The sequence below is a fragment of the Lissotriton helveticus genome, chromosome 5_1 (genome assembly GCF_964261635.1).
Source record: "Lissotriton helveticus chromosome 5_1, aLisHel1.1, whole genome shotgun sequence".
NCBI lineage: Eukaryota > Metazoa > Chordata > Amphibia > Caudata > Salamandridae > Lissotriton > Lissotriton helveticus.
Genome location: NC_136065.1, coordinates 314,710,326 through 314,782,414, shown reverse-complemented (window position 1 = coordinate 314,782,414; position 72,089 = coordinate 314,710,326).

Sequence of the window (72,089 nt, the reverse complement as noted above, 5' to 3'; positions counted from 1 at the left end):
AGAGTAGATAACAGAGAGAGGGGTCCTAAGTGCTACCGTTGTGGCAGTAATAACCACTTTGCCACTTTCTTCCAATGCCCTGCCAAGTATGTCACTTGCAAAAAATGCAATAGAAGAGGGCATTTTGCGAGGGTGTGTCGTGATGGGGAACTACACATAAGAGAACAGGAAAGGAACACAGAGAAGGTCGCAAGTAAGGAAATGAAATGTATAGAGCAAAAAATGGAAAAATTTATTTTGCAAGTAAAAGATGTCAGTGACACGGTAAATTCCATTTATCCTAAATGTGAAGTATTCATTGATGACGAATGTGTAGAAATGTATGCAGTTTCTTGTTCACCGTTCACACTGTTAAACGAGGATTATTATGTTTCCATGGGTAACAATAAGATTAGTGAGTTAAAAACACCAGATATTTCTCCTACAGGGTACAACAAGGGAACCATCCCTCTTTTGGGTATGAAAAATGTGCTGCTGCAGTTCAAGGACAGGAAAACGTATGGAACGGTATATGTAGTAAAATCAGGGTCAAATCTTTTAGGGTGGGTACACCAGAAAGAGCTGGGATCATCTTAGACCCCAATAGTACTGAACAAGTCTTGCTCACAGAAAAGTTCCATAAGGGGGATAAAATTTGTGAAGAGTTCAAGCAACTATTCAAGGAGGAACTAGGATGCTTGCACAAATTTCAACACAAGATCAAGCTAAAATACAAGGCGAAACCTGTGGTGCACAGTCTGCGTCCAGTGCCTCTCAAATTAAAAGATTCCCTAGAAAATGAGCTGCGCAAGCATTGTGACTTGGACATAATCCAACCTATAGACTGTTCAGAGTGGTTGGCTCCGATAGTTACCGCGGACAAGTCCAATGGAGAAGGAATTCGTCTCTGTGTAGACTTGCGCAGTTTGAATGACTGTATTTGGGTAGAAAGATACACTTTGCCCATAATCAATGAAATGCTGAGCACAATGGGCCCAGCAAAATATTTTAGTGTGATAGACCTATCTATGGCGTACCACCAGATTGAGCTTCATCCGGATTCAAGACCACTCACGGCGTTCATTACACCTTTCGGGGCATTTATGTTTAAAAGGATGCCTTTTGGCCTTGAATCAGCTGCGGCTATTTTTCAAAAAGCTATGCAGAAGATTTTGGAAGGTGTAGAACAGACCATGTGTTTCCAAGACAATATTTTGGTCTATGGCCACAATTCAGAAGAACACTATGGTGTGTTAAGACAGGTGTTTAGGAGACTCATGGATGCTGGCCTAACAGTAAAAAAAGAAAAGTGCAAGATAAGAGTACAACAGTTTGAGTACCTGGGACATTCTATCTCAGAAGATGGATTCAGACCTAAGAGCAGCTTGATACGAGCAGTAAAAGAAGCTCCTCATCCGAGGAACAAAGAGGAACTTAAGTCCTTCCTGGGGCTCATGGAATATATGTCCAAGTATGTCGACAACTTTGCTGCCAAATGCGAACCTATGAGAGAACTCTTGAAGAAAAATAAAGAGTTTGTGTGGAATGAAGAGCAAGAAGGAGTGGCGAATGCCTAAAAGGAGGATCTAATCAACTCTCCGGCCTTAGGAACTTTTGATCCGTCCAAGAAAACCATACTTGCAACTGACGCCTCAAACAGTGGTTTGGGTGCCACCCTCTTCCAAAAAGATGGAGGTGATGAGAAGATCATTGCTTTTGCGTCCAGGAGTCTTTCTAAACCAGAGAAGAATTACTCCATAATCGAACGGGAAGCTTTGGCCTGCTTTTGAGCTGTAAGACAATTCAAGTTTTTTTCTATGGGGGTTGAGGTTCACGATTCGGACTGATCACAAGCCCCTCACATTTATATTTTCAGTGAAAGGTCTTGAAAATTGCACCCTGCGCATCAGCAGATGGATCCTAGGACTTGAACATTACAATTTCAAGATAGAGCATGTGCCGGGCAAGGAAAATAGAATTGCAGACTTCTTATCGAGATCACCCTTATCTGAAGCAGGAGACACTGAAGAAGCTCTAGACAGTCCTATATTAATGATGGACTTTCCCGCCATCCCGGAAAAAGAATGGGAAGACGGTACGAAGGCGGATAAGGAACTGTGCACCCTAAAAGAGTACATGAGACAAGGATGGCCAAATAGGAAGAACGAAGTTGAAGCAGGGATTGAAGAGTATTGGGAAATCAGGAATGAACTGAGTGTCATTGGAGAAAAGGTATACCGCAATAACAGGGTAATACCCCCTAGAGAACTCAGAAAGAGAGTTATTGACTTGGCACACGAAGGCCACCCTGGGCGAAGTGCTACCAAGGCCAGAGTAAGAACAAATTTCTGGTTCCCAAAAATGGATGCCATGGCTGAACAAAGTGTAAAGGAGTGTGGCGCATGTGCCAGAAGCGACAAGTCTAAGGTGGTACACAAAGCTCCGCTGTCTCCAGTCAGTGTTCCGACCAATATGAATGCAGCGATGAGGGATTTTTTTCGAAAAACTCAGTTAAAGTGAGGCGCTCTGCCTGGTGTATACGTCGGGTATCTAAATGCTAAGTAGTAGTATGGTGCGTTCAGAGCGAGCGGAAAAGCCCTTAACCGCTCAAAATGAAAATCAAAGACTTTCACAGAAACTGAAAAACAGCGATGCTCTCGCACACAATAACACAGGGTTTACAACTGGTAGGCAAATAATTGTCAACACAGAATATATATAGCACAAAAAGGACAGATGCAGATTCTTGGTTGTGTGTCTCAAGGTAGGATGTTTAATAGGTCCACAAACTGCCTTATTGATCCACAACCAGCCGACACGTGTTTCGTCCTGTGGACATTGTTCACAACGACTCTTCAGGGCTTGTGGCAAGCCTGTATGTAAGCAGGTCTTGAAGAATAAATAATCAATGTAGACGTAAATCAGTATTTGTAGGAAGGTAATTAATAACGCGGAAGGTAAACCAAAATTCAGGGAATCAGAGAACAAGTGTGTATGCCTCTGTCCAACGTGAGCATGCCGAGTTGCCGGTTATAATATAGTACGCTTAATACGTGTAGGTATTAGGCAGTTACCGGGAGGGGATCCACTTAATATTCGTTTAGTCAACAGGAAATTCACTCGTAGTCTTGGCGTTTCGTTCAGATACACGGTATCCCTCCTCCGAAGTTTCCCGGTCGCCGTTTACCGAAGAACGGACCTTCCTACAAATACTGATTATTTATAAAAATGTAAATATTTGTTTGTTCAAAATCGCAAATCTCTGAAAGTTCTTCAGCGATTGCTTTGAAATTTTCACACAATGTTGGATTCGAATATGCGAGTGTTTTTATATACACAACGTTTGATTCGAATACGCGCGTGTCGAATATGTGCGTGTTTTTAATCGAAAGCAAGAACAGACAAAAACAAAAATTAAAATGTTTGTTGGTTCAAAAACTTAAATCTCCGAAAGTTACATAGAATTCGAATACGTGCGTGTTTTTAAATACACAAAGCTGGATTCGAAATGCCTCACAGTAGATCAAACTTAGGTCGTCGAACTCGCGGAGCGGAAGCAGTGCGACGACTAATTGCAAATCAAACTCAGGAAGAATGGGCATCAACTAACGAGCGACAAAGAATGGTTAAAATACGTGCAGAGGAAGCAGCAGAGCGACGTGCAGCCAGACTTGAGGATGCACGGCTGCGAGCACGGCGATTTCTTTCATTTCCATTTAACTAGACTGAGCCACAGCAACGCGTGGCCGGGTACAGCTATCAGGATGGCAGATCGGGAAGTGGGTGGAGGGAGGGGGAGGAGTTGGTTCACTTTGCCACATTAAGAAAGGACGCATAGAGATGCTGCGCAACAACTACAAGGGATGTATAGAGACAATCTATATCTATATAAATAAAAATGTAAATGTTTGTTTGTTCAAAATCGCGAATCCCCGAAAGTTCTTCACCAATTGCTTTGAAATTTCACACAATGTTGGATTCGAATACGCGTGTGTTTTTATATACATAACGTTCAATTCGAATACGCGTGTGTAGAATACGCACGTGTTTTTAATCGAAAGCAAGAACAGACAAATAAAAATGTAAATGTTCGTTGGTTCGAAATCTTAAATCTCCGAGAGTTACGTAGAATTCAAATACGTGCGTGTTTTTAAATACACAACGTTGGATTCGAAATGCCTCGCAGAAGATCAAACTTAGGTGATCGAACTCGCGGAGCGGAAGCAGTGCAATGCGACGACTAATTGCAAATGAAAATAAGGAAGAACGGGCATCAACTAACGAGTGAAACAGACAAAGAATGGCTAAAATAAGTGCAGAGGAAGCAGCAGAGCGACGTGTAGCCAGACTTGAGGATGCACGGCTTCGAGCACGGCGATTTCTTTCATTTCCATTTAACCAGACTGAGCCACAGCAACGCGTGGCCTGGTACAGCTATCTGGATGGCAGACCGGGAAGTGGGTGGGAAGAGGGAGGGGGGAGGAGTTGTTTCACTTTGCAACATTAAGAAAGGACGCATAGAGAAGCTGCGCAACAACTACAAGGGACGCATAGAGACAATAGTCTACATAAATTAGGATGGACAGTTGGTGTCAGGATGGCAGACCGGGAAGTGGACGCATAGAGATAATAGTCCACATATATTAGGATGGACAGTTGGTGTCAGGATGGCAGACCGGGAAGTGGGGGGAGGGAGAGGGAGGAGTTGGTTCACTTTGCAACATTAAGAAAGGACGCATAGAGATGCTGCGCATGGAGGGAGGGGGGAGGAGTTAGCTCACTTTGCAACATTAAGAAAGGACGCATAGAGATGCTGCGCAACAACTACAAGGGACGCATAGAGACAATAGTCTACATATATTAGGATGGACAGTTGGTGTCAGGATGGCAGACCTGGAAGTGGACGCATAGAGACAATAGTCCACATATATTATGATGGACAGTTGGTGTCAGGATGGCAGACTGGGAAGTGGGTGGAGGGAGGGGGGAGGAGTTGGTTCACCTGGCAAAATTAAGAAAGGACGCATAGAGATGCTGCGCCACAACTACAAAGGATGAATAGAGACAATAGTCACAAAAACATATTGTATACCCACAAGCATTGACAAATTAAACATATTAGAAACGTGCGCTTACTCTTTTCTTTCTCTTCCATTTAACCAGACTGAGCCACAGCAACGCGTGGCCGGGTACAGCTAGTATACAATAACAATGACTATTCCCTGCTGCCCAAGATATTATTATTTATTTTGAGGAAATATGTATGGGGTTATTAGTATTGCGATAAATAGTGGCGCCTCCAAAATTGACATGTTTTTCAGTCGAACAACTCAATCATCAACGGTGCTACAGAAAAGAGGAAAACCCTAAACATCTCAATAGACCGTAGTCCACAGCAATATGTACATAGGATCTGTGCACACGTTCATTCGGTTAACAGTGTAAATACTGTACGTAATTTGCAAAATGACACAATAACAGGTGTTGATAGGTGAATTTCTCTGGTTAGATTTATTTCAGATGTCCAGCCAATGGGACGGGAAAGGGAGGGGAAAGGGTGAAAAGAGAGAGGATCCGTGTTGGGGGGGGGTCATATAATCAGTACACTACCCTGTGCTCAACTTTACTCTGGTACCAGGACAGAAGTTACAGACGTCCCACACCAAAAAAAGGGGGCGGGGGGCAGAGAATGGGGCCCCCAGCATTCCATCAGTCGTCGGGATCTGTTGCGGTATGTCCTTTGAAAATACTCTAACAGATGGGTCCATTCCATTGAAATCGACTTTTTCCTCAGTCCCCTATACTCTTCGCGCTGCAGCACCTCTCTCTCAGCAGTAGTCTATTTAATAACTTCTTCCCGCCACTTCCCCTCACCTGGTGCTGCTTGTGACTCCCAGCACTGCGTGATTAGTCTCTTGGCCAACATCAAGGTAAGCCCCGTAAAGCGGCGCAGTACAACCACCATTTTGAGGACGGGGGGAAGACCCAAAAGATAGGCCTCAATAGTAGCCCAAGTGGAGCGTTCAGTAACTTGTGTGAGGCCCTGCGTGGCTTCCATCCAAAAACCATTTAGGGAGGGACAAGCCCACAACATGTGTATAAAATCAGAATTCTAGTGGTAACAATTAGGACAATCCGAAGAGGCAGTTGGTTGCATGTCTCATATCGCCTGGGTTGTGAGATAAGCCCTGTGTAATATTAGCAATTGTATAGCCTTAAGATGTGCATTGCCAGAGATGTGTATGAGATGTTCAAGGATCTGTGCCCATTCACTGTCAGTGAGTTCCCTGGCTATCTCAGTTTCCCATTTCTGGCCAAGGAACAACAAAGACACGCCCAGATGAAAACGTACTCCACGGTATAACCATCTAACCAGAAGGTTTCCATGGCCCATTATGTGTAGGGTTTGCAGGAGTCGGAAGGTAGGAGGCTCCCTCTGATCCACCAACCAGTGCCTGCATATGTAATGTGTGATTGCAGCATGAGTTAAGAACAGTGCGCTAGGGCCAGCATTATTTTGTGTAAATTCACCATGAGCGACTATATTCCCGTCTAGGAATAAATCACCCACTGTTTCAACTCTGGCCTCCACCCAACTCTGTAACCTAGCAGTGGATAGTACTCCCCTTAATGTAGGTAGGCCACACAGCGGAACATTTGGGGCATATGGTGTGGGTGTTTTGCCAGTTTCCAGTAATGGAGTGCTGTATGTAGTAGGAAGGGGGGGGGTCTTTTACCCGTCCTGCACTAGGACATAGTAGTATATGTAATAACCCAAGTTTTAACCGTTATGGGGAGTAACCTATTTCAAATAGGTTATAGCCGGCCAGCCAATATGCCAACCATTGCAATTGCCCAGCTATGCAATAGGCCTTAAAATCTGGTGTTCCCATGCCCTCTTCGAAGTTGGCAATTGCATTTTGGCGAGGGCCAGTCTATGTCGGCCCTGTCCCCAGAGCAATGAAGTTAATAATGTATCGAGTGTTTTGTAGAGCCATGCTGGAAGGGCCACAGGGAGGTTCACAAATTGGTATAAAAGTCTGGGACGCATGACCATTTAAGATACAGCCATTCGACCAGCCATCCTTGGGGCAAGGTGTTCCAGAATGCTGATGAAGCAAGATTTCGCACATTACGCGACTTGCTGAAATCAAGAACCTCGATTCATGTATAACTCTGTAATCCAATTCGTACGTCTTACTAATTTCCCTTATTTTTACTATATACATGTATCCTAGGGATGCTTGCCTATGTGTTTTACTAATACGATTAATTTGTGTCTTTAACATGGCCGCCGTTTAGAATATTGCTTCTGCGCATGCGTTAGTCACACTCACGTGACGTGACGTAGTTGTGATTTTGGAGGGAAAGGGTGCGCATGCGTAATAGCCACAAGATGGCTGCTTGTGTAATAATATGATGAAGCTTGTGCAGATGCTCTCGTGTTATTGTGTATTGCACTAAAACATAACTGCATAGTATATTTTATAGTGATAAATCATAAGTACACAATCATGTTATGTAGTTTATTCATTTATTTCTATGTTTTAATTTGTTTCCGCTTACTTTTCATGTACCGTGATAACTGGGGGGTCTGAGTGAGCCGAGAGCCATTTGGAAGGTCCTTCTGCGCATGTCGCGCAGCCAGAAAAAATGTCCTTGAACAGTGGAACTCAGCCAGCTGGCAGAGACGGTCAAGATGCTCCTGAGAAACTGACCTGCGACCCAGCAGGATGGAGTTGTCTGTGCCCGAATTGAAACATTTGTTAATAATCCATTGTATTCCACTGACTTGTCTCATGAGAACCCCAAATTCACTAGGCGGATCCTTAGAATGCAAATATGAGCTTGAAGTAGTCTGTTCTGATTGGTGTGTTAACCTAGCCTACTTTGGGACCAATCGAAATTGGGAATTCTGACACTTTGCAACATTGGGGGGTGGTACACTGACCCGAAAACAGTATATCTAGCCTAGGTTTAGCTATAGAATTTGTCCGACTTGTCTGAATAGCTGACCTGTCACTGACCCAACGCACTCAATAGGTGACTGAATTTACAGAGCGCTGCGGAGCACTCTGTCCGAAATTGACCATAGACTTTAAAGGTTTTACTAAACCTTAAGTGCTGGCGGAGCACTTTGCTGAGGAGTTCGCTAACCCAATCGGGGTTCTGACTGATAGCTGCAGAGAGGGTGGAGCGCAGGCGTTGCTTCCGAACTGCGGGTGCTGGTCGGGCCTTGGTGGTCCTGTCCTGATCCTAATATGGGTTTCCTGTCCTGTCCTGGGGTGTCCATTCTGCACCTGCTGTCCCATTGATGACTGCTATTCCTTGGGGTATTTCCTGTCCTTGACTGATCCGTGGCCAGGGTTGGTTTTCACACCATTCTAGGTAAATATATAGATAGGGCTGAGAACTCTATACTGCACCTTTCTATTTTCTGTCTTTGCTTCAATAAAGACATACCTTTGCACATGTTATATTTTCCATGCTTTCCGCAGTCTCCCATATGAAAACCTATTGCATTTTTATTCTCATAGTATGTTTCTATGTTACCTTACCTTTTAGAGCACAATTCTTCCCTATGCTGTTTATGAATTTAGATGTGGTTTATATTTTCTCCTGAATTCTATTCTTGAAATAATCATATTAGAATATTAGCGTGTTTCACTTTTACCCCTTTTTGATAGATGTATAGGATTCCTAAATTTCCACTCATTGTTCATGAAGTACGTCCCATAGTATAATTCTAGTACATACAATAAGCTTTGCTCACTTATAGATGTCCATTCTTAAGTTTCAGTTTAAGTCTACTTAGCGTGTTCCCTGTCACTCTATTTACAAACTTAAATGATTGCCCTTACACTTTTCTTGTATGGTTACGTGCTTTTTGTTATCTTGATTATTGATTGCCTTTTAACTGTAAGCCTAATACTCGCAGATACTGATTTCTAGATAAAACCTTTAAAACTTCTCAGTTGTCCGTGGTCATTTTATGAAAATCAAAGTTTATGAAGTTGGGTTTTGTATTTTGCCTGCCTTTCTTCACAGCTAGCTCCCTGATCCATTGTGATCCATTGTGGTCATAGGTACCCGTAACGGTGGATGGTAAGTCAGGTACACTAGAATACAACAGGAAGGAATCAGGGTGCTGATGGTAGATTGTGAGGTCGCCTGATTAATGTATATGGTGAATTGAAATTTATGGGCCCGAAAACTAAATGGTGAAATTATTGGTCAGGTGACCCCGATCTCCTCAATGCCACCTGAGATTTGAGGGAGTTAAGTGTTCGGACTACATTTCCATCTATGGTATCCGAAGTGGTCCTGTAAATATGGATGCCCAGATATTTAAAAGTAATTAGTTCTACCCTAAACTGCAACGGACCAAACTGGAGAGTAAATATAGTGTACGTGTCATAAAACGAGTATGCTACAGATTTTGAGTCGGTGAGATGTAGGCCAGATATTACTCAAAATTGCATAAACAACGAGGCCATAGGTGTCATGTCCACATGCATGTCTTTAAAGTACAATAACATATCGTCGGCATAGAGCGACACAGAGTGGTTTACCGAGTCAACTGGGATGCCATATGCTGTCATAGCGCAGCAAAACTGTTGAGCCACGGGTTCTAAGGCCAGCACGAACAGTAAGGACAAAAGGGGGCACCCGTGACACGTGCCACAAAAAATATTATATTCTGGGGAAATGTTGGTTCCAGTCTTTGCCTATGCCATAGGTCTAGAATAAAGTAACTCCACCCATTTGCAAAATTCTGGAGGGATCCCAAATTTGGCTAAAGCAGCCAGCATGTATGGCCAACTCAAAGAGTCAAATGCTTGACGAATATCCAATTTAAGGTAGCCCGCTCGGGGAGAATGGACTTGAGCTGTGGGTAATAGGGCATACAAACTGCTGATGTTTGAGGAGGTGCTAAGCTTTGTTATGAAACCACATTGTTCTGTGTGGATCAATTTAGGGAGTAGGGGAAGTAGCCTCGATGCCAGGACTTTAGTAAGAATTTATATTCTGTATTAAGAATTGAGACGGGCCTGTAGGATGTAAGGTCTGTTGGGAGCTTATTGGGTTACAATAAGGAAGTCACTATCACTTCCCTGGTCATGGGGGTAGGGCTCTATCTGTTAGGGCAGTAGTGTACAGCTGTAATAGTTTGGGGACAAAGGGTGTCGCAAAGGTGGAATAAAACTGACTAGGGAGCCCATCCGAGCCCGGAGTTTTATTACGAGCGAGTCCCTTTATTGTGCTGTAGATCCCAACGGCAGTCAGTGGAGCTGCCAAAGCTTTGATATTTGTGTCTGTGATAGTGGGGAGCTTTATGGACCCCAAGCATACTGAGGTAGCTTCTGATATGTAGTGGGAGGGAGCTGCATAGCAATTTGCGCAATAATCGTGAAATGTTCTACTAATTTCCACCTGGGTGGTGACCAGTGCACAGTGACTGTCACAGACAGCCAGAACAGGTGTAGGGGAGGGTTGTGGCCTAATCAGTCGTGATAGCAATGTGCTGGACCTGTCTGCTTTCGCGTGTGTGGGCAGTGTATATGCATTCAAATCAATCACTCTAGTCGTTCTAATATCTCTGCATATTTTATCCTAGCTTCTTGAAGTTCTGCCATTCTTTCCGCATCTGTCTGGGCTGCCACCTCCAGCGTTTGTAGTGCCTCCTCAAGCTCTGTGATGTCACCGGCTGCCTCCCGCCTGGCCCCCACTAGTGTCCCCATAGAGACCCCCAAGGATGGTCACTTTGAATGCCTCCCACTCAACAGATCTCTTTGTGCCCGTGCCCTCATTTTCCGCAAAGTATGTAGTGATGGTGTCTGCTAATGCGTTCCAAAACACTGGGTCCTCTAGCTGTAAGGGTCGGAGGCGCCATGTTTTAATTGGTGTGGGGGTCTGGCCCCAATTAAGCAACAGCTCCAATGGATAGGTGCTTTGTGTAACAAATAGGAACAGCTCTGGTGTGCAAAGGAAATGGTCAAGGTAGGTATGTAGGGGGTATAGGTGGGAATAAAAGGAGTATTCACGCATACCGTCATGCTGCAATCTCATATATCAAGCAGCCCCTAACCTTCAGCCCATCTAGCCAAGTTAGTAGCCTGCACTATAGCGGCTACGTTCAATAAGGGAGGGTGCAATCGGTCCAAGTACATTTCAAGTACCACATTAAAGTCTCCCCCTAACACCCACGGATAATGCGTCCAGTCTGAAAGGGGTCAGGAGAAGTAGGAGAGAAAGACATCTTAGTCAGTATTAGACGCATACACTGACTCCAACACTCCCTGCGCGCCATCTAGCTTCCCTTGCAACAGTACATACCTACCCTGTTCGTCTATCCTACTTTCATTTAGGGAAAAAGGAACCTCCAGCCCATAGCCAGATCGCTGCACCACTCGAGAAGGCGGAGTTTCAGTACCATATAGCTGACCCATCCATCTCCTCTGTACCTTACTAATTTCGAAGGCAACCAAGTGTGTCTCTTGTAAGTATACTATTTGGGCCCAGCGGCCATGTAATTGAGCCCCAATTCTATGTCTCTTGTGGATCTAACCCATCCCCGTATATTCCAGGAGATGGTAGTGTATAAGTTAGCTACTGACATGGCACAAAGGATACAGGAGTAACCCCATCCAAGTGGGTCTTTACTGAGCTGCGTAGACACTGAAGGAAACAAAGCTATGCTACCCCCCGAGTCCGAGGGCACCTCCACTAAGGGACTGCAAACTGATAGGTGGGTGGGGGGTCCGCAGTGCCGGCGCTGAATGGAGGGCCCACGTCTGCCCTCCAACACTATCTGAGAAGAAGGGGGACTAGTCACTGTGCTCTGCGTCATAAGTCCTTTCCTCCGTCTTCGTGGAGGACGCTGCAATTTCGGCTGCGATGCTTCAGGTCGCACAGTGCTCATGGTGTCAGGGAAATTCCTGTCCAGCCATTCCCACACACTTTTCGGCGTGTCAAAAAAGAAGGAGCGTTGGTTGTGGATAATCTTCAGTTTAGCCGGGAATAAAAGAGCAAAGGTGAGGCCTGCGGCACAAACCCGGGCCTTGACCTCCATAAACGAGAAACGCTTGCGTTGGACTGCTAAAGTGTAATCCGGGAAAGTGGAAATTTTTGCATTGTCAAATTGTATTGGGCCATTGTCTCGGGCAGCTTGCAACACATGATCTTGGTCCCTATGGTTTAATATCCTGGTCAGTATCGGTCGTGGGTTAGCGCCAGGTATGGGTTTTCGCGTGCGGACCCAATGGGCCTGCTCCACCGTAAAGACCGTAAACCTGTAGGGGCGACACTGGTTTTCGAGCCATTCCTCGATAAATGTTGTGGGGTGTGGACCTTCTAATCCTTCAGAGATCCCAACTATTCTAAGGTTGTTGCATTGGGCCCCTCCCTCCGCATCATCAGCACGAGCCTGTAAGGATTCAATTTGCTGGTGCATAATATGCTGTATTTGCACATCATTTTCTTTCACCGGCGGTACCGTAGTTGTCAGTGACTGCTCAGATATTTTAACTTTTTCCGCAAGTTTTCTGTGATCGTCTTTGAGCAGGTTGAGCTCTACTGAAATTGTGCCAAACTGTTGCGCAATTGCAGATCTAGAGTCCCGGATTTCCTGCAATATCATGTCCAGTATATCAGCGTGAGGGGATTTGTGGCCCCATCCTCCACCAGCCGAGAGCACACCGACAAGGTTTCCCAGGGCAATGAGCGAGATCCAGCCCTGCTGGTCCCTGCCACTGTCTTAGTCTTGCTTCTGCCCATTGTCGTTGGCACTGCTGGAGTTTCATTAGTTTCGTAGCTATGGCCTCCGCTAGGGTCAGTATGTCCAGGAGAATGGCACCAGCCCGGTGATGGGCCCCAGGGGAGGTCGCTGTTTGGCGGTGTAGCACTGTACAGAATCCTTAATTTGCAATTATGCGCTTTTTTGCCTGTGGGCTAGTTCAAGGCAACTGGAGAGTTGTGGAACACACATTTGCAGCCAGGTGGGGGGGGAGGATGTCTTCAATATTCCTTGGGGATACCCCGCTCCTACCACGGTCAAGCCACGAAGATCAACCCCAGGCGGTAAGTTGCAGAGGGGGAGGGGTCCACCCACAATCACGAGCCCCCACTCCCAGCACGGTCCAACCACAACAAATTGCAAGGGAATTTGAATAACACCTCCATGCATCACGGGACCCCCAGTGTGCAGCATGGGCCAACCGCCCACAACCAGTCCAGGTAGGCCGCCATCCGGGGCCTCGCATGCTCAGAAATGCCGCATCCAGTTCCCCCTCCCGGCGAGATGTCTCAGGCGAGCCCACTGCTTTGGGGCCACTCTCCGGTGCAGGGCAATTCAGGGTCCTGTGTCTTTAACAGCACAGAGGGGGGGAGCCATAAGCCTCATCAGCACTCCACCCCTGAATCGGACAGAGGCCCACACGGCCCGGGGTCAAAATCCACAGCCACAGCCAGAGAATGGGTTGATCTAATCGACACCCCCTGACCGCCCGGAGCCTTAAATAGTGTTCTCGGGGCAATGTCCGTACCTGTTTATTCAGGCCCTTATTGGTGTCTTGCCTCCAGACTGGACCGAGGCCCTCATTTACTCTTGGGGCCAGGATCAACAGCCGGGGGGGAGGGGGAGTCTGAGATAGTCTTCGGGGGCCACTGCCCCAGTTGTAATTTGCTGCGGCGATCCCCCAGTAGTCAGGAATGAGAGGAGGAGGGGTCCGGACACCACCCACAGGCAGTTCGCAGTCACCAGCAGTCTTTACGGGGCAATTGTCCCCACTTGTCTGGGTAGGCCCGCAACCAGGGCCTCGCATGCATAAGCATGCCACTCAGGACGATAGGCATCCAGCTATGAGTGCTAGGCAATGCCACCGTATTCAAGGCCCACCTCAATCACCTCAGGCCCGCCCCTGCCAGGGATGGCTCCGGATCGTAGGGTGCCTCTCAGCAGTGCTCAGCTCCACAGCTTTCAGTCACACTTCACATGCCTCTGGGTACGCTATCATTCAGTATCCCCGCTGGGTGTCGAGGCAACTGGAATCAGAGGTAATTTTTCAGATTAGGTTTCCCGGGCCCGGAGCACGTTGCTTATGGGACCACCATCTTGGGCTGCTAGCCACGCCCCCCCATGTTGCTGTACTGTAAGCTAATTTATTTGTGCATTTTTTATAATTTGCTGTTTTATTTTATATTTTCCTCAATATTACAATTATACATCATTATTTATAAATTTATATATGCTTATATACATAGGGATATGCTGTACATTAGTGTATGGCGGTTATGTAGGAAAGAGCCAACTCTTGAGTAGTCTTCTGAAGATAAGATAGTTATGCGTGGATCTTCTGTTGTGGGGTAATGAATTCCCTACCTTGGCTGCTTGAACAGAGAAAGATGTACCACCTAGGTTGTTTTCTTGTACAGTGGGATTTTGAGGCGAGGTCCCAATCTGGAGACGAGGTTCATTTGATGAAAGTATTTGACGATTTTATTCCTGATGAAAAGCGGTCCTGTTCCATATATTGGTTGGTGGGTGATAGTAGTGATGGTGATGGTAGTGAGAGGATGACAGAGTGTGAGAGACTGAAGAGGCAAATAAAGTGAGAGGAGAATGACAGCATGAGAGACTGACAGATTGAGATTGAATAAAATAGACTGAGAGAGTAAAACAGTGACAAAAGGAACAGAGACATGCAAAGTTGGAGGGAGAGTGACTGAAGAAAAGAAGAAGTGAGGAAGTGACAGATAGGGATTGAGAGACTTAAAGGGTGAAAGACTGAGACTGAGAGGGAAACTATGGAGCCCATTACATGTGGGACAGAATATGGCCCAGAATCCCCCCTTCCATGCTCTGGTGGACTACCAATAATGTGAGCATCTAAAATAAGTTAATAATTGGTGTGTCCACTCCAATTCCACTCCTATTCACAAATTCACCATTTCACCGAGACATTTCCGGGAAGCTTGTAGCACAGCATGAAGACATTGACTTCCACCTGGGTGAGAAATGTAGGCAGCACCCGTGAGATGCTGGTAAACCCAGAGATGCCTTTGCTTTGAAATGCTCTTGGACCCTGTGTTGATATGGACCCCATGTATAAAAACCACTATTCAATTCAATTTGACTTTATTCGGTTAAAAGAATGATAACCATAAAAGTACATTTAAAAACAATTCATAATAATACATTTGTCAAGGTTAGTACATAATAAATTTCTACTAAGACAAGAATTAAACTTAAGTGCAAATTGATTTACGTACTCTAAAAGCGTTACTAAAAAATTCCGAGATGCAGGCAACATTAAAAATAACATCTAGTTTCTGAAGTTCAAAAAAGGCAACCCTACAACGTCTCACCCCCATTTCCCTTAAAATTGGAATAATCAATCTTTTCCTGGATAAAGTATAATATTTACAGAAAAAAAAGGATATGGATATCAGACTGTTCCGATTGATCATCACATGGACATTTAATGAGATTACGGGACCAACAGTTCATGTCAGGGAGGCTAAGGGCCCTAAAGAGAATGCCTAGCCTAAATCGGGTCAAAATGAACCGCGAAAATTCTGTCATAGGAAGGGTTAAGTATGGTTGGATTTTTCCTTGGATTGATACAGGTAGATGGGCTAAGACAGTTTTCTTCCCATACTCCACTGTAATTCTACATTCCTCCAGATAATTCATGCATTTAATTTTTAATGCTTTTCTCGCGATCTTACACATGGACATGGGATTGTCGTAATAGCCCATACAGCCAACATCTCCAAGGAATTCCCTAATGTATTTCAGCCACCTTATCCTCCCAACATAGTCCAGGCTTAGTACATCAGTTAGGACAGCACGGTTCAGTACACATCCATCACTAGTCCAGGCCCTATGCCACAACAATATTGGTTGAATTTTAACCAAATCTTCAATATAACATTGGCCCAATTCCGTATGACAAATGTAACTAGAGACACTCTCAGGTAGAGCCAAGATGTGTCTCAGGAATTTATTTTCGGCCACTTGTATAGATTTAACATTTTCATACCCCCACAGACCCGCACCGTAGATCGCAATAGAAACACAGGTGGCATTGTAAATTTTCAAGAGCTCTACAGTGGGTTTTTTCCCCATCTTTTTAGCGAAGTTTTTGAGGGCAGTAATAGATTTGCAGAACAGGGATTTCCTTACTTTTATCGCCTCTATCCAGTTCCCAGCTTCATGAAATAGTATACCAAGGTAGGACAAGGTGGCGGTATGCTCAATAGAACTAGCATTGATGAACATCCGCCTCGTTCTTTTGCTCGCGCCAGGGCCACAATTCATGGAGAATGTCTTGGAGCAGTTAATATTTAGATCAAAATTAGCCATAAAATTATTAAAGGATGTTACAAGGCATTGCAGAGCCACCGGGGTGCGAGCCATTAGGACCGCATCATCTGCGTAAAGTAACGCAGGAATTGATCTTTTGCCTACCCTAGGCATGTCACAAGTTGTTTCCACTAGGGCATTCTCTATTCCATTAATATATACCAGGAATAGGAAAGGTGCTAAAACGCAGCCCTGGCGTACCCCACGCCCAATATCAAAAGAACTAGTACATTCCCCTTTTTTGCCATAACGCACTGTTGCGATGGCACCTGAGTACAAGTCCTTTAGAAAGGCTATTATGTTGCCTTCTACACCAAGAGATTCCATAATATCCCATAGTTTGCTGTGAGAAACACAGTCAAACGCTGACGTCAAGTCAACAAAAGTGAAATAGATGGGTTCACATCGTGCCTTGGTATATTTCTGCTGTAACATAAACAAGTTTAAGCCCTGATCTACAGTCCCCAGCCCCTTTTGGAACCCGTATTGAAGGTCGCTAATTATAGAGTTGTCATCCGACCATTCTTGTAGCCTACCTAATATTACTCTGCCTAATATTTTTACCGAACTGTCCAATAGGGAAATAGGTCGATAGCAGGTAGGGTTTTGTCTGTCCCCTTTTTTAAAAATTGGCACAATAACAGACATAAACCACGATGGGAGTAAGGTCGTCTTTAGGGATGCATTAAATAGTTGTACTAATAGTGGGGCCCATAAATCAACATTATTTTTAAACAGGTCGGGAGGTATGCCATCTGGACCTGGGGCTTTACCGCCCCGTGTTGCTTTGAGGCTCTCAGTTATTTCTTCTAGAGTAAGTTTTAGATCCAAACCATTCACTTTCATTTCCCCCTGATTGGGTATTGCGGGAATCGGCTCATCAGTTGAGGTGCTATATAGGCTAGAATAATGTCCCACCCAAGAGTCCTCAGTGATGGCAATTTCAATACGTGCTTTTCTTGAGTCAAGAAAGGGAGCATTAACTGCTTTCCAAAAAGCACAAGCATCCTTACTCAGTGAGGCCTCACAGAGCTTTTCCCAGGCTTCAGTTTTGATTGCCAGTTTCCTTTTCTTCAGTGCATATTGGTAGGATTTCCTCGCCTCCCTAACCCTTAAGGGATTTCGGGGGACAGCATGTAAAGCTCCCTTAAGCTCAGAAAGGGCCTTTGTACACGTGAGATCAAACCATTTTCCCGTCTTTTCCTTATTTGATTTAGAGGCAAACCACTATATATCAGCTAACCTGTCATGGGTGCCTTCCAGATGGGCGCTGTGATCCCGGCTCTGGGCTGAGGCATATCCGCTTAGCATAACGCGTCTGAGTAAAAAATACCAGACAAATGTGTTTCCCCAGGTCTTATAATGCCGGGGAGGGGCAGTTACCAGCCCCTTCAGGAGTAAACTGAGCGCTAAAGGGAAGTCTTTAGAGGAATAGAATGAGAGAATACCTGGAGACAGCTTGACCACCAATAGGGGGTAGCTGGAGGAGAAGCTGTTTTCTCTAGTGTACCCTTTTGCATCCCTAATACTATCCCTTGCTGCCACTGGTCTCGGAGGCCATGAAAGCAGTGCCAAGAACCCAAGGATATTTGGGCTTATGGACCGGGACACTTTCCATAGTTTAATTCCTGAACATCCTTATTTGCTGCAAACAGGAGGCTGTTGGATGGCGGAACACAAGTCAAGCATGTGACTTCCGGTTTTCGCTGTGGGTCGTCAGACTGAGCAGCATACTCGCCTGCCCTTTACAGATCTCCAGGAGGAGTACTCACTCTGGACAGAGCCTAACTCGGCTCTCATACTTTTGTGAGCTGCAATTCCTTGGCTTATTGTTCTGAGTGACACTGCACCGTTCACTTACGAGTCCCTTTATCGTTTTTGACCACACCTTGGGAATTTACACGTTCCTGCATCAGCCGGGACGGAAGTACAACTGGCAGAGTGATCAGTCCACTCTCAGTTATTTCACCATATAGCCCTGAAGAAGTCGTGGGTTTGTACCCTGACGAAACACATGTTGGCTGGGCAATCGATCTCCAATAAATAAAGAGGAAACAAGATACTTGGAGTGTTCTGTCTATGTATTACTTGTTTGTTTGTTTACAGTGGTGACTTGCTCTGCATTTCACAACAACGTGTGCACAGGCATTTGGTATAGAAATTTGTGGACCTTGTGTCTGTTGAGGGGTACAGGGTTATCCCCTCGCCTGTAGCACTGTACCTTATTAAGAACATTCTCATACAGATGTACATATGAACAGGCGCCATTGCATGCCGCATGAATCCAAACCCTTCTTTTGCATCTACAAGTCAGGCATATGATGGCACAGTCAAAATGGTTTGATGTCACTTCTGCTAACCCAGTTTTTCATTGACTTAAAGGCCATGGCAGAAGCGAGAAAAACAGAGGCACAGAAAGCACATGAGAGAGAGACTGATTGCGACAGTGTTGGAGAAAATGGAAACTTAGAGGACATACAGATAGATTCATCAACACACATTGCGATCGCAATAGCTGCAAAATAGCTATTGCGATCGCAATTCCATGAATCGCAATTCATGAAATAAAACCTGACCAAATTGCGAATTCACAAAACATATTTTGCGACTACGCAAAGAAAATCGCAGAATCAAGGTGGAACCCCCTTTGTGATTCTGAAATTGCGAGTTCCCAATAATTCTGCGATTTTCTTTGCGAATTCGCAAAATAATCGCAAACCCAATGCATGAAATATCGCAAATAGCGAAAAACATAAAATTCGCAATTTGCGAGGCGCAAATTAAGGAGAACCCAAACCAGGTGGTAACCATGAAGTTAAAAAAAAAATCCCCCAACAAATTCCTAAGTAGCCACAGGTGCGGGGCTGATCAAACACACCTAAGGAGACACAGTAGGAGCATGAGGACATTCACAATGCCAGGACTCTACATGGTGGTTAGGCAGCGAAGGTTCCAGGCTGCAGCACGGAACAGACGCAGGATCCAAGAGCGAATTTTCCACCACGGATCACACTACTGGGCCAAACTGAGGAGGAAATCTACTCAAAGTACCCGCTGAATGGGGCAATGATTACAAAGCTCATCCGGGACCTTGACCCCCTGATGCAGCACCCAACGAGGAGGACCAATGCCGTGCCCACCCATGTCCAGGTCTTGTGCAGCCTGCACCTCCTGGCCTCCGGAAGCTTCCAGGGGATAGTTGCCGTTGCAGGGGGGATCTCCCAGAGCACCATGTCCCGCTGCCTAAGAAGTTTCCTGGAGGCCATGCTGACCCTGCTACACCATTACATCAAATTTCCAACCACCCAACAGGACTTGAATCAAACCAAGCTACAATTTTACAACATAGCACAATTCCCCCATGTAATTGGATGCATTGACTGTACCCACAACCACATCTGCCCACCCGCAGAGACTAAATATATGTACCGTAACCGCAAGTCCTACCACTCACTGAACATCCAGATGGTGTGCGACGCTAAGACAATCATCACCGACATAGTGGCACAATACCCAGGGAGCACGCATGACTCCTTCATATTCCATGTCAACAAATAATAGGGCGACCCAATATTCCCAAGGAACTGGGTATGATCAATAACAACAAAACAATGTTCCTTAGGCAAATTATTTCACCTTAACTTCACAGTTATAAAATTGTCACTGCAGTGAACATAAATTTAGTTTAGACGCAACGGCACTTCTTTGTAAATAGCATCAACATTGAGTGATTTATAATTTTGTATATAACTTTTGCAAAATATATGTATATATGGAAGATACGCCAATACTGTCCATATTCTTTACAAAAGTGTCTTTTGGTACTGTATATATTTTTCTACAAACTGAAAAAACAGTATACCTTTTTGTGTTGCCGAAAGTGGATTGAGATATAATGTGTTCATATATTCTTCAGATTAAATAAATGCAAATGATTTAAGATTTGTACCTTCTCTTGAAAAACTAAATTTATGTTCACTGCAGTGACAATTTTATAACTGTGAAGTTAAGGTGAAATAATTTGCCTAAGGAACATTGTTTTGTTGTTATCCTTCATATTCCGGCACAGCGGCATGCACACACGACTGGCCAGGGGAGACTATGGCAAAGGACACCTTCTAGGTAAGTACACATGCCAACAAACAGTACATCGAGACCATGTAGCTGCTCATGACAGGCACTCACCCTCTGCTCCTTTCATCCAGGTGATAGCGCATGCGGCCTCCGTGAGTACCTCCTCACCCCATACCTCAACCCTGCCACACCACAGCAACGGCGTTACAATGCTGCACACATTCGCACTAGAAATTGCATTGAGCGGACATTTGGGCTTTTAAAGAGCCGTTTCCGCATTTTACACAAGACTGGTGGGGCCATCAAATACCAGCCTGAGGTCTGCTGCCGCATCGTGGCCGTGTGTGCAATACTCCACAACATTGCTACCAAGCGGAGGATACCTGTGGATATCTCTGGTAGTGAGTCGGAAGAGGACAACCGCCCACCTGCAAATGTGCATCATGCACGCGGGGAGAATCCTGCTGAAGGACACAGACGCCGCAACCAAATCACAATTAACTGTTTCTAGTGCACACATTCCCCTCACACAACACTGCACTCATGCATGACAAATGTAATAATGACATGAGTCGGATTAACTTGTGACCATAAATTGTTATTGTTTTTTCACAATAATGGGTACTACAATTATTTTAAATCTTACATGCAAACTGTATTCCCTCATACAGCTCCATGATGGGTTAGAGGGCGTGCTTGTGTAATCAGCATGGCCCTGCTGGTAGAGGACAAAGTGTCACTGGCGCCTCCGGCCGGACCCACCCAGTCGCCTCTCCACGTCCTCCACGACACTATTGGCCCGTGATGCAGCAGTGGGCCTGGTGCTGTGGCGGCGTTCCGTTACCAGCGGCAAGGACAGGCTGCTGTGACTGGAAGTGCCCTCGCTGGCATCATCCCCCCCACCTGCTTGGCCATGGCCAGGCGCCTGCAGACTCTGCACAGCTGTTGTCACCTGTTCAAGGGCCCTGGTGACGTCCTGGCAGCATTGGACCATGTGCACCTGCATCGCTAGGGAGCGGCGCGAAAGTTGGGAGGTGACATTTCCTACTATGTGGTTGGATCTGGTGTAGGCTGACAGGCGGGTCAGCAGCTGGCGGTGGCGGCGGCGGGTGATATCCTGCTGGGACACCAGGAACTGGCTGTTCCCACAGACAGCTGCGGTCATGTCCTGCATGCTTTCTGTGAGCTGGCCCACATTTCTCGCAGTCTTATTCAGCTGCAGGTGGATGGCTGCCAAGTGCCGTGCCTGCTTCTGGTGTACTGCAAGCATCCGGCGTTCGATGGCCAGCCCAGGATCCCGGACAGGTACCCCCCTGCCAGCGTGTGTTGAGACGTTGCGCTGCTGCCTCAGTCCGCTGAACTGGGATCGCACATTGGCTGTGCGCCGTGTCTGCCTCCTGGGTGCTGGTGGTGTGGCCTGTACCACTGCCATGGGTGTCACTTGAGGTGGTTGCTGGGCACCTGTGGCTGCAGGGGTGGCCCTGTCCACATGGGGAGGTGGTGGTACTGCTGCTGCTGGCTGAGATGGTCCGGGTCGTGGGGCAGGATGGCCCTCACCCTCGGTGTCCTCAGGGTTCTCCTCTATGTGTAGGGCCTCACTGTCGGTGCTGGGTTGTTCAGACGCACCTGTGATGTAAATGGGTGCATGATTAATGATATGTATCTTGCACATGGGATGTTGCTACATGCATGCCGCCGGGACGCCCCGTTGCTGGGGCAGCTGTCGCGCTCAACAAACCCATAACATAACATAACATAACATAACATGCAGGCTTGCATTCCCTGACTGGCTTTAAAAATAACTTTCACTTGACAGGTCTGGCTGTGTGGGGGTATCCGGGAATTGTGGTCACACTACCAGTACCACAATGCAAAAGGGCATTTCAGGTGTGCATGGCCTGCATTACTGAGGTTATCAAATAGCTAGCTCTGGAGTCATGGGCATTGTTAGGGGACGGGGTCGCAGTCGCATGGCACTTACCTTGGGATTGTTGGGTGAGTCGGGAGGAGTCCAGCCGGGTGACCCCCACGCAGGCTGCAGGATTTAGGGTGTCCTCCACAAGGTCTTCCAGTGGAGTGTTGGGTGCAACAGTGGGGTCTCCTCCTCCGGTGGAAAGTCACTCCCCTAGCCTCTCAGAGATGCGTTCTTTGGCATGCCCTCTGAGGTCGTACCACCTCTTTTTTTAGTTCATCGATGGAGCGCTGGGTCACCCCGACTAAGTTAACCATTGCGCGGATGCGCAGCCAAATGCGCCTCTTGTCCGCCTCAGGCACCCTCCGGCACTCCTTTCCAAAAAGGCGATCATGGTCCTTAGTGACTCCCTCAATGAGGTACTCCAGTTCCTGCTCTGAAAATTAAATTTTCCTTTTCCTTCCTGGTGCACTGCTCCCTGCTGCTTCCTGGGACATTTTAAGTAGGCCTTTGTGTCCTGGTGTGGTGCTGCAGGTGGTCTGTTGTGGAGCTCTGGCCAGTGCTGCTTCCACTTTTAGGCTCAGTGATCTGAATGAGGGAGGGAACTGCCTACTTCCGGGTTGTGATGTCATCAATGTGCTCAAAATGGGACTTGCCGTTATTGCGATCTCGCAATTAGCGAGATCGCAATTTGCGATTTCGGTAATTGCGAGTTCGCAATTTATACATGGGAAACGGCCGATTCTGCGATTTAAATTTGATTTTGCGGAAATCGCAATCGGCAGTTGCGGCCAATTGGGATTCGCTTTTTTTCATCGCTTTTCATGATGCATACCATTCTGCGAATTCTAAATTGCGATTCAGTATTTTTCGGAATTTAGAATTCCCAAAATGTATGCTTGATGCATCTGGGGGATAGAGATTTAGAGAGAGTTACAAGTAAGAGGATGCACATGTGACAGAGTAATTGAATAAAATTATGGAAGAGCCAGAAAGAAAGAGAAAGAAAAAGACTGACAGACAGAGAGCCAGATAGAGGGAGATACATGGGTAGATAGAGTAAGATAGTCGGTAATAGTTAGATAGGGTCAACAAAGACACAGCTGGAGAGAGAAAGGGAATTACTGAGAGAGAGGGGCTGGAGGAACTAAATACTTGTTCTAGGAACTAACCACAGTTGTTGCTGAGTATGCTAAAGTGATTACTGCAGAGTATGTAAGGGCACAGAGGGTATGTACTGCAAGTGCATTTGGTATTTTGGCACCGCTGTCCATTCCCCATTGGCCCCCTTTCATACACTTCAGTAATCAGTACAGGGTATGTAAGGGTGCTGAAAGATATGCACTGCTGTGCATACCGCTTGGTGCACTTATATACTTAGGTTCTCATATACAAGTACCTGACGCATCGGCATCGATGCAACATTTTCCTTCCACTGCAGATTCAAGTTTAATCTGCAGTGTTTTTTTAACATAAAGGGACTGCTCCCGCGTCCAGACCAGTTTAAAAACAAAACAGTGCTTATTTTACATTTTGTGAATTTATTCATTACACTGTGCATGTTGTAACATTGGCAAGTATATATCCTGGCCTTGGCCATGTTGCTGTGTTAAGTATGCACATCTTATGATGTCAATAAAAATATTTAAAACATGAAATACACATTTTGGCATTATTTTACCAAAACATTCCTTGAGTAAAAGGCTTTCTTAAAGTGGCCTTTAAATGCTTTTTTACCAAATGTATTTTCTCCATGAGCATTAAATGTGCCATTAGGTAATGTCTTTCCATATTACTCCCTGACAGAGACCCCCACGCCCTTCTATAAGGTGGGATTTACAGTATATTGTTCTTTTTCTGGTGTTATAAGGCCAATATGGTGCAAATGGCACCATATGCACCATTAGCCCAAACATTCTTCAGGGCAAATCTATTCTACCCAAACTGAATGAAGCAGCATTTCTGCCTTTCATAGTTTTTCAATTTGACTCCCTCAGCATGCTCTAAAATACATTATAAAAGCCGCTAAGGAAGCAGTACATCAGAAGCGAAAGAAGAGAGTGAAGGGACAAAATGATAGTGAGGCTAGAAAAGCCTACCTGCTGAAAGAAGAATTCTCACAGCTTACTAGTATCAAACAGGCCAGTCGGGATATTCTCATAAAGACAGATATTTTCAAACCAATTTGGGATCTAAAGCTCACTAAAGCCCCATTCCAAGATGGCTTCAGTACTGAGATTTATAAGCTGATTGGTCCACACCTTCTCCCCATCTGCTTCATTGAGATGCAGCACTCCCAAACAGTTACCCATATCATGAGGATGGCCAGTATGTCTTTAATCCTGAAAAAATACAAAGGACTGTGGAGCACATGCATCAATGTAGGCTTTTGCGATTCCTTAATTGCGATTATTGAGGAATCGCAATTAAGGAATCGCAAAAACCTATGCATGTAGGAATCGCTATAAAATTAGCGATTCCCAAACATTCCTTAATTGCGACTTGCAAATTGCGAGTCGCAATTAAGGAATGCCTTCCCATTCATTCCTATGGGCCTACAGGCCCATAGGAATGAATGGGAAATTGCAAGCGCAATTTGTGAGTACCTAATAGGTACTTGCAAATTGCGCATGCAGTTTCAAGGGTCCAAGGGTGTCAAAAGGACACCATGTTGCACCCCTGAAATTGATCTGTGCACACATGTTGCGCACACACATGCCCCAAGGGCATGTGTGTGTGTAACCTACAACTTTGAAAAATGCACTTTAGTGCATTTTTCAATGTTTTTGCAAATTACCATCAAGTTCAAAATGATGGTAATTTGTGACCCGTATTAGCGAAATCGCTATTGCATTAAAGGAATCGCAATTTGCGATTCCTTAAATGCAATTGCAATTTAAGAAATCACAATAAATTGCAATTTCTTAAATTGCAAGAGCCTTACAGTTTGATGCATCGAGGCTTTTTGCGGTCGCAAATGGCCGATTTTTGTGAATCGCACCGTTTGCACTTGCAAAAAAGGTTGATTCATGTGCCTGTGTTCTTCGTACAGGCTGATATCCCTTCTGAGTGGGAATGCCAAGATTACTTACCTCAATCTTGGCAGCCGGACTGCCGCGGGAGGTGCATTCCCTTGCCCTGTCATGTTTTATAATTGATAGACATACTGGGGATAATACTTAGGAGGCCCTACACTTTCTAGATTAAGGCTGTACAGGGGGACAAGGATGACATTTCTGTCATTGGACACCTAAAAGACCTTTAACATGATGAACTGGGTTTTTTGCAGGACACCCTCTCTGAAATGAGGATTGGTGTAAGCTTCCTTAACCGGGCAATGGTACGATACCTGAGACCCAAACCCTGCACCACTTCAACAACTGCTTCTCTGATTGGTTTGATATTGGCAGAGGCACTAGGCAGGATGCCTCCTGTTGCCCATCCTGTTTGCCATCGCTCTACAACCATCGCTGATTCACATCTTTGTAAATAGTGAGACCAAAGGGATTAAACTGGGGGAGATACCTTCAAGTTGATCATGTTCGCTGATGACATCCTACTTATCACATATCCTAAATCATTACTTCTTGTGAGACCAGAGGGCAGACCACACACCCTGTACAAGATTTACAAAATACTCATATTTATGAGAGCCTGGCATCATGTTTGCACCACACAAAGTGGTTTATGCCTGACACAAAGCTCTGATTCAGGTGTGTGAAGCCACACAGAGCCACCTAGCGTAGCTTTGAGTGGCCTCATAAATCTTGAGTAAGGGAGGCGTTCCATGGGCACTGCAGTGGGTGTTTCCACACAACTCCTATGGTTTTGAACACATTCCTAGATTTACAGGGACATGTAAACCCAGGATGGTGTCAAAATCTTACGCATAATGAGGAGAAATTTCTCTATTTCTCCTAATTTTTTCCTCTTTCTATGTGTGCTGCATTTTGCAGTGGAAAGGACAGGAGTTAACCATATTATACTAAATACTGTGCATTCCTGCCCTTTCACTTTGGCATAAGGCAGCACAGCAAGGTGACTTGCTGCACAGCCCTGTGCCAAATCCCCATGAATGAGGGTCCAATGCAAGTATGGGTGAGGGGAACCGCTTATTTCTGAAAGCCTGGTAGAAGGAATTAAACATACATCTAAAGCAAGACACGTGGCAGGCATGCGCCTAGTTCAATGCCTTCATCAGGCAGGTGTCAGAGGGAAAGCCCTCAATCTCTGTCATTCCTTTCTCACCAACAGGGTGCAGGTTTTCGGTTGTGGGGGCTTAAAGCTAAGGCCTTTAAACTTCCCTGCTCGGTCCCTCAGGGGTCTTCATTGAGTCCCACTCTTTTTATTCTGTACGTCGCTCCTCTCACTGAAATAATACTTTAATTTGATTTTCAAGCACTCTCATTTGCCAACAACACACAGATTATTGTATCCATCTCTGACAACTTGCAATCAGTAGCTAACAAGTTTAATCTCTGAATGACCAATATTAACATATGGATCAAAGAAACTTTTCTTAAACTGAACACGGAGAAAACTGAGATGCTGGTGTTTGGTGTACAAGCATCCATCTGGTCCTGCTGTTGATGGCCTTTTACCTAGGCCTGTTAAGGTGGCCACAAATCTTGAAGTAATCGTTAACTCTTCCCTGAACTTAAACTCAGGGGTCGATCTTATCACATGTACCTGCTTTCACGCAATCATAACTCTTAGGAAAGTCTTTCCTTTTATTCCAGTTGAATTGCGTCACTCAGTGGCCTTTGCTTTAGTCTACTGCATACTCGATTACTGCAATGCGCTCTATCTGAATAGTAATGCCTCCTTACTTAACAAGCTACCGGTGGTGCAAAATGCAACTGTGTGCTTTATTCTTAACACTCTCAAATGAGTGTCTGTCAAGGTGGCATTAGAGCGCTGCATTGGCTTCCTGTGAGGAAGTGCATTGTTTTTAAGGCTGTTTGCCCAGATTTCCTTGTTCTCCATCATGAAACAACTCTCCTCCCTCTTCAGCTGGTACACTCCAGGCAGGCCACTCAGATCCTCTTCAGCTAGGAAAGTCTCCATGCCCAGGTTCTCGAAAGTCAGATGGGGCAGTGGGCAATCTCCGGGGCCGCTGCCAAGTTATGGAATTCACGTCCTGCCCACATTGCTAGACTTGACTCCTTTGCAAAAAAACATTGGCTTTTCTCATCATAGGATCTCTGGATTTTCTGTGCTTAAGAGCTCGATTTTTTGGGCATTGCGCATAGATACCCTCGAGTTTAATGCGCTTTATAAATTCATTTATCATTTTATTTCAAAGAACTAGCAAATGCACTTCTGACACAGGAGGAAATGAAACGCCATAAAAGCTCATTTACAAGTGGTACTACACCTCCAGCCATCTGCAAACCATGGATGGGACTAGGAGTCGGTTGTGCTGGAGAATATGCTGGGGGAGCCACCACTTTCCAACATCTAGTGGTCACACACATGAAAAACGTTTCTGGTATGGAGAGTTGTGAGTAATAAAGGATACCAAGGGCTCAGAGTTAGAAGCCAGCTCCTAGGACATCCTCTTGGGCTGCCTATCGGAAACAGAGAACCCATTAAGTGGCCTGAAATAGAAATCCCCTGCCCAATGCTTTTGGAGGCAAAGCAGGAAACCGCCCTCAATGTAGAATAGCGGCCCTTCGGTCAGCGGTCGGGTGGTGGCAAAGAATGTGGTTGATTCTGGGTAAGGCAAATCTTGGAAAATCAGCTCATGGAAAGGAAAACATGTTTGAGAGAAGGACACATCCTGCTCACACATCTGTCTTAGGCATTCAGAGAGCTGATATGCCTAATAAGGTTATGCATGCTTAACATTTTGAAAGACTCTGAACTAGTGGTCAGCCATCCTGTGGGAGACGATAAGACAATTTAATGACTCATCCATCATAGAGAGCAACAATTGATGGCGAAACATGCACATGACTTTGTATGCTGCGCAACGACCTGTCCAGGGATATCGGACTTTGAATTTGTATTTGTTGCATGCCCACCTAGATGGTAATAGCCATCCCGATTCTGTCAAATGAATAAAAACCTGGTGAAAGTAAAATACATAGGGGCAGATCTAAAGAAAGTGCTGCAGCGTGGCACCTCAAGACCTTTGGCTGTACCACGTTGTGGAACTTTCAGAGCACAGAAATGCAACATATCTACAATGATATGTCGCATTCCTGTGCTCTCCCATGTGCTGGCACACAAACTGCTGCCGGCGCAGGCATCCATGCACCAAGGTGCCACGATGCCTGCGTCATGGGGAGATTGTTTTTGTGCAGAAAGGGGCACCTTCCTGCATGAAATCAATCACTACAGGCATTTTCCTCTTTCAATGCCAGCTGTAGAATGCAGCACCCATTGAAAGAGGAAAGAACAAGGAAGAATGAAAACATTTCTCCTCGTTGCACCTCGCATTTGCCGCATACTGATGCATTCCCAGGTTTACGATTCATCGTAAATCTGGAAATGTGTCTGGTTCCATGGGTGTTGCATGGGAACACCCACAGCAACACCCATGGAATCCCCATTTCACGCAAAGTGCTGCGTGTAAAGGGGCCAGATTTTTAAGGACAGGAAAAGCCACGCAGGGTAGCATTTGCTGTCCTTGTAAATATGGGTCAGAGAAATGCGTTGCCAAGTGCGTCACATAAAAGTGACGTACTGGCAGCGCAAGGGGCTTGTAAATCTGCCCCAAAATAAGTGCAGCTAGACATCTCAGATTAGTCAGGAAAGTCCCAGTTTCCACCATCTGTTCTCGCAAATATCATAATATTTTGCAGATGTCCCGATTTTCATATAGGGTTGAATGAATATAGAGAGAGGAAATATTTCATATAGTCCAGTGCGCAATTGGTTAGCAGTCATTACTATAAAGCAATTTAAATAATTCAATGATATAAAAATTGCATTTTCAATGTTCGCTTAGTACCTCATTGTTATGTGTTTTCTATGTTGGAAAGCACTGTCAATTATGCCATTCTGTGCCCCTCGTTCGATGCAACAATTTCCGGTATCAATGCTTGTTGAATATCCCGGTTTTAACTTTACAAAATCTGATCTAATATTATTTATTTCAAAACTTAGTTAAGGAGAATTATCAAACACTTTCATCGAGTACTTAACAAATCCTCATCTTTTACCAGTGGCAATGTCACAATGTGATTTTAAAATACAGCAAAATTCCCCTGCTGGAAAATTACTAAACTACTCTAGTAAGCAATGACCACGTTTAAAGCAATCCACGTTTTCGCCAATATTTATTGGATTGCGCTTAAATTTTACTTGAACATCCACCGCAACAACCAAGAACAGTTAATATCATTCGTACGTCAGTTTTTGTTTTTTTTTGTTTTTTTTATGATTGGTAGCACACCAAACTAATGTTTTTGGCTACCCAGAAGCAGTATGGATGTCTCCTTTGCTGGACTAAATCTTCAGCTCAGTGCAATTTATATTTTTACCACCAGGTGGCACACGTTACCACATCTTTACATTTTTTGACTGTTTAACTTAATGATAATGTTTAAATGCTGTTGCAGAAATCTTATGAGCAAGAAAACGTATTTTAGATTATTGTCATTAAAATGTGTGAATTATCCTGAGACATTTGAATTGGGAGACCATTTTCGAGAGAGTACCTTATTCTCTCATATTTCTTGATTTTCCTACTTCAGTCTCTCGCATCATTGCACCTGCTCCCTAGCAGGGCGGAGACATACTCTGCTGAAGCACTCATCCTGCCATTAACCCCCTTTCATTCGGTCTCACCTACTACACAGCGAATGTGCTGTCTTTTGCAACACATTTTGTTAACTGACAGTTAGTTTAGAACCCGCCCATCGCTAACCATTGATTGGCCTCATTGTCACTCATAATTGCTTGCTTTTTATTTGTTAGCATGTGTAGGCTTTCATGGAAGGGAAGTCTTTTTATTCCACCCAGAATGTCCCCAGTTCCAGGAGCCCCTGAGGCAGGGTTTAGGGCAGGTCGCGGCTTCCGGATCCTCTGTCTCTTTCCCAAGCTCCTAGGCTATATGACAAAAAATGCACAGCTCTTTCCAAGGGTGCATAAACTTTGAGCAGACATCCTGCCAACTTCACTTACACAAGAGCTGCAAAATGCTGCAAGATTCAAGCCCCTCTTTCTGGAGGTTACCAATAGCACCAACCAAGAAGTAAAAGTAGGTCTCTTCACACGGAAACCCATAATGCTGGCACCCACGTTCTTTTGGCTTTGATGATGTATGCTAAGAGATCATTAAGAAGTGGTTCTTTAACTTTCAGACACTGAGATGGTGAGAGACAATGATTCATGTGTGCCAATGGTAACAGGCATGGTGCACAGGCCCTTATTTTTGAGGATCAAGACATATTTTTCCTCATCAGAATTTGACCCAGAGCAACAGAGAGAAAGGCATAAAATGGAAAATAGAAGAAGGAAGAAAGAAACATAGGAAACCAAAGGAAAATATTCAATAAAATAGGAATAAGCTAGCATTGGCATGGCAAATACGTCTGGTTGTATGTCAATACAACGCGGTTGTTACACCGCACTACCATTACAACGCGGGCTTTACAACGCAAGTCGTTACCACGACTTGCGCTGTAGGGTGCTGGACTTAGGAATAGTAAAATTTACTATTCCAACACCAGCCTACGTACAGTAGGGAAGGTGTTGGAATAGTAAATCTAATATTCCTTAGCCTAGAGCGCCCTCCAGCGCAAGTTGTGGTAACGACTTGTGTTGTATTGCCCGCGTTGTAATGGTAGCGCGGTGTAACGACCGCATCGTAATGGATGTTCCCCATACGTCTCATCTTCATAATGCAAGTTCAGAGCTCTTTACCTTGCCAGTGTTCGTCTGTAAAGTATTATTTTAAAAAAGTAAAATAAACAAAACATTTCAAAATACTTGGGGAAAAGCAAACACATATCTGATTATATCTCAGAACTGTATGTTGAATTCGATGATTTCAATCTTTGTTAGTGGCATGGTTTTTTTCAAATACTTTTCATTCAGTAAACTCTCTGAACAGACTTTGAAAAAAACAAGGAGTTGTCAGAATGTAAAGGCTAACACTGTCGAGGGCCAATGAACTTTCCAAGGGATTCAGCCATTTGGTCCTCTGTAGTAGACCTGAGAGCAGATTATTAGGCTTCCAATAAAGTGTCATGCTAAGTGCACCTTCTGCCTCAGATGCCAGCTGATGGAGAAGGTGGATGGCCCATCCTCCTAGTTTGAACTATAAAAGCCTTTGAGAGCCAGAGCTTTCATACAATATGTGGAATGTAGAAGATGCAATACGTGGAATGTAGAAGATAAAACAAAAACAATCATTAATGTCTGCTCTTCAGTCATACCTCAACACCAGGGGCGGCTCTTCCATTAAGGCAAGGAGCTCCACCCCACTGCTTTCTCGCAGGGCGAGAAGCATAAAATAAAATGGTATTTTAAATACCATTTTATTTTCTGCTTCTCGCCCTGTGAGAAAGCAAAAGGCAGGGGTATGCCTGGTTGAGGACAGGCAGGAGGATATGCCTGGACCTGGTTGTGGTCGGGCAGTTGGGCGGGTCGGAGAGGAGTGGCTTGCACCACTCAGCCCTCTGGGGCAGACCAAAGCAGTCATGCACACTCTACATTTTCACTATGTAGGCTGCATACAGCCTACATAGAGAAAATGACCTCCCTACAGGTGCCCAGCAGGCGCTGTCCGGGACTCCGCACCAATCACAACGCTGCCAATGCAGCGTTCTGATTGACTTACAGGAGGGGAGGGAGCATGCCTGTCCCTGTTTCTCTTGAGGAGCAGGAAAACACGGGATACCCAGCCCAGGAGCAAAGGCGGCGTGGGACCCGGTCAGGTACGTTTTATTTATTTTTATTTTAACCCACCCTGCAATACCCCCGCACCCTCCCCTGCCCCTTCACCTGCGAGAATTGCAAGCTGCGACTGCTCAAAACAAATATCGCTGTTGCTATGGTGGGATGTTTGGGGAGCAGCACAGAGTGGGCGAGTATTTGAGGTGGGGAAGCAACAGACAAGGCAGAGAGCGAGAAAACATGTGCATCATCATAGAGTGCTGAATGAAAAGCAAAATAGTAGTTTCCTAAATGTGAGCAGTGGAAAGGGTACAAATCAGCCAATCAAAAGGGTCACAAAAAGGCTATGCTCCAGGGGAAAACAAAGACAAGAAGAGGAAGGCAAGCCATCGACTAAAAAGCAAGCAAAGGAGTGACAGTAAAGCCAACCAACGGTAAGAAATGGGCAGGCTGTAAGTCCACTGTAAGTTAACAATAGGTCTTTTGGAACCAAACAGCTTGCAGTGTCTAGTAGACGAGACCTAAAATAACCCTGCAAGAGTGAGATATAGAGACAGGAAGTGTAGCACGGTGGAGGAAACAAGCATGAGGTGGTGGAATCAAGACTAAGGAGCCATGACACTGACGTCGCGCTCCTATGAGAAACATTGGAAGAGCTAGTGCTTCTTGAGCAGGGAATTTGCTAATATTGTGATCGGTGCAAATAGACACATATTGCAGCCACCTACCAACTGGTGTGCATTACTCCCTACTGAGGAAAGACACTCTTTAGAAACACCTTTAAACTCATGTGTGTGTATGTATTGATCAAATGTAACAAGCTCTCGCCTTTAACACAGCCACTTTATTTTCATGCAATACCGGTGCTGCACATTTCCCTGATGAATATTTTTGCTGTGACTGTAGTGGTGCTTAAATTGAGCCTGTGGGTTCCGGTGCTAAGCACCAGCACTGAATTGACTTGTGGTGCTCGGCACCCGCAGTTAATTGTTATCACCACACTTATGACACTCTGCCACATGGTGGTGCTGCTAATCTAATTTAGAGATGAACAGAACAAAGGTTGTTATAATACAATATACATTTGAAAAAATACTAATACCTGCCTCCCCAGCCATCCCTTTAGCTTTGGGGTTCTGAAATAATCTGATATGTCACACTTGCAGACGAGAGAGATGGTCAGTAGTTATTTTGGTACCGCCATTAGCAGCGATGACAGGGGCAATGAGTGGTGCAAGCCAGGCGCGCAACGTCCATTGGGCTCAAAGGGCTTCAGCCCCCCCCCCCACCCCTGTTGTGTGTGTCAGCCCGGGTTGAGACAGCTTCCTGGGCGCACACACAGTGTTTGAGCATTATTGCAGTCGCACCCGAGTACTTCACAGGTCTTTTACATGTTAACAAGGCGTTGTTTTTTCACCCCTTCATCTCCACCTTGCCTATTGCTGGAAGAATTATCCCCATACATTTTTTGTAGCCCCCCCCGCCCCCCGAAAATTTACTCTAGTTACGCCTCTGGTGTAAGCTGCTGCAGTGGCCTCCTTGTCAGGGCCCTGGCACCTATTATTTTACAAATTAAGCACCGGTATAGTTAACTAGTGAAGGTGCGCCCGTAAGTGACACATCCATTGCTGTCAAAACAGTGTACAAACCGGAATCAGAAATAGGACAGGGTTCAGAGTTTTCTGTAAATCTTCCCTCGAGTCGGCTGGCAATAACAACTTCCCAATTGAGCACAATTTTTTATTTTTTTTTACAAAAATGAGTCAAAACTGAAAAATAGCGTTAGACGTTCAAGCCTTTATGAAGAGAATGGGCCGTATTTTTGGTATCTAGTTTGCACCGCCAGCCTGATAATAATCAATCATTCATAAGACGTTATGGGTCTTGAAATGGAGAAAACAAAAACTTGTATTAACCAAATAAACATATAATTCTTGTGAGATTGTATTTTCCTTTTAACTGCCTTTTCGCCCTCATACGATATCACAAGACGCGCTCCCCTACTCCTCCAACCCCACCATCTCCTCCCGATTTTATAAGGCTGTGCGAAATTGAATGATGCTATTTTGGTTTCAGTTTGGTGCAACATAAACATTTACCGTTAGGTGGCGACCTTTACCACCTCGTTAAAGTCGTTTTCTCTTTTCGCATTTATAGCTTTTAACAACTGTCACTGCAGACATCCTGTCATCCAAGAAAGTGAATGGACTTAATTAGGCTCATTATAATGAGCGTCTTCATGCGAGGAAGTTATTTAGAAGAGCAATCTGCCCAAACAGCCTTCTCCTGTGATATATTCCTTGCTTCCTCTACTGACCCGACACCTCACCATTGCTCCCCACTGGCCGCTGAGATAACACCCGTTTGAATGTTAGGGAGTGCTATAAAGAATCTGTTTCGTGCACCTGCCACGCTTTTTAAAAAAGAAGGACCCTTGTACCAACATCAGATCTTGCCCCTCCGCCACGCCCTTAAGTGAAGAGACGCGAGATTTCAATTCTTCTGCGGCGCTGGTGAAGTTGAGTGGGTACCGGGAGCAAAGCATTTCAATATTTCATATCTAGACCCCGTTTTCAGCCGCAAACCGTTTTACTGCACTGCCACAAACCTTTTTTGTAGAAAAACTAAATTTAGTTTGATGCAAGAAAGTTCATGCTAAACTGGCTCGTGGCAAATACGTTACAAACACCGGCGCCGGGACAAACCCGGCGATTTCGGAGTGCGCAGGCAGGGGGGTGGCTTCAGCCTGCTGCAGCTTGAGTAACAGTCCCTCAGTCCATGTGACCACACCCTCAGGCTGCAGCAGACCAGTCCAGACCTTAGTGCGCAAGTGCAAGTTGGTGTAAAACTTTCCCGAGCATGCGCACAGTTGTCAGCTCCCTTACAGAGCGTGACCAAAGGGTGCTGGTTTACCCGGCCGCAGCCCCCGGGGTTTACAGACGGCGACAGGGCGAGCAGCAAATATGCCCCCCTAGCCAATCCTGGCGCTGCATGCAGCGCCAGGATTGGCTGGTCCACAGCGCAGCATCGATCATTGGATGCCGCGCGTGGGGGTGACACACACTGCCTCAGCCGCACTGTTATGGCCAATCACTGTGTGACTTCATGTGAAGCCATGCAGTGATTGGCCATTATCGCCGGGATGCGTGCGCTGGCTGCTGTGAGTAACTTCGTGCACAGCAGAGACCGTGTCCCGACCCGTCCCCGTCACCGTGACTGACTCCCTCCCCAGGACCCTTTCCGCATATTTAGTATATTTTGTCTGCAGAGTTTTTATTTTTATCCAGCATGAAAAGAAACAAAATTCCTGCAGATTTTGAAATACTCCTCAGAGGAGTCGATTCGCCTCTAGTCGTGGATATCTCTAGAATGTTCATAAGGTGTCAGATATATGTGTGGTTCTTATGTTGCAGGGTAGCGACGGGCCTTGCTTTCTCCTGTAGATTCACTTAGGTAGATATTGCCTTTAGACCTGACTTGTAAGTGTGTCGTTTTGAAACCACTGTTAAGCCAGGGCGTCTTTCTTTCGTGTACTGTTGTGTGAGTATTTAAATTGCCCCAGAGGCCAATGCTTAGTGAACACTCCCTTGCTTTCTGGGTAGTTCTCGGATCACTTACAACAAGCGTGCGGGCTTTCCATAATATCTGAATATTCTGTATTAGACATACAACTCTGGGGACAATGGGGAAATTAAAAACATTGCAATCCTTCTAATGTCCTTTGTGTGACATGTAGATTCTATTCTTTCAGTCAAGGGAAACATCTGCAGAGAAATAACAGTTGGTTGAAAAACAGACTCGAAGTCCAACATGCCTCCAGATCCACTCGCCATTGCAAGCCTGTAATTGCTCTCGGCTGTTTGGCTGTGGGTAGGCATTTTCTGAAATCCAATGCTATAAAAAATAACAAGGGAAAGGGGCATATGGATCGACTACAGAGGTCGGCTTCTTGTTTTTGTAATTTGCAAATTTTAGATTTCAGTGATTGACACTCATTATCATACCAACTAGACTCAGAAATTCGAGAATGGTTTTCATTAGCTTTCAGTTGAGCATGCAAGATAACCTGCAAACATTTCACTTTATTAATTACGAACAAAAACCATAAACGTCTATCCTCACATAATTACGGAATTTGAAATTTGGTACTCAGCGAGAACTATAAGTGGGCTGGATCTAATCAAGTAGTTAACCTTCTGGGGTGACCCCTATCCAAATCAAGAACATTATTTTTTGATCTGGTTTCAGTGCGTATCACTGAGATCTTTAAAACTCAGTGTCACCCCCTTGTCTGGCTAGGCTTCTAATTAGGCAACCACTATAGACAAGGGGACCCCTGAAGTTTAAATGCAGGTAGGGAACCAGGGGAAAAAAGCCAAAAATGTACAAAGAGAACCTCTACCTATATAAATTTAAAGTATGCTATACATCATACGCTGCCTGGGCCAAATTGGTGCCTCATCATGCAGCTGCCCCTTCATCTCCAAGGTGAAGTACTAGGCTCCTGTCTCGCTGCTATAGAAAAAAACAAGTAAAAACAGCCCGCATCTCCACTCAGCCATGGAAAAATGAAAGGGGATTATCTGGTGAAGCGTGGGATACGGTAACAGACATCCCAGAGAAGGCCCCGGGCCGGAGGTGCCAGCTTCATGTTTCCAGTGCATCACTGAAGTCCGGAACCAGAATACAGAGCCAGCGGACAGCGGACAGCGGAGAGAGCTGGTAAAAAGGGAGAGCGGCTCTAAGTAGGCATGCTTGGGGGTGTGCAAGCTTTTGGGTTTCAGGATGGTGCCCTCTGCCAGCCTGCGAAAATTCTATAACTACTGCAATTATTGACTTGTCATTAGATTGACATCCTGCACCCTTGCGTGCTTTTTAAAAATTAAGTCTCTAGAGCATTGAGTACTGTCTCCCATGTCACCTGTCTGATGAAGTATGTCCTTATTATTGTTTTAACGTACAATACACTACTATATAAAATAAATAAAGTACATGCACAGTTCTATGATGCCCATAAGGCTTGGTCCTTGCTACTAAAAAAGCTAAATAAACATATGTGCGCCACTCCGTGTGTGGTTCTTGGAAGGAGAACTGCCTGCCTCTGCCTCATCCATTCACTGATGTACCTATAGCTATCGGGTAAAAGAACTACAGTCATATTTATGACGTTTCGTACTGGCTATTCAGCATTATTTATTTGTTTACATGTTCTGATGTAGGGGACCTTCTTCCTATGGTAACCCTGACGGATGACTCACTTCACATTGGCCACTTACTACTGCCTACAGAAGGAATTCGGAGGTTTAGGTGTGGCAAAGCCTCCCTGTCCTTAGCACTTTGGTGCAACTTGTGAGTTCTTGCTCGGTGACTGACATAGGCAACCTACGCTATTCTACCAACTTAAGTCTGCAGTGCTCATCGATAGATCCCCACACGAGGCCGGTCTTCTCCCTGGACCTGTGTGTGAGGTCGCTCCCTGGAATGGATCCGGCCGCTCACTCTGAGGGGAGCCGGAGCCCCGCTCCTCTTTCAGGTCCTGGTTTTCCCTCTTTTGTTGATCTGGCTGCGCATGTCCCTGATAACCTGCATCAGGTGCGTGTCTCCCTCCATCCCTTCACCACCGGGTGCTCCCAGTGACGCCCCAGCGGTCGGCCGCCTTTTTCTATAGCTGCAGACTCCTAAAATTGAGGGGGACCATCCTGTACTTAAGGCCAGTGACACAATAGGAAGCTCCGCGCCCAGGCCGACGGTGTCTGTCATCAGCAAGTGAGCCTGCATTAAGTGTTCACTGTTCAGACACCAGCCATCAAAGCTATTGATCCCCACCCAGAAGATAAGTCTTCCCCCTGAGCAGAGCTGCTCCAATTGTGTGGAGAGTGAGGCGGGTTGCACATCAGGGACTTTAGATTCTTGGGATAGGACGATGCCTGAATTAAATCCAACATCACGTAGAATAGCGTTTTTTTCATGTAACATTGCCGTTCTGAGTTCATTGGCCTTAAGATATAGGCACCTCCGGCCGAGAGTAATGACATTCTTACTGTTTGGTTAGTGTCTGGCCCCTATGGTAACATTGAGATTTGTAATGCATATGCAAGAGGACATAGTGGGGGGGTAGAGGTCCGAAACCATACTGGCTTTAGGCAAGCTCCTTGACAGTCTCTCTTGGGCCGCCTCTGCTGTTATAGTGAGGGACTTTAACTGGACCTTTGAGCCCCTTGATAGTGAGGAAAATGACCTGGCGGGGAGGAAGATGCTCAGTGGGGTGTCCCATGTTTGGAAATACCTCCAATTAAAAGATGGACAGTAGCTATCCAACTGAAAGATATTTGCTTAGAAAACGGCTTAAGGGTGGCCAACTCCTGAACCATCACTGTAAGACAAGGGGCCAATACATTCAATAATGGCCACCATCGAAAACCAGACCTTATGGGGCCGACTGCGCATACTGTTCAAATATGGCACACAGTAACGCGACATTTGGGCTGGGAGGGAAGACTAACACAGCACAACCCACTATGGAACATGAGAAAGCTAGGCAAATTGGGCAAGAGCAAGGGTTTTCAACAGTGGGACACAATAGGGATCTCGTGACTAGGTGACCAAAGGAGAGGGGGTAAAATCGTCACTTTTGCCCATTTACAAGAACATTACACAATGGCGCCCACTGAACTGTTTCACTATATACAGAATAAACACGCACTGGTGGCGGTCATTCCACGTGATAAGACTCTTCCAGAAGCCTCCCCATTAGAGGACAGACGCCTGACGGAGAATATAGATAAACAAGCATTTGCAATGCAATAGGTCTCCGTCTCGCATTAGGAAAGTTTGAGCTATTGGTATTGTAAATGACACATTTTTAGGGCTCGGCCTCCGCCCACGAAGGGGGTGGAGCTTCGAGCTCCTAATGCTAAAGAAGAAAGAAAGGATCTCTAGGGGTCTGAACAGACACATTCCTTAGTGTATTTTGTCATCTGCATAGTGATTCGTCTTCGCTGTGCTGTGTATGTATTAGCGTTGCCGTGATAGGATGTAAGTAATTTACGCGTGCCCGATGTGGCATATTGTGTGCGAGAACGAGCACGGCAGAGTGATTAATCTTAATTACGAGCTGTCAGAGTGCCCGTGTAATGCAATCCAGATGGTGCGCGCGCGTACACCATTGCATGCAACAGAACAGTGACACGGTAATCTTGCCCTTTATCTTTGGCCCCCCCCCTCACTTCCTCCTTTTCAAATTCCTTTCGAGCTGAGCGGACTGCGAGCCTGAGCTGCTCCTCCCGGCCCCAGCCCCTCCTCTCCTGTGAACTCTGCAGTCTGCAGATTGCACCGGCGGCCGTCCCCAGCAACTTTAAAGGTGAGTGTTGTGTCCTCATGAAACGTAACTGGTGCTCTGTAAAGCGCTCTGATACCCGATTCGGGTCAAGTTTGCGCTATATAAAACTCGGCAAAAAAAAAACGGACCTCAGTGATTTCTTGTTTATATTGAAATACACAGTGTTCAGCGCTGGGTTTTCTCAGATGCACTGGGATCCTTTCCAGCCGTTTGCTCTTTCATTTCTCGGGCCTCCTCCCGCCTCACACATCGGTCCTTTGTGACCTCTGACCTAAGAAGCCCTCCAAAGATAGATGTGTGGAGATCGTCTCCTTCCAGAGCCTGATTTACCTCTGCTGCTAATTAACTGTAGAGCAATGGCCCTCAGCCATCCATTGAGAGATAAGCTTTGGCCGGTGAAAGGGATAATCTTGCACGTCCTCTTATTAAAGACTGCCCAGCTTATGTCCAATTTATTACGCACGAAATACCTTCCAGCACCGGGAGGTAGGCACTGCGCAGGCCACCGAGGCCACGGTGAGAGGCATAACCCGCCCCCTATTTCGACTGACAGTTGTGATGGCAAGTTCAGGTCTCTCAATTGCACCCTGAAGAGTAGGCCCTCCAGCTGGACACCACGAGGACCAGGAGGCACCGATCCTGTAGGGCTGCCCTGCCTATCATTCGTGTAAGGTCGATAACATGACGCTCGTTGAGATGGGTAACAAGAAACTCCATTGCACAGCGCCAAGATAAATAATGTAATACTTGGGGCAGCCTCCGACATGGCCGGAAGGCGGAAGGGTTGCTAGCGGCCTCCGTAGTAAAAAAGCACAAGACAAATTCAAGACTAGGCAGCCTTGGTGTTGGGCTTGCGGATATTTAAATGCAACAGCCCCTAGTTTCTCAGTAGCGCTTTGGGTACTCTCTTGCAAATGAAACTCTCGGTGGAGTTAAACAAGAGGGAGACATGCTACTGTTGAAAGAATAATAAGCTTTTCAGTTCAAGAACTTACATTAAAGGATACGAAGTTCCCTTTCTTTGAGAACGGGATAAAGCATAGGGCCCGCGATTGAATTTAGACCTAAAAAATGGAGGGCATTCAATTAACTGTGGCCTTGTTTATCTAAGTGGCGCTTTATACCGATAGCCGGGTTTCAAGCACTTTATAAGGGAGTAATCCTTTCTCTTGTTACTCAGCCCCGGTGCTAATTACGGAGAGGCTTGTGACGGTGCCACACATTTCCGATTACACGGGATACGGAGGCGGAGAGTAGGCCGCACAAATGGGTTTTGAAAACCACAAGATGCTCCCCGCATGCCGCTTTTATAGCGGAGAGGAGGTGGCCTAACGGCTAGGGCGCTCGACCTCGGACCGAGAGGACCCGGGTTCGAGTCTCGGTCACACGACCCTAAGCAGAAATTGAGGGAAACGACAGAAATCGGGGGAAACGATCCAATTTTGCGTTCTTTCGCGTTCCACTTTCTTCGTATTGCGCACATGCTTACTGTCTCACTGGCTGCCTGATAAGATAATTGTTTTGCACAGGGGAACGACTTTGCTTTTAGGAGGCCTCTGCGATTCTGTATCTCAGCAAAAGAGAAACCCTTACCTCACACCATGTACAAAAAGTGCCACTGGTGATTCTGAAGAGGCAGAAATACTTGGCTGGTACCTCAGAAGTGGCTTAAAACCCTTGTGGAATGTTCGACTTCTCATAGTATTCTATGCAAGTGTAGTGCTGGTTATCTATACCCGTGACCGTGTAAGTGGAGCATCATTTACACATATGCTGGACAGTACGAATGTCCATACATTAAGGCTGAATCTTCGCAATGGTGCAGAGTAGTGAATGCAGAGTGCAGAGTGCAGAGTAGTGAGTGCAGAGTGCAGAGTAGTGAGTGCAGAGTAGTGAGTGCAGAGTGCAGAGTGCAGAGTAGTGAGTGCAGAGTGGTGAGTGCAGAGTGCAGAGTAGTGAGTGCAGAGTGCAGAGTAGTGAGTGCAGAGTGCAGAGTAGTGAGTGCAGAGTGCAGAGTAGTGAGTGCAGAGTGCAGAGTAGTGAGTGCAGAGTAGTGAATGCAGAGTGCAGAGTAGTGAGTGCAGAGTGCAGAGTGCAGAGTAGTGAGTGCAGAGTGCAGAATAGTGAGTGCAGAGTAGTGAGTGCAGAGTGCAGAGTGCAGAGTAGTGAGTGCAGAGTGCAGAGTGCAGAGTAGTGAGTGCAGAGTAGTGAGTGCAGAGTGCAGAGTGCAGAGTAGTGAGTGCAGAGTGCAGAGTAGTGAGTGCAGAGTGCAGAGTGCAGAGTAGTGAGTGCAGAGTGCAGAGTAGTGAGTGCAGAGTAGTGAGTGCATAGTGCAGAGTGCAGAGTAGTGAGTGCAGAGTAGTGAGTGCAGAGTGCAGAGTGCAGAGTAGTGAGTGCAGAGTGCAGAGTGCAGAGTAGTGAGTGCAGAGTGCAGAGTGCAGAGTAGTGAGTGCAGAGTGCAGAGTAGTGAATGCAGAGTGCAGAGTAGTGAGTGCAGAGTGCAGAGTGCAGAGTAGTGAGTGCAGAGTGCAGAATAGTGAGTGCAGAGTAGTGAGTGCAGAGTGCAGAGTGCAGAGTAGTGAGTGCAGAGTGCAGAGTGCAGAGTAGTGAGTGCAGAGTAGTGAGTGCAGAGTGCAGAGTGCAGAGTAGTGAGTGCAGAGTGCAGAGTAGTGAGTGCAGAGTGCAGAGTGCAGAGTAGTGAGTGCAGAGTGCAGAGTAGTGAGTGCAGAGTAGTGAGTGCATAGTGCAGAGTGCAGAGTAGTGAGTGCAGAGTAGTGAGTGCAGAGTGCAGAGTGCAGAGTAGTGAGTGCAGAGTGCAGAGTGCAGAGTAGTGAGTGCAGAGTGCAGAGTGCAGAGTAGTGAGTGCAGAGTGCAGAGTAGTGAGTGCAGAGTGCAGAGTAGTGAGTGCAGAGTGCAGAGTAGTGAGTGCAGAGTGCAGAGTAGTGAGTGCAGAGTGCAGAGTGCAGAGTAGTGAGTGCAGAGTAGTGAGTGCAGAGTGCAGAGTAGTGAGTGCAGAGTAGTGAGCGCAGAGTGCAGAGTAGTGAGTGCAGAGTGCAGAGTGCAGAGTAGTGAGTGCAGAGTGCAGAGTAGTGAGTGCAGAGTGCAGAGTGCAGAGTAGTGAGTGCAGAGTGCAGAGTAGTGAGTGCAGAGTGCAGAGTAGTGAGTGCAGAGTGCAGAGTAGTGAGTGCAGAGTGCAGAGTAGTGAGTGCAGAGTGCAGAGTAGTGAGTGCAGAGTGCAGAGTGCAGAGTAGTGAGTGCAGAGTGCAGAGTGCAGAGTAGTGTGTGCAGAGTGCAGAGTGCAGAGTAGTGAGTGCAGAGTGCAGAGTGCAGAGTAGTGAGTGCAGAGTAGTGAGTGCAGAGTGCAGAGTAGTGAGTGCAGAGTGCAGAGTGCAGAGTAGTGAGTGCAGAGTGCAGAGTGCAGAGTAGTGAGTGCAGAGTGCAGAGTGCAGAGTAGTGAGTGCAGAGTAGTGAGTGCAGAGTAGTGAGTGCAGAGTAGTGAGTGCAGAGTGCAGAGTGCAGAGTAGTGAGTGCAGAGTGCAGAGTGCAGAGTGCAGAGTGCAGAGTAGTGAGTGCAGAGTGCAGAGTAGTGAGTGCAGAGTGCAGAGTGCAGAGTGCAGAGTAGTGAGTGCAGAGTGCAGAGTGCAGAGTAGTGAGTGCAGAGTGCAGAGTAGTGAGTGCAGAGTGCAGAGTAGTGAGTGCGCAGAGCAGTGAGTGCGCAGAGCAGTGAGTGCGCAGAGCAGTGAGTGCGCAGAGCAGTGAGTGCGCAGAGCAGTGAGTGCTGTTATTTATGATTTAAGGAAAAAAAAAGAAATGTCATGAGCAATGCCAATAGCTCTACTTTTAATGATGCCGAGACCATTGCATTGTAAATGCTTGTTTTATTTATGTGTTGGGTTTGAAAATAGCGAAATTAATAGCTTTGTCATTTACAATGCCAATAGTTTTAACTTTCGCAGATGTGACACCTATAGCATTTGTAATGCAATATGTGTTGTATTTACGTGACTTAGATTTATTGATGTTACAAATAGCAATGGCTTTTATTTTTTTTATAATTAATACGTTAATAAAAGTTATTGTAATTTATAATGGCAATAGCTTAAACTTTTGTAAATAACTTTTGTGAAGATTATGTTCAGTGTATTTTATTGTGACGAAAATCCAAGAACAGAAGTGAAATATTAAAATCTTTTGGTGACATTTGTAATATAGCTTGAAACATTGAGAGAACATATTTGAACCAGTTGTTGTTGAATGGTTGCACAGATTGATGCTGTGGTGGCACTTGAGTCTTGGTTACCTGGTAGCGCCTTAGTTTGCAGCTCTGTAGCATTACCCAGGCCAGGAGTAAACGCCCCAGCACCCAGGCCAGGAGTAAACGCCCCAGCTCATCTGCTGCAGCTTTGGCAGACTTGTCAGACCACATGAAATTTATATGTAAATAATTAAGGGGAGGTGCTTTGGTGGAGCCCCTTCACTCGTTTTTTGGTCCAGTCTACAATTACAATACATAAATACAGATTTTCTAAGTATGCTTTCACCAAATTAGCTTGTTGTTTTCACAAGGTTTGAAACACTTGAGCCCTGTAAATGGTTTGAAATAAAGGAGATGAAAGGAGTTAATTTGTTAGTTGTGTTTTGCTCGGCCCATCACTAAAATATGTTTTCCATGCGCTCTGCTCCCTTAATTATCACACTGAATGAGTTGCTATTTTCATCATGTGTCTGAACCTGTAATCTGTGTGTAGCAAAGGGGTGCTATGCTGTTGGAAACCTTGCTGAAGCTGATAAGCTGGAGGGTACTTTTAATGCCAATATCGGAGTCTGTAATAGGACGGAATGTATGAAGCTCTGTGGTTATACTGAATAAGCAGAAACCTATGTTATGCCATCTATTAATGTAATAACTGCACTTTCACAATTGCTTTATTTACCTTCCTGCTTTCTCAAATTTGCTTGAAAATGCACGATTTTTCTTCTTTTTTTTCAAAATTTTCTTGGGGGGGTAATCCCCCCAAACCCCCCTTTTGGGGTTCAGCCTCGCTCGCTGCGCTCGCTCGCTACGGTGTGGTATGCTAATCACTTTGCGCCCCACTACATTCAAATGTCACCCACCGCCCCTGGTTACCACGTGGTCGGTTTTATACCGGCAATTTTAAAAATGTCAGTTAAAGCTGGTATCTTATTCTCTTATTAGTACATATTTTAAACCTGTCCAATGAACTATGACTGGTAATTAAACTAAAGGAAGGCAGAAAGGGCATGTCAAAAAGTTTACAAAGACATTGTAAATAAAGTTTACTCAAGAATCAGGTCCGGGCCTTTACAAAATCTAAAGCGTGAAGAGGTGGTTGTTATGGGTCCAAAATTCACAAAGCAATAGTAAAACTCCAGACCGGGTTATAGAAGTACCAGCAGTGCTTAATTTGTAAAACAAAGTTTGGATCAGAAGCCTACAGCCAGCAGGGTCGTACTGAGATAGGAAATAGGCTTTGGGCACCAAAATAAAAGATGCCTCCCCAATGGCGAATCAGTTAGCTAAAAAACTGGCCCACGTTTGCAAGTTAGGGTCGTTTAGAACTTTAAAGGTAAAGCAGTGTAAGTGTTTTGCAAGGTATGGAAGACTGCATGGATTTTAGGATGCTGCATGCAATGTTTGTTCTACTACCAGGGAAATCAAAAGAAAAAAGCGTTTCCACCAGACCATAAAACAGGTCACAAACAGCAAAAAAACAGCCATACGCAGACCTATCAGACCAGCCCTTCAGGCATCGCCTGATTGCCATATAGGCCAGTTCGAAACTGGGAGCTGGTGCAATTGAAAGTCAGGATGCATAGTTATGATTCCTCCTCATAATCTTTCATACAATACCTTTCACTCCCTGTCTCTTCTTTTCCTCTGTCTTGCTGGTAGTTTTTTATGCCTGCATTCTCCCTCTGTTTATTTTCCATCTTTCTCTTCCTCCTTCTTTTTCCTTTTTATGTTTTGCTTTCACTTCCTCGAGGCCAAAGTCTAACAAGGAAAAATAAATGCTGGTCCCTAAAAATGAGTGCTGGTGGGCCCAGCTGCAACCACTGGTTCAAATTAAGTACTGAGTAGGAATGTGAACACTTGTACTTCCGTAATACGATGGGCAAGTTTGGATATTTACATAGTTCAGAGTCACTGGGGCAACAGAGCCTTTCGCACAGGCACAAGAGACCCGATGGCATACAAACAGAAAAATACAATATACAGGATTAAAGTTTGGATGTAGGAACCATACAATATATGCTGTAGTAGTATTTTCCATAACATGTATTCTTGCTATAATCCCTCAGAGACAATGACCCATCACTTTTAAAGCAAGGGAGCAAGCTAGAGGTCACCATTTTGACCCCTGACTACCTCCAAATGACATCCATGAAACCTGGTAAACCTGGGAATGCGCCAAAAAGATACACCTCCCCAGGAGTAGCGTAACGAGGAGAAACATCTTTATTTCTTAAATGTTTTCCTCTCTCTTTGTGCCTCTAAGGATTGTTTTAATACAGCAAGGTGCCCCTTCCTGCACAAACACTATCCTGCCTACAACACAGACAACCTTGCACCATGGTGTAAGGGGGCCTGCATTGGCGTTAGGCTGCCAAAACAGCGCCAGCACAAAGGAAAAGGACTGGAATGTGCCGTATTGGATAAATATGGTGCATTCCTGAGCGTTTCCTAAAATGCAGGTCAGCGCAGCAAGGTGAAGGCTGTGCTGCCCTGTGCCACAAAAATCATAAATATGGCCCTTAATATCTCAGCTGGGAGAAGTGGCATGTATGGGAGCCCACCATAACTCTGCTTACTTCAACCTAAGATGGTCCAGTGGTGTTGACAGAAAGGCTTTCAATTGCAACATGTGGCGTACCATCGCCAATATCAACAAGGAGACCTTCCAATGCACCACCACCAAAGATGACATCTCATCGATCATGGAACACCTGACCTTCAAAATCTGAATCGATACAAGCACAACTGTCAGAGGAACCCTCGGCTACAGACAACCGTGATCCCGCTCCAGCTTCTGCAACACCATCTCCGAACTTATCGCACCCCTGGCAATCAACTCCAAGCACTACATTGTCCTCTGCTACCTCAACTTCCACGTTGATGACCCCAATGACACCAACTCCACCAACCTCCTGGAAAACATGAGGAACATTGGACTCACACAACTGTCCACCAGCCCCACACACTGCGCAGGACACACTCTGAACCCAATCTTTACAGCCAGCGACAGAATCATATTCAGCCACGCCACTGAATTCACCTAGACAGACCAAAACATCATCTACTTCACCATCACAAGCACACTACAACCCACAGCCCGTACCCCTCTTGCAGCAGATTGAACAATATCACCGATATCTAATGGACTGCTGCTCTCAACACCACCAGACCCCTCATCACAAGCAACCTCGAGCTAGCCATCCAAAACTTCTCCAACTGTACCGAAACAATCGCACCCATGAAAATGACCAACACCAACAGACCCAGCAAGCATGCCACCTGGTTCACCCCTGAAGTTTGAGCTGTCTAAAATGAATTTGAATGGCTGGACAGATGCTGCTACAGTTGGAAGCCCTTAGACCTCACTACCTTCAAATCTGCCCTCAGCAAATACCACCTCAAGGAAGTCAAAAAGGACACTCTGACCACCTGCATCAAGGCATGCGCCAATCACACATAAGAACTCTTCAGTGTTTTCAGAGAATTCTCCCTCCCACCTGCCACCGAGACTACGATCCACCCTTCCCAAGCCTTCTGCGACTCCCTCTGGGACTACTTCAATAACAAGATAGCAGACATCTACAGCAACTTTGGCCTGCAACCAACAGACCGTTCTCAGCCTTCCCCTGGCACACAACGACAGCTCCCACAACCACCTCACTGATTGGACACTACTCACAATGCCAGTCACCACAGCAATCATGACCTACATTCACTCTGGATCACGGACAGACCCCAGCCTCCACCACGCCTTCAACCTGGGACAGAAGGAAATCAGCAGCGCACTCAACGACATCCTCAACTCTTCCTTCACCACTGCCATCTTCCCTGATGCCTAGAAACACATAGAAGTTAAACCCCTCCTGAAGAAACCCTCCGCCGACACCAGCGAGCTCAAGAACTACCGCCCCATCACGATGCTCACCTTTCAGCCAAGGTCCTCGAGAAAGCCATCAATCGCCAGCTTACAGACCAGCTGAACGGAAACAACATACTCAATGCCACCCAGTCTGGCTTCCGCTCCAACCACAGCACCGAGACCGCCTTGATAGCCGCAACTGACGACATCAGATCCATCCTCGACCGGGGCAAGACAGCAGCCCTTATCCTTCTCGACCTCTCAGAGGCCTTCAACATCGTACCCCACTACACCCTCATCACAAGACTCCCCCACATCGGCATCAGAGGAAACGCCCTCAAGTGGATCACCTCCTTCCTGACAGAATGCACACAGAAAATCTGCCTACCGCCCTTCACCTCTGAACCCAAGAGCATAATCTGTAGAGTCGCCCAAGGATCCTCTCTCAGCCTCACCCTCTTCAATGCCTACATGACTACTTTGGCCGCCATTGTCCGCACCCACAGACTCAAAATCTCTCAAATGCTGATGACATCCAGCTCATCCTTTCTCTCACAGAAGACACTGCCGACCACCAGATCGGACTTCCCGGATGTCATGACTAACGTCGCCAACTGGATGAGAGCCAACTGACTGACGCAGACCACGGACAAGGCAGAAGGGCTAATCTTCGGAAGGAACACCTCCCCATGCAACGACACATGGTGGTCCACTCCCTGATCATGGAGAGGGTACATTTCAATTTACATTTAGGACTTGAGGAAAAGCAGATTTTCAATTAGTGGCTGTTGCACCTGTTTGAAACCAGCGAGGTCCGCTTTTAATTTATTTCACAAAACACTCACCCTGCACATCTCTCCTTTTGAACATGCTGTCATGTTGCGACGCCAACTCCCCCGTCTAAAACAGAGCTTAGGGTCATTGGCATAAGTGTAATCCTAGTGGACAATGCTATTTGTTGAAAGAGGGACAGCCCATTGTGTAGGAATATATACCATAAAATTGCATGTGTTTACAATGCATGTGATTCCAACGCAGTTGTTACAACACTGCGTTGTTACATCGCAGTACATTGTGACGACTTGCTCTAGATGGCGTGCGGGACTTAGGAATAGTATAATTTACTATTCCAACTCCAGTGTGTGCAACGGTAGGGAAGGTGTTGGAATAGTAAATTACACTATTTCTTATTTTATAGGACCATCTAGAGCAAGTCGTTGTAACGACTTATGTTGTAATGTCTTGCGATGTAACAATGTGGTCGTTGAAATGGCGGCGTTGTAAAGGTAATGCGATGTAATGGCGGCGTTGTTAAGGTTATTTCCCTTGGCGTAGATGTATAAAATAAAGAGGGATAGGAAAAGGCTTTGTGTGACCCCTTGAGTCACCACGTTGTCTTAAAATAAAATACCAAAGAGCCATATCTCACTGAGAACTTTGGTCAGGAAGAAAGTAGCGTACACACTAATAAGGTGGAATAGGGCTGAAACATTCTACATCTACCTACGGACTTCGTGGATGTGTGATTTTGGGAAAAGCAAGGCCCTCACTCACATATTGTGGCATGCTTCATCACTGGGCTTCCCGCAACCAGATCTTGGAATCAGCCTACCACCTAATGTGAGAGCAAGGGTTTTTAGGCATATTCTTTAAGACGCAGTTATGTGTCACACAATTGAGGTTAAGAATGTCTAGGGTTAGCCTCACACAGACTTTATTCAGGGAGGCACATTACTGAATTAAAAGTGCCTTTGGCTTAGTTGGCAGATACAGGTTATTATTGCCTAGATTGTCGACATGTTTCAGCTGTCATGGTTTTGCCCTGTGGAGTAGCCACCTTCGGCAGAACATTTATGGTCTCTGACTATTTTAGTCCGTGTTCCGTATAGAATTCTAATCAATTACGATTCAGAAATGTATCCAGTGCAATAAATAGAAGCTACTGCATCACCATCACCATCATCATCATCAAATACTTTATTTCAGCTACTAAAGCGGCCATAAAGGCAAAACACAGAAATAACTCAAATATAAACTCATCATTACATACTTGCAGGATGCATAACTCACAAATAAATAAAACACATCTTGATATAGATAATACATTATTTAAAATTCAATTGGACTTATTATGTGAATAAACATTCCTAATGTTTATGCAAACCGATTTGGCGATCAGGCCCAAAATGGACATCTAATTAAATGAACCTGTGCAACTAGAGATAACCAGTGTCTAAAATAGCATCAATTGACTTTTCTCAATGCACACTTTAAAAAACCTACTGCCATTTTTTGCCTTGAAAATGGGGCATAACTTTGGTGCTTGTCACACTGAAATTGTATCTACAGGCAATTACTGGGCCTTTTCCCCTGTTAAATTTCAGCAAGTTTGAATTGCTGAAATTTAATACAAGCAATTAATTTTATTGTACCCGGTAATTACAGCTTGTTATAAAGTCTGCATTACCTTTAAATAAGACCCTTGCACATGCAGGGCTTTGCACAGGGGGTGGAATCTTCTAGTCAATGTGTAAGGAAGGATGTAGAATTAATTTACTTCCGATAGTGCATGCGGTCTGGTATGAAGGACAGTGTGCACTCTCAAAGTTAAAGCTAATTTCTCCTTTCTTCTTCCTTCTTTATTTTTGCTACTTTTTTGTGGCTTTCTTGAAACTGACTTTGCGAGGGCTTTTTGTCTTGTTCTGCTTTATTTACGGATTGGTCATGGAGAAAAAAAAGCAAAAAAAGAAGAGCAGGTCAGTTCATCCCTTTGATATTAATTCCTTTTTTTTGCATAAAAACATGTTCTTGCCCCGCCAGTTCAGTAGAAAATGGATTCTGTGCAGAGAGCGATTCCTTTAATCCGCCCTTCACAGAGATGCGTGAACATTTGCTAGGGTTTACCAACGCAAATGTCACAAACTTTTCTTCAGAAATTTGCAAGATTTGCAAAGTTCCGAAAGGTTAAACTGCAAAGAAAAAAACGTACGCTTTGCGGCAAAAATCCAAGCCAAATAGTCTGCAACATCTGTACTGGACTCGAAGCGATGAGCGCCATAATTGATAATGAACGTTTGTCCTTTTTGATGTACCCCTTGATTTTACACTCCCAGGCCTGAGTAAAACCAGGAGGAACACATATGACCCGTCTGGAAAAGCATGCATGCACCAGATGGGACGTTCTATGTGGGGAAGTGCTGAGGTGCAAGGGAACGTGCAAATCAGTTTGAGGGTTACCGCGAGCTGGCATCTGGCTTCAGAGAGGCGCAGCAGTGGCACCGGGACAGCTCGTCTCCATATGGTTGTGAGCCTGTCCCCGGCACACGCTCTTATGTCAGCACATGGAGACATCTGGAAGTACAGGAAACCGTAAGAGAGGTTACCCGAGCAACTGGGTGCCCCCCACCAGGAGCCCGCTGCTAACAGCACCGAGCCACTGCTCTGCGCATGAAAGCAAGTGCTGTCACCGCTGATGGATGAAGTGATCAGGTTCGATGAATGGGGGCAGGGCCCTGATTGATCAGGGCCACACATCTCCTTTGTGACCTCTGAGACAAAGGTCGCGTGAGTGACGGCCCAGGAGCTGATAGACGGCGTGCTGAAGGGACGAGATAAGGCGCGAGGCACCACACCGCAAGGTGTCATACCAATGGTAACCGGCAGATGCGCTGTCCTTTCAGAGCTCACTTCACTATTCAGCCTTAATTAGTGTATTTTTCTGACACATTCGTGCCCTCAGTCTGTTGTCTTTGTATTTCTAGCTGCCCATTCCGCCAACTTCGTCTTTGGTTTCTTTCTTTCGATTTGTCTTACACTTGTTCTTTCTCTCCCTGTCTTTCTAACTTTCCTTTTCTTGATATTAATCCTCTCATTTGCTTCTCTCTGTTTGCTTCCCTATGCTTAGTACTCTTCGTATTTTAAACGACTCTTTTCGCAGTTATTCTTGCCCTCGGTTTGCATTCTCTTCTTTACTGCTTTTTCTCATCTCTCACATCTCTCTCTCTTGCCACCCCTGAGTGATGGAGGGAGCAATGAGCCGCGTTTTGTGGCTTGTGAGAGTCAGACTTTTTCACCCTACTCTCCATAGAGCCAATTTAGCATTAAAGCCAGGGTTCAAGTTCAAACAAGCATTTGCAATGCAATAGGTCTCGCATTTACGCGAGTTTAAGCTATTGGCATTGTAAATGACAATACGTTTTATTCATGTTTTAAAAACCAAAACATAAATAAAAGGCATCGTCATTTACAATGCCAATAACTCTAACTTGCGTAAATTTGAGACCCATTGCATTGTAAATGGTACCCATCACGGACAACAGGAGGGAGGGCGGGCGGGGGGGGGGGAGACACCGACAACGGGAGGGAGGGTGTGAGGATAAAAAAGGCGCTGACAACGGGAGGGAGGGCTTAAAGCGATGAATATACACAAATAAACACAATCTACAAACTTGTATTGCACTGCAGTTGGGGTAGAAAAAAGGGAAGTGGTGCATGTGAGGTATAATCCAATGTGACAACACAGGCTGGCATAAAGTACACCCATGAAGTGAGTCCCAAAGTTAACACAGTTGAAATAGGATAATCATCATGAATAGATCAGTATGAGCTCATCTCCAAGATGGGTAGATATACTGGACTGTGGGGAGAAGTATCCGAGTGCTGAGCAGTAAAGGAGAGGGGCACTGTATGATTACAGAAAGCTTAGCTGCTTCCATCCAGATGTCAACAAAATGTAACATCAGACGCCCCTGGATGACCCCATTAGCAGCACACCCAAGTGTGGTTTGCTAACATGCACAACTTTGTCACCTACTCGCTGGTACTTAATGGACACAATTGCATGAGTACTTGGCTTGTCTATGCAGTAGGACGTGAACCCTCTGCAGGCCAAGAAATTGCAACCCTGAAAGAGTAATAGAGTAGAGCAGTGTCAGGGTAGAGAGAGCACAGCACCAACCGGGGTAGTAGCTTACAAAAGTGGCCTGAGAACAACTACTCTCCAGCAAAAACACTCATATGACACGAGCAGTGGGTCCAGAGCATAAAGCTCAATGTAGCCCTCGCAATGTTCAGGCGAACTTGCAATGCGCAATATTATTATTAACGCCAAAAACCTTGATTAGTGGCCTCCTTTTAACATTTTGAGTAGACAGGGAGATAGCCAAAGCTAATAAAATGAAAGCACGTCCATTTGTGTTATTTATTTAAACAGGAACCACAAAGGTTTTAAAAGTTTCTTAAAAGAAAGAAAAATATTTCCGACCTAATTTCCCCTCAAAAAGCCTCCATTCACCTTGGTCAGGATTTACGTTGCACATCTGAAACAAATGCTGGATCGCCGTTTACAGACAGGCAAGTCCTGCCTCTCCGCAGAAAGTACATTTCTATTTCCAGGAAATAAGAAGTGAGCGGCGCCAGACAGTGATGTCATCCAAGAAGTGCAACAGAGAAGCCGCCACCACTGGAAGGCCGGACTTGTGCCTCATTAAAGAATCCACCTAACCCAATACAGAGAAATTTAATACCGCATTAAACAAGCATTGCAAGACAACCGCGGCCTCGCAGCCACGAAATTTAAAGCGACGTGGGAGCGAGCAGAGGGCATGGAGATGAGATTTCAAACGGGGGCGAGACTCGCACAGCGTTTCCCTTGCGGGAGCAAGCAGGGGCACCATCTGTTTCCTGATAATTGGAAACAGATGGCGCCGCTGCTCGCTCCCTCAAGGGAAACTCCAAACGTGCACGAGTGCCAATAGAGAACAGTGCAAAACATGCACGACTTTTAACAAAAGTCCTGAGCGATTCCTAAACGTCCCTCCTATTCAGTGCTTGCGCGCTGCGTAGGCGAGACCTAAAAAAAGAAGTGGAGGGTCCCATAACGTCAGGCAGAATGGGTGTGACATCACTGCGTGTGACATCACCAAATGTGACCTCACCGGAAGTGACATCACTGTGTGTGACATCACAGGAAGTGATGTCACCGTACATTACATTACATCTGGCACCACAGGTAGTGGCATCACAACCCATGACCTCACAGGAAGCGACATCAGCTCTTAAGACCTCACATATGTTTAGCGGGTCTATCATGAGTACATTTGAGCGCATTACAATATTTAACAAAAACGTTTTTCCATTGGGGTTGTGCCAAGCTATTGACACAACCCAGAATCAAAATCTGCGCCTCATCATATGCACTTTTTTTTTTAACGCTGCCACAAAGAAATTGGCAGCAAGGAGAAATGTGGCAGTAAATCTGTCCTGCTTAGTTGGTTGCAATGCCTGTCTTTTAAAATATCTTAAGGGGTTAAGGCACCTGCTGCAGAGATTTTTGTGTGCCAGCTAAATCTCGGGGATTAATCATATTGGTAAAATAACTCTGGAGCATAACGTATTTGCTGGAGAGATCTGTGTTTTACTTAGTCCTAGTTTTGAACCAAAGTAGAAAAGAGGGTGAATATGTCTCTTGCAAACCACATTATGTAACACGCAAGTGACAGATTTTTATTTTATGTAAATGGGAAAGTGGGTTACTGTTTTTAAGCAAGAGATCCTTTTGTTACTTGCATTTAATTCATTGTAATCCTTCTAATATAGCCTGGGCCACTGAAATTATGCACTTCTGGGGCCGCTGCTTTTTTCGCATAATTATAGATTTGCTGCATTTGCTACATAATCCATCATCTGCTGCACAATCTACAGATTTTAAGAAAAAAAATTGTCGCTCAAACGGATCAAATTACTAAAAAAATGGTGACTGATAATTTTCAGTTGCTAATTTCTCTATTTGGTTACTAAACTAGTACTAATGAGATGAAATATTTTTCCAGACAGTATTACCATATGTATACATTACAAAATATAGAAGTAATACTATAAAAAACTTGCCACCTTATGTTGCATAATTTGCCTTTTCTTGCAGGATAATTTAATCAACCCTGCAGCATAATTTCGTGCTCCCGGCACATAATTCATGTGGCCCTGAATATAGCACAGTGAGGTACGAAGGACATATGGCTCTTACACATTGTAACCCTCAAGTCTTATGAAACACATCTTTTATACTGATTTACACACATGATTTATTGTCAATGTATAATCTGTACATGTGATGTAAAGCGCTCTGATGCCCTGCATTTGGGTGAGTAGTGCTTATGCGCTCTAAAAGAAATAAAACAAAATAATGGTATTGAAATTGTTATTTGTGTAAATACTGGGGCGTCCAACACATCTGATATTCTTACAGTGTATGCATATCTCTTATAAACAGGGACTGAACAAAGGCAAAAGCATGTCTCTGTTAAGTACCTTTGAAATGATAAGATGTGACCCAGCCAGGATACTCCAGCAAAAAGAGGCTACTGGCCCCTTAACTTTGGCTTTTGTTATGGGCGAAGCTGTAATCTGATAAATCCTCTCCCCGCATGCACGTTGCTGCTCGGAACAAAAGCAGAACGTGCAGGCATTGCTAAAAGTGTCCCGGTGTCAGAAAATTACACTGGGATGAGTTCAGCATATTTCTGTGGGGCCCAACCTCTGGGCAGGGTAGACTATGTCTACCACCTGAAAAGAGTGGGTAGACGGCATCTACCCTCGACTCGAGCCCTGATTAAAGCCCTCACTATGTGCTGTAACTTATTGCAATCATAAGTTTTGTGATAATGATCGGAGGGGAAAGAAGTCTGGTGTTTACGGGAACATGTGGATTTTAGAACCGGAGGCAACAAAATCTGTATGCTAATCCCATAAACCTGTAATTGGGTGGTCTTTATCAAACAGGATAAATTCTGACTCAACAAAGTCATATTTTATCAGGGGCAATAAATATCCCACCCATTACCGGACCACACAAGCTTTAGGCTCTTAGTACAAGTTTGATGGTCCAATGGTCTGCCGAACCCATGTTGGCGGTCCACCTGCCGCATTAGGACTGTGTCAGTTGACCGCCACAGAACCATTGCTGCTGCTGGGGATCCATGATCCCTGGCGGTAGCGCAGCGTTCTGAGGTCCCTAATATGCTGGTGGAGCCACTGCGGCACTGGAATGAAGCATGGCTTCCAGAAGTGTACAGTTACCTACTATGCTTCATAGATTACTAGAACAAAAGTGCATCCAGTTTTATATGGACTGAATGCTTAAGGAATGGCTAGCTGTACCAGCAGTATAGGCCCACCTAGTGCAAATGAATAAGAGAAGGTACTGCAACGTCAAGAGACAAGCCACCTGTACGACTGCATGACAAGCCACTGGAAAAGAACTGTCACCGAGGAAAGAGGTTTAGTGAAGTAGCCAGAAGTGAACTTTTGCTGGGATTTTGACTGGCTAGGAGGCAGAAGGTGTAGCCCCTTGAATGAAGAGCCCAAACTGAACGTTAGAAGGAATTGCTTATAAGTGAAACCAGACAATAAACCTTGTTAAACTATATACAAAACGAACTAAATACGTTTAGTCTTGTTCCAGATGTGTAAATGGGCAAGAGCTATTTACAAGACCAGCCTGTGGGAATAGATGGACCAGGACATTAGTGGATGTGGCCCTGGGGTCAACACCCATGAGCCATGTTGAGTACATGGGTACTTGGGGGAGGGATATTCAGTGGGAATGCTAAGGAGGACCTTAACACCCACCTGCAGACGTGAGCCATGAAACAGACCTCTCAGAGGTAAAGCGGTACACTATTTGACCACTTGCCACCATCCATGGGTGTCTCTTCCAGTGATGATGCCCACCAGCCTCCTACCCAAATCTGACAAAAGTAAAAAAAAAAATCAGAAGCATAAACTTATAAAATTATAATTGTGCTTCAATTATGAAGTTTGTCACAGTAGTTGGACATAACATACAGGGCAATCCAATTAAGCTAGTTGACCAGAAGCAAGGCCAGGTGGAAGGTGCTACTATAATCAACCACAGCCAAATGACAAGTAACAATAACTAGAAGGCGCGGAGAACGTAACTGCACTCCACCTTTCGCAGTCTAGAACTGTCAAAGGCACAGGATGCTCCTTTACGCCCTAAAATCACGGACAAGCTACTCAAAGCAGTCCATGAACACATAACACATCTGACGGTAATTTTAAGATCTCAGGGATGTCTTGACACTGAATACCATAAAATCCTTTTACTTTGATCTATAACGCTATAAGGAGGGTCTTCATCCTCCGGGGATTCTTCCTTTCGCTCCCATCACAATGATTGAGCCTGGTTACTGGCCATCTCATGTAGTGTTTGGAAGATAGAATGATTGCGCCTAGGCACCTGCTACTGCTGAGACTGATTACAATGGGTGCACCATCTCCACCCTTGCACATTTTGCCAATGCATATATATCAAAAAGTAAATGGATACATTCATTAACATCCCTCTACTGGGTCGCCCCATTTTTACTATGATTTCTACATGTTTTACAGCTCTGCTCCTTGTGAAATGGCAATGCAGCAGTTTGAGTACATGCATCAGATGTGATATTCCTGTTCCATGGTACTCAATGTAGTTTTAGCTCTTAAATATGAATGGGAATTCATGTATTTATATCCAGCATACGATCTGGATCTGGGAACATATGACAGTTAAACTAATGCTGCAGGCAGTGACACACTCCTGGACTTGTAAAGCAGAAATCTTATCTTATTTAAGAAGACTTGCCAGTCATCTCCATGTCTTCAGAACACCTTATTTCCAGCCAGTCCTAGGCTTTCATGACATGCTCCATCTTGGCGTTGTAGTAGTTTTTTATTTCCATTGAAACAATTGGACTAGTGCACCTGATAAAAGTGATTTTGAACATGAAACTCCACTACTGGCCATTTAGCGGCTTATTTACAAGTCCCTTGCGCCGCTGGTGCGTCACTTAACTCGGGAAAAAGTGACACTCCGAGAGAAGGATGTGGAGGAGAGGACACCTGAGAGATCATTGGGAAGTACACAGAAAACAAAGATTGGCCGGGAGGAGCTGGGAAGGAAAATTGACAATAAAGGATGGGCAACTGAGGAAAGATGAGAAAGAGGAACACAAAGGGGGGGGAGTACATGAGGGAGACTGTTGGAAAATACACACATTCTGGTAGAGTGCGTCTTAAAGAAAAGAAAAAAAATAGTGTCTGCGAAATGAGCGATGGAAGGACAAAATAATGCATCCATGCTCCAGGACAGGAACAAACATAAGAAGGGGAAACAAAGTCTGCAGAAGCTGATGAATAAGTAGCAAAGTACTAGACCAATGGCTGCTGAAATTTAATGAAACCACCTGGAATGAGGGACAAATAATGCATGTAGAACAATGATTTCATGTGGAAAAACAACCTAATTATTATAAAGACAGTACATGTAAGTGTCCAATTAATAACAAAACACTTTGAAGATATTACACTTTTACTGTTTTAATGAAGTGCTCGGTGCTCATAGTATAGATGCACAAATCTTCAAGAACATTTTTTTAACTACCTCTGCCGCCACACCAGTAAGAAGCATCAACAATAATTCATTAACTATGGGAATCTTTCCAGAAGACCTTAAAAAGGCATACATATGTCCATTGTTACATAAAATGAACCTGGACCCGCATGACCTAAACAACTACAGATCAATTACAAATAGACTTTTTCAGGGCAATTACAAATAGACTTTTTCAGGGCAATCGCCCAGATGTCACATTTTAGTGAAGATAACTACATACTTTCAGGCTACCAAACAGGATTCCACCCAGGAAGAGACACAGAATCTGCCCTCATCGCAACTGGAGATTACCTTTAAAACCTCGTAGACCAGAACGGGGTTTCCACACTACTTCTCTTGGAACTCTTAGCTGCCTTCGAGTCAGTTGAGTATGACACTCTAATACAAAGACTCTACAAAGCCGACATAGAGGGGACTGCTTTTGGCTGGATCACATCCAACTTTCAAAACAGAACAAATGTCATTCCTACTCCCTCTTTCTCATCCAAATTGTACTTCACAAAAGCAGAGGTCCCTCAAGGCTCTATCATCTCGCCAATGCTTTTCAACATCTACATGAAGTCATTACTGGCAATGGCCAACTAATTTCAGCTCACAAGCTTTAACTACACAAATAACACACATACTCCTTAAACTGGAAAGCCCCAAAGACATTGGAAATGCAAAAATCTTCCTTTGCCTCAGAGCCTTTGATCTGTGGATGACACTGAGCCTTCAAATTGACTGCTTCCAAAACTGAAATACTCACATGTGGTGATTGGAAAAATTATAGCCCACTCTGCGTCTGGCCTGATGATCTGTGACAACGTCCCAAAGTATCTAAAGAAGTAAGAAACCTTGGAATTACCAGGGATGCCAACTTATCAATTATTCCCCAAGTGGACAAATTAGCAAGATCAAGCATCATTACAATGAAAACTCGGCAATGCATCTTCCCCCACCTGCGATTTCCACACAAGGTCCAGGCTACTATATCTCTTGTACTGTCTTAACTTGATTACGCCAATGGTCTTTACTATGGATCATCTTTATCACCATGAAAAGACAACAATGGATTCAGAACAATGCTGACAGACTACTCATACACGTAAAGCCACAAGCGCACATCTCTCCTGCCTTGAAGGCCCTACATTAGTTACCGGTTGCCTGAAGATCCATCTTCAAGCTGCTTTGTATCACCCACAAAGGACTACATGGCACTGCACTACTTTTCATCAGGAATAAAATCACCAAATGCATTCATCAAAGGAAACTCCACTCAAGATTGGCACCTCACCTCCAAAACCCACCATACTAGAAAGAAAAACATAGGTGGTACATCTTTCTCTGTTTAAGCAGTCAAACTATTGAATTAATTACACCCAATCATAAGATCCACGGATAACTATCTTATCTTCAGAAGAATACTCAAGAGTTGGCTCTTTCCTACATAACTACCATACGCAAACACTAGCGTACAGAATATCCATGTGTTTGTAAACAATTATAATTTGATTATATGTATATATTTAGATATGTGTATTTCTTTGTATGTATAACTATGGTTTTTAAAATATATAGATATTCTTTAAGTCTGCTTAACAATTGTATACATATAAATATATATATATATATATATATATATATTCACTGAAAAAACCATAGGTTATAGACCATATATAGTTAGGAATTAGCATTTAAAAAACCTCATTTTACTCACACAAAACCATTGAAATTCCATATATAGTTAGTTGCACTAACTATATATCGCGCACCCGCAATCCACTGCTGATCATGTCACATATTACATCATTCATGACATGGTCAGTGACATCACTGATGACATCACTGATGACATCTCAAATGACATCACTGATGACATCACTGATGACAACATCCAGTGACTGTATGTTTCTGTAAAGTTAAAATATGTCTTACATATTGAAGAATGAGTGGATGTATAAGTGTCTGGATGAAGGATTTAGTAGGTGCGTGACTGACTGTATGAGTGAGTGATTAAATGTGTCTCACTGAATGCATGGGTTAGTGACTAAACTGTCTTAATTTGTGCATCATTATGTCTGTTGTTCTGTAAACTGCTGCATGTGTTGATCATTAGCTATACGAGAGGCTATATGTGTTATTAATTGGTTGCCCAAGTATTTATATGGGAGATTGAGTTTGTGTGGGGGTGGCTGGAAGGTGTGTGACTCTATGCATAGATGTGTGAGCAGTTTATTCACTAGGTGTATGAGTTCAAGAGCGCATGTGGAAACAGCTACATAGGCAGTTGACTGTGTGCATGAGTGAATGGATATCTCAATGCTACATGTCATAGTAAGTACATATGTAAAACACAGTACATGTGAGAGTTGGCATATATAAATAACTGTGCATGAGAGCCACTGAATGAGTGAGTGGTTGTATCGATCATTGTGAACTTGTATCAGGGATTGTATAAGAGAGTAAATATGTGTTAGTATATGTTTCAATAAGTAAGGTGTGTTTAACTGTATAGTTGAAGAAATGGAGGTGAGATTGTTTCTTTGCATGACTGACTGGGTGTGTGAGTAACTCCATGGATGAGTGGCAGTGTGTGAGTGTCTGTATACACTGAGTGTATCTAAGGTTATATTAGAGTCTGAAGAGGTTTATCGTATTAGCACAAGAATGATGTCATTTGAGATGTCATCAGTGATGTCACTGACCATGTCATGAATGATGTAATATGTGACATGATCAGCAGTGGATTGCGGGTGCGCGATATATAGTTAGTGCAACTAACTATATATGGAATTTCAATGGTTTTGTGTGAGTAAAATAAGGTTTTTTAAATGCTAATTCCTAACTATATATGGTCTATAACCTATGGTTTTTTCAGTGAATTTCAATGGTTTTTTAATAGCAAATATCATAAGCTGTCGAATGTCAAGTACGTGGTAAGTGAAAACATTTTCGCGTTTATGCACACTGATCTGCTTTGAATGGTGCCCCCCCCCCCTCATTTCTATTAGGAGTACTATCTCTTTGCAGATAGTGAAAGGTAGTTAACGCAGGCCTTTGCCCCCGTTGTAATCCGTCGTGCCTGCTTCTCTCTCCATTTGATTGATTGTTATCCAAGTATTTACTGTTTTAGAATTAGTTCTCTTTGGTTCATTCTCTATTTACAAACAAACACAGAGTCGCAATACTCTGTTTAGTCTTTGCAGATAACGAAAAATCGTGTAAAAAAAAAGAAAAGGAATCGAGCAAAATCAGTAGGCCACTAATGGGATCTCTTTTTGACCTCACTAAAATAGAAACATTAGGAACAACCCCTCATGACAAATACAAAACTAGTGAGATGAACTGAACTCCACACAATGATGGCTGCAAAACAGCTCGGCTCCGCCACCCACCCCGCCCAAAATAACGATAAAGAACGGCTGCCATGATTGGTTGCGGAATGACCACGACGGAGCTACAAAATGGTGCTGCTCTCATGCTAACCCCAGCTTCAGTCTGAAACATCCAGAAACACTGTAGACTACCAATTCGATCAGTTCCGGTAGCGCCCCAATGTAACCCGGTAGAGAAGAACTAGCCCTCCCCTCTTTGACTGATGGTTCTTGTTGCCTGTCCCTTCTGTTGTCATTTAACAGAACTATTTAGCCTGCTGAAAGGGGTTGTGTTCCGACCGCTGGTTGGTGGAGACATTTTGACTATATTCTGTACCTGCGTTGTCGCGTAATGCGTCATATGACGCACCGCGTTAGCGCATCCGGAAGTCATCCGGGGCGCGCAGCGCGTAACGTAAGCATAACAAGTCATGTGACTTGTTAATAAAACTTTTCATTGGTTCATTTTACTTTTCTTATTGTAATGATGAAAGGCTTGGTCATATGACCTAAAAATTACGCTTTTCATTACTTCCGAACATTATTTTTTCTTAAATATATGTTATAATGTTCCAGGCTAATGTACTTTCCCGGAAATTTTACAACTGTCCTGCAAGTAAAATATATTCTTTTTTCGAGAAAAAGAGCGTTTCTTCGTCCCATGACGGAGCCGTTGAGCAAAAGAGGGTCGACCTGCTGTCTTAGTCGCCGATACGCCTGAATATGAGATTCTTATCGATCACTTTATGTTGCAGGAATAGAAAACACAACAGCCCTTGACCATTTATCTTTACTGCGTTCCTTCGTATTATACCTTTTACCCTTCATGTAATTGGTCTGCTTTATTTCACTTGCCTTTTAATGATTCTAAAACAGTCACTATTATTAAAAACTTTACCAATGTATATACTACTACCATGTTTTCTTTTAAAAACCTTTATTGTGAAAATTTCATTATACAAATACTTGCCTATAACCACTTGGGCCTGCCACAGAGCAAACTGTAATCGTATATGATGAATAGACATTTACACTGTAGAGGAACGTAACGGGCGGGCCATTAGGTTGCAAGAACTAAGGTGTCTAACAGTTACGGAATCGGTGGATGTACATTTTATAATTAAAAACGACAGGGCCAGTTACAATAAAATTATCTAGATATACATTTGCGGGCAAGTACCATGGGTGACGTTAATTCGAACTTTCAACAGTACAGTAATCAATAACACATAAGAACTTAATATCAATAGGGATGTCGAAATATTCAATCAATTCTCGTCCCCGCCCGCCATGTGCTTCAAAACTGCATACGTATCTCGTGATTTCAAGGTTCTGCAACCAGTACACAACAAGGAGTTACGAGTCCCATTTATTCCGGCGCCATTTTGGGCGAGGACGGGCAGGTCCAGGATATAGTCAAAATGTCTCTACCAACCATCGACTATGATGATGTTCATATGCTGTATTTATTAGAGTAACACTCATCTGTCCACATGAAATTAATTTGCCACAATCTAAACATGTCATTTTAATCTTTCCAAAGTTCTTCTAAATATTTGGGACCGTTTCCCTTGCCTCTGAAGCTCTCAGAGCCACTTCTTTGATGAATGTACTAGCAGGTCAGGGGTTCTCCTCCAAATCTCTCTTTTATGCAGCACTATAATTAATTGGTGCCACCTCTCCATATGACGATGCATGTTATAGTTACCACAACTATATTTTTTTTCGGTTCCTCTGGAGAGTTCATCGTGGCAGATGAAGCGTGTAACGTACCGGGCATTTACCTTTTTTTGCATGTACAGGAAAGGAAAAAAAAATCGAGCGTCCGAGTTCTAAGGTGTCCCAGGGCCATTTTAGTGGACCAGGCCCAAATCCAAAGAACAGGCCGCCATTTTGAGAGTCCTCTTGCAGCCGCCTGTCGCTGTAGCATCAAGAGCAGCCAAAACTCAGCTGAATGGCAACTGAAACGGTAAAGGGGCGCCCCACTACAGCAGACGAGCCTCCACCTAGGAAGGCCCATTCACGCCGGCTCCCCCCCCCTTCGGGCACCCCACGCCGTTATTCGGAGCAGTATTGTAGGGTGGCCACACCAGTGCGGCAACTTGCTAGACATCACCTCGGTGGTAACCGAATCTCAACGCCTTGTGGTGTCTTCTATTCAGAAAACATTGTTATGCTGCCTTCGACCTATTCTCCGCAAGTGCGCACACAACTCAACTGCATAGCTTGCTAGACACCACCTCGGTGCCATCCGGATCTTGGAATGTCAGCACCTTTTGGTGTCTTCTCTTCAGAAAATATTGTTGCGCTGCCTTTGGCCCCATTCGCACATCAGTCCGCTACTGACGCCATCTCACAGGCTAATGGGGCGCCCCACGCCGACTTTCAGCATTGTAGAATGACCACACCAGTACAGCAACTTGCTAGACATCACCTCGGTGCCATCCGGATCTCGGCGCCCCACTGCAGATGAAGTGCCTCTCAACTATGAAACCACCATGGTGACATCCGGATCTTGGCGCGTTGTGCTGCCTTCGGCCTATTCGCACATCGGTCCGCTACTGACGCCATCTCACAGGCTAATGGGGCGACCCACGCCGAGTTTCAGCATTGTAGGATGACCACACCAGTACAGCAACTTGCTAGACATCACCTCGGTGCCATCCGAATCTTGGCATCTCAACACCTAGTGGTATCTTCCATACAAAAAATATTGTTACGCTGCCTTTGGCCCCATTCGCACATCAGTCCGCAACTTAGACATCACCTCGGTGCCATCCGGATCTTGGCATCTCAGCGCCTTGTGGTGTCTTCTACTCCGAAAATATTGTAGAAAATATTGTTGCGCTGCCTTTGGCCCCATTCGCACATCAGTCCGCTACTGACACCATCTCACAGGCCAACAGGGCGCCCCACGCCGACTTTTACCATTGTAGGATGGCCACACCAGTGCCACAACTTGCTAGACACCACCTCGGTGCCATCCGGATCTTGGCATCTCAGCGCCTTGTGGTGTCAGTCAGAAAATATTGTTGCGCTGCCTTTGGCCCCATTCGCACATCGGTCCCCTACTGACGCCATCTCACAGGCCAACGGGGCGCCCCACGCCGACTTTCAACATTGTAGGATGGCCACACCAGTGCGGCAACTTACTAGACACCACCTCGGTGCCATCCGGATCTTGGCGCGTTGTGCTGCCTTCGGCCTATTCGCACATCGGTCCGCTACTGACGCAAACTCACAGGCCAACGGGGCGCCCCACGCCGACTTTCAGCATTGTAGGATGGCCACACCAGTGCTGCAACTTGCTGGACACCACCTCGGTGCCATCCGGATCTTGACGCGTTGTATTGCCTTCGGCCTATTCGCACATCGGTCCGCTACTGACGCCGCCTGACGTGCCAACGTATTTTCTCCGCATTTTATACCCTATGCCGCATAACAGGTCATGTGACTTGTTTATAAAACTTTTCATTGGTTCATTTTACTTTTGGTTTCCTAATGATGGAAGGCTTGATCATATGACCTAAAAACAACACTTTTCATTGGATGAAAACTTTTTTTTTCCCCAAACGATGAAAGCCCCACCTTGTTTCTGGATGTTTCAGACTAAACTGGCGTCAGCATGAGAGCACCACCATCTCGTAGCTCCGTCGTGGTCATTCCGCGAGCAATCATGGCAGCCGCTCCCCACCAGAAGCCTGCAGGAGTCGGGGCCCCCAAAACTTTTGATGAATTCTCAAGGCGGAGGGGACGCTTTCGAGAATGGGGTCCAAGACCTAGCAGACAAGCGTCCGATTTCCAAGGTGTCCCAGGGCCATTTCAGTGCACCAGGCCCAAAAAGGAAAGAGCCTGCCGCCATTTTGAGAGTCCTGTGACAGCCGCCTATCGCTGCACCGCAAGAGTGGGCGCAACTCAGCTGAATTGCGGCTTTTGACACAGTGGACCAAAAACGGACGGAATGGCAACTGAAACGGTAAAGGGGCGCCCCACTACAACAGATGAGACTCCACCTGGAGAGGCCCGTTCACGCCGCCTCCCCCGGGGCGCCCCACGCCGTTATTCGGAGCAGCATTGTAGGATACCAAAACCAGTGCGGCAACTTACTGGACATCACCTTGGTGCCATCGTTCTGCTGCCTTGGAACTATTCGCACAACAGTTTGCTACTGATGACGCACCCCCCGCGACGCCCCACGCAGTTATTTGCTGGGTGGCAACTTACTAGACATCACTTTCGTGTCATCTAGATTTCGGCGCGTTCTGCTGCCTTGGAACTATTCGCACAACAGTTTGCTACTGATGACCCACCCCCCGCGACGCCCCACGCCGGAAATCTGGACATTGTGCTGCGTTGGGACTATTCGCACAGCCGACCGCTACTTCGTTGTTTTTCCCTAAAAATGTTTATATGTTATTACTATTTTTGTTTTCTTGTATATATTTATAAATTATTAAAGTTTTATAATCTTACTACTTTGTCGGAGTGCTATATATTTTTAATGTGACACATAATTGTAAAAACTTTGATGTACAAAGAGTCATCCCTGGAATCTTCCGCTTCACGCTCGGTCCCCTCCCCAATCACAATACAGGATGGTTTTCAGATAATAGCAACGCTTCTGCTGTGACGGATCTCATCGAGTGTGGACCTTGATCTACTATAACTCCTTTGAAGAGGGGTGATTCTTTACAGCTGTGGCCATAAACTACATCTGCAGGGCTAGCTGATAGCCTAGGACCGGCCTGGACAATCGGACACAGAGGAAAAGGAGTGTCAGAGGGTGCGGTAGTGAATAGGGCGAAAGGGAGGTGTCGGGCAGGCACAGGGTGTGATTCTCAGGGAAGAGCAGCGCAGATGGGGGGAGGTTTATTACCCATGCATAACACAGACAGCGGGGGTGACCACTGCCTGGGTGAGATGCTTGCGAGGGTGGGGAGCCATGCTAAGGATCGACAGCGTGCACAGAGTGGGTCTGGTCAAGGCATCTAAAATGGCTGCCGTGCACGACAAAAGTGTGGCATTTGAAAAAAGACAAGATGGCGCAGACAATGTTTTTCAACACTTCCTGATTTCCTTCGAATCGAACGTTAACAGACGTTGGGGCATATTACCAAAGTTAAACGATATTTATCCCTAACGATGCATTGCAAAGATTTTTTTACCGTCAGAAATTATCGCAGATAAACCTTGCTATTATCAAGGTTTATCGCAAATACGATAAAAAACGACCGCAATGCATTAATATCGCTGAAAACTCCGCGATATTCATGCATTACCGAGCTAATGCTCTTAGCCATGTTATCCACCTCCCATTGGATAACATGGCTAAGAACTGCTCAGGGCAGCTGTTACTTTTTGGAGATATTCGCGCTTATCTCGAATATTTCCAAAAGTTGATAATAGGAGATAGCGATGTTAGCGACTGTTTCCAGTCGCTAACATCTTGGCATGCCCACTTTGCATGTCATTAGTGATAAACATCACTCACATGCAAAGTGGGGCCCAAGATGGTCGCTATCTCCTACTAGCCGTCGCTAACTGGTGTTAGCAACAGCTAGGTAATACAGATATAATTTTATCTCCGCGAAGCGGAGCGCTGTTACAGATATATATCTTGTTTTTGAACGTTAATTTCTCAAAATGCACTGAAGCACATATATTGAGACCTAGCAAAGGCACATCGGGCTACCAGTCCCTAATATTTTACCAAGTTTCGTGCAAATCCATTCAGCCGTTCGATTATTATTATTATTATTTTTTTTTGCCCCGCGGGGCCCTTTTAAAACCTCCACATCAAACTTAGGAGGTCAGCGAGGATCTACTATGCCCCCTTATGGTCATTTGCCCCTTCGCTTTGGCCTCCTCTTGTCTCTCGATCCTACCGAGAGACAAGATGGCGGCCGCTACGTACTGTTTGGAATGTTTACAGACACCGGAGAGCCAATCAGCTTCGCTTCGCAAAGCTCCGTAACGTGAAAAGTACGCGAAGCGGTGCGCTGTTACAGATATATCTTTTTTTGAACGTTAATTTCTCAAAATCCACTGAAGCACATATATTGAGACCTAGCAAAGGCACATCGGGCTACCAGTCCCTACAATTTTGCCAAGTTTCGTGCAAATCCATTCAGCCGTTCGATTATTATTATTATTTTTTTTTTTTGCCCCGCGGGGCACTTTTAAAACCTCCACATCAAACCTACGGGGTCAGCGAGGATCTACTATTCCCCCTTATGGTCATTTGCCCCTTCGCTTTGGCCTCCTCTTGTCTCTCGATCCTACCGAGAGACAAGATGGCGGCCGCTACGGACTGTTTGGAATGTTGACAGACGCCGGAGAACCAATCAGCTTCGCTTCACAAAGCTCCGTTGCGCGAAAAGTACGCGTCCTGGAGCGCTGCCCGGTCCGCTGTTACAGATATATATCTTTTTTTAAACGTTAATTTCTCAAAATCCACTGTAGCACATATATTGAGACCTACAAAAGGCACGTCGGGCTACCAGTCCCTACAATTTTGCCAAGTTTCATGCAAATCCATTCAGCCGTTCGGGCTAAAAGTGAGGCCAACCGCCCTATGGAAAACTCAATGTTAAAAACACGTTTTGGGACCCCCCTTTTTTCTCAGCCCCCCCTTGACGAACACCCCCCAAATTTTCAAGGGCTGCTCAGAAACAAAATGTTCCATTTTCCTGAAAATTTCAGCCAATTCCGTCCACAAACGCCAAAGTTATTAGACATAGAATTTTCAAAAATCCCATAGAGAAAAAATCCTAACTATATATACCTACTGGCGACCGCCAGTAGGTAATATATATATATATATATATATGTTTACCAATAAAGGATTCCCTAAAGGTCTGTGCCTGAGTGCGTTCTTGCCAGAGGGGCGATTTGGAGCAATATGTTACAAGCTGCAGCCCCTGCCGCTAGGAATGCACCGACCCGTTATCACTGGGTGCCACGGGGCTGAGTATACAACTTTGCCTGACACGTGGGACATGGATCTCGGATATTTAATGCCTCCCCGTGTGGAGGCTCATCAGAGGGCTTTGAACTAAGTGCTAAGTGCACCTATTCAGGGAAAAGTAACGGGGACATACTACAAAGACCAGAATCCTATGCCCATCAGAGGGCATGATATATAAAGGAGGAAGTGGGAAAATGGAGTGTCTGTAACTGCACAAAGTCGAGCTTTTGAAGAAGCATTGGAGCTTCGAAACGCGTCAGCTGAATCGACTGCGACACTGTGCAAGCTATCTGCCCGGGGAAAGCATTTACCAATAAAGGATTCCCTAAAGGTCTGTGCCTGAGTGCGTTCTTGCCAGAGGGGCAATTTGGAGCCAGCGCATTGTCGAGTGGCGGGTGTGAGCAGCGCACGAAACGGAGGTAATACACCCTTAAGAGGAGAGATGGGGCCGTGTATTCACCGTGAAGGAGTGATGACGATAACATTCAAAAGGACCCCAGGTGGAACTGTTCTATCTTGAAACCAGCACTGAGGAAAGCGGAAACGCTGAAACGCGTCTGCCTGAAGTTTCACCCATTAAGGACATTGCGCTTTGTATTTTGGTGAAGATTAAAGCACTGTGGATTTTCCTTGGATGTGTCAGACCCTTTTCTAAGAAGGAAGGGGTATTGGTTTTGATGTTATGGACGTTATGCTGACACCGTTCTACTGAAACCCCCTCCTGGTCTGGTGCACCACATCTGATCAGCAAGTTTTGGTGGAGTATGAAAGTGCAAACACGGAGCCCCCCCTAGCCATCTAACACCACAGTGTGAAATACTGCCTGTTAAGGGGAGGGAGTGAGAGGTATCTCCAAGTAAACTCACAGAGCGGATAACATGGATCAAACACTGCTGCTTTGTTCAATGTGCTATGGGCTGGTTAATCTGTGTTGGGACTCCACTGTGTGTCGGGCATGCCAATTACTGAATGGGCGCCCTTGCTGGCGCATTGTTGAGTGGCGGGTGTGAGCAGCGCACAAAATGGAGGTAATACACCCTTAAGAGGAGAGAAGGGGCCGTGTCTTCACCGTGAAGGAGTGATGACGAGAACATTCAAAAGGACCCCAGGTGGAACAGTTATATCTTGAAACCGGCACTGAGGAAAGCGGAAACGCAGAAACGCGTCTGCCTGAAGTTTCACCCATTAAGGACATTGCGCTTTATATTTTGGCAAAGATTAAAGCACTGTGGATTTACCTTGGATGTGTCAGCCCTTTTCTAAGAAGGAAGGGGTATTGGGCGCATGAATAAATTGTGTTGCGTACCTTGGGGCCAGTTTTCATTTGCACACCTTTCATTCACGCCCTGCTTCCCTCACCACTTCATGCTCTTTAGAAAGGTATTTATCATACCTCTGACAACATCCCTCGAGCTCCTCCATCTAGTTAGGGCGTTGTAGCCCGCACCATGACTAGGCATCAGGATGTGAGGAGGTTCTCAATGATGAAGCATGTCACCTCTGGTGGGTGAGGGGTATTCGTCCTTTAAAAAGAACAGCCCACATCAGTTAGGTGCAATGCCCACTGTTTCTCTTCTCTCTATTAGACCCAGGTGTTTATTTGCAGTTATTTTAAAAATTGGGGAGTCAACTCCTGCTGGCCTTTAAATCTCCTCTGGCTCTCATTTTGTGGTTTGACTTTAATTATGTCGCAGATTTGCACTGTGATCAATCGAGTCCACTGATCCCGAGGGCTCAGGTGCACACTATGACTAAAACATTTCCAACAATGGGCGCAGAACTTACAGGTGGTGGATTCCTGGCAGGCACAAACCCTTGTGATTGGGATTACTCCCCCTACTCTGCAATTCATGCACTGCTTTCAAGAATTGACTTGATATATTGCAGTACGACTTTGATACATAATTGCCTACTCACTTTGTATAGCTCACTAATCACCCGAGATGGTATGTAGGCGCTTGGGCAGTTGTGGAGCTGTGTGATCTTTAAGGTGCTTATATGAAGAGCAAGGTTTTCAGCTTCTTTAGGAACTCAAAAAAGTGAGGAAGAGGCCCTGATGTGTTGAGGGTATTCAGTTTTTTGTCTTGGGTGTGATGTAGAAGAATGAGCAACCTCCAGTTCTGCTTTTGCGGATGCAGGGAGTGTGTGCAGGTGAGGCAGAGCGTAGGTGTCTGATAGGTTAGTGAAATTGTTAGAAACGGGATCTCTGGCTGGCCAAGGCTTGCGCCAGAGTCAGTCAGAGACCACCACTTCCACATCAGGGCAAGGGAGTCACACGCCAAGATAACCCCTGCTCACCCTCTAGGTAACGTGACGCGAGCAGCCAGGCTAAACTTGGAGGCTATGTAGGTTAAGTGTTTGCAAGCGCACCCAGCAACAACTCCCAAGGCCCACCACAAAGGAAACTCCACACAAGGTTATATAAAAATAGCCTTTGTATTATACCAAAACACATTAGATAAGAACACACATTTTACAATGTGCCAACAGGCACGGGCAGAATTTACAGGGGATATGTACAAGACAGGGCCACCTGGACCACTGTCAGGAATCATCACTTTTTAGGAATAGTAATTAGCACATAGCACACTTTGTAGAACAAAATAGAAAATGTAGCACACAACCAGTGATTACCTCCTACGCAACCCTAACCACCTTAGGAAAATATTGCGCAGGGAACCAAGACCTCACTAGCAACACCTGTACTAGGAGAAAAACAACCACCTAAGTATCACAATACCTGTAGGGGTGTAAGAACATAACACATGATGCAATGCATAACATTCATTCAGAGGTGTAAGGAAGGAAAACACATGATGCATCAACAATACATTCAGAGGTGTAGAAAATGAACAATTGCGCCAAACTCACATAAGTCACCACCTGTGACTGTCCCTAGGGCAACTGGCCTCTCTAGGGCTAGGACGCCCTGTGTCCCAAAGTCAGGGGGCCTAAACGTGGCAGTTGCCCACAAAGTGCTGGGCAAATGGTGCAGATAAAGTTAGGGCAACGTTGGAGCCTCGTGGGCCCAAGAACCACCACTGTGGCACTGCGGAGACTCTCTGGGCTCTAGAACAACGAACTGGCACCCTGAGCCTCTCTGGGCTCGCGAAATGACTGTGGGCGCAAGAGCCTCTCAGGGCTCGAAAGAACAGGAATGCCCCTGAGCCTCTCGGGCTCGAAATACGCAGATTGCCCCCAGGAGCTTTTCAGGCTCAAATACAAAATGCGGCCGTCTCTGGAGCCTCTCCGGGCTCAACAACACAGGTGCCCCCGGGGCCCCCGTGGGCCTCGCACCACACTAGGGCGCCTCGAGCCTCTCGTGGGCTCAGAAAACAATGGGGACGCTCTGGAGCCTCTCTGGGCTCATCAACAACCTTGGGTGGGGAGCCTCGCAGGGCTCAACAAATCTGCCTCCCAGGAGCCTCGGGCTCCAAAACACGCAATGCCCCTCTCGTCGGGGCGGCCCCTTAGCAACCGGGGCCGCTCTGGGGGGAAAGGCACCACTACCCCCGCACTTACCGGGACCTCACTGGTGCTGCGGGGGGGGCGGGAAACACTGCCTGTTCCTTCCGTCGGGCAGCGCGGGGCTCCTCTTCCACACCGGGGCCCCGCCTGCACTCCCAGACGTTCTCCTTCTTGATGGCGACGCACCCTCGGCGGGGCTCTCCCAGGGC